Genomic DNA, 71232 nt, shown 5'->3' on the forward strand with positions numbered 1-71232 from the left:
TGGGCTCGAGCCTGGAGCGGCTGGATCCGCCTACCAACGAAGTCTGCAGCGACTTCATACCCCGACAAGCCTCGTACTCGGAGATCGTCGATAATGTCGATAAACGACTGGAGAGATGGGGTCAAAGGGGGCTTTGCGGTCCAAGACAAAATCTTGTCCGGTTGTTCCTCGGGAACAACGAAGACAGGGTTCGAATCTTTGATCTGAAGGTAGAACCACCTCGTCCGCCATTTGCTGCGAGAAGAAGGGCACTGGAAGGGGATATAACGCGACTTCAGGCCATCCCGAAGTCGGAACCCGACACAACCAGACACCCTGTTGGACTCCATCCAACGCAGTTCGTAGTAGAAGTGAAAGAGATCAAGAAAGGGCTCTACCCCAATGTAGGCCTCACAAAGATGAGAAAAGATGCTAAGAAAGGCGATAGAATTGGGGTTCAAATGGAGAAGAGAAAGACCGTAGAAGTTCAAAACCAAGAGAAGAAACTCGGAAGGCGGAGGGAGAAAACCGCAGAGAATATAGTCTTCGATCGCAACCATGCGACCTAAGACGGGCTGGGGATTAGTACCTCCTGCTTCCCTTTCCATGATTCCGCGACCAGGAAGGGTGCCGTCTTCCTGAAGCTTCTTCAGCGACACACTGGTGGAGGATGATTTGCCGAGATCCATCGCTGATTGGAGATCGCCGAAGAGAGGGCTCAGGTCGATGAACTAGGGTTTCTTGTGGCAGCGGAGAAGACGAAGAGCGCTTACAGGCGGGATGTCTTCTTCACACTAGGCGGGTTTCAAAATGGATCCCCAAAATTCCCTTCAATAGACGCACTTCCGACGGTGCGAATTCCAAGGAAATGGGAGAGATGCCCGCTGGAGATTTCTAGGTCCGTTACGCGCGGCAGTTTTTTGGACTTCAGTTTGAATTCACTCGTGACCGTTGGGCTTCACACGGTGTTCTCGACTACGTCCTGCCTCTATGGTCCTCACACCGGGAGCGACAACAGTCTCAACACAAGAAGTCGCGAATGGTTACACTAGTTCATTTAAGCAGAAGTCGGGGGCTACTGTCAGGGTTACGGGTTAGGCATACCCTTTACCCTTTGATATACGTTACATATTGGTAGGGTATACCCACGCGCATACGGATACTTCCTGCGTACACTAAGGAAATCCTTCACGGAGTCTACGGATGGAAAGAGTCCTACTCGGACAAGACTGGGTCGTCAATGTATCGTATAGGGTCTGTTATCTCCGAGTTCTACTTGGAAACCGCCTGACCTGCGATATAAAAGGAACCCCCCGGGGAGGACCTGGGGTATCGGATCTCGGAGCCAACACAACCCTCACAGCCTACGAAGTCGGAGCCTGCAAGGAGCCAAATCACCGAGGATCTAGTCGAACCAACCTGACCATGATCTCGCCGGATCCCTCAAGTTCCATTGTTCCCTTTATAACCTGTGTTTTCCACCATATAATCCCACATTAACTGGATTAGGGCTATTACCTACCAAGGGGCCTGAACTAGTATAATCCTCGTCTTTTGTCTGCTTGATGTCGTATTACGTAGATCCTTGTACCAACGTACCCCAATACCCTCTATATCCGGTCTACGGGTATCACTCGTTGACAGGTTTGTTTGGTCGTTTCCATCTCAAGCTTTTTTTACCCTGATTCCTATAGTTACTTGAAGCTTTCGTAAAAAAGAGATTTATATTAGTTATATAACTATTATGGCCGTGTTTAGTTGTTTAGGTGTAAAGATTTTTAAGTATATGGACACACATTTGAAGTATTAAACGTTGATTAATAACAAAACAAATTATAGATTCCGCTTGTAAACTGAGAAACGAATTTATTAAGCCTAATTAATCCGTCATTAGCAAATATTTACTGTAGCATCACATTGTCAAATCATGGCGTAATTAGGCTCAAAAGATTCGTCTCGCAATTTACATGCAAACTATACAATTGATATTTTTCGTCCACATTTAACGCTCTATACATGTGTCCAAAAATTTGATGTTACGTTTTTGGCCAAAATTTTTTGGAATCTAAACACACCCTATATTAAATCTAAACTGTTATAATCTAGATCTATTATGACCCAATGGTTATTTTTTTTCTCTTTTTCTTGATTAACATTGGAATTTCTATTTTTCTTGTTCGTCTTCACTTTTTTCTATCTTTCTTGTCCATTTGCAATTTTTTTTGTCCGTTTACAATTTTTTTTGTCCGTTTACACCACACCCAATCTTTGTTTTTTTTGTCCGTTTACACAAAACCTAATCCTAATATGTCGGGTCCCAAAATTAAAAACTTGGATCCGACTGAGATTAATGTATCAATCCCTGGATCAGTAAATATTGATACATACTACCTCCGTTTCACAATGTAAGACTTTCTAGCATTGCCCACGTTCATTTAGATGTTAATGAATCTAGACATATGTATGTGTTTAAGTTGATCAACATCTATATGTATATGAGCAATGCTAGAAAATCTTACATTATGAAACGGAGGGAGTATAATACAACTGGTTCTCCATTGCATACGTTAAAGTTTACCTAATTAAACATAGGTACTAATATTACACAACGGAAGTTCTAATACATTCTGACTAGGGAGGTATAACCTCTAGGGATTTTCTAAGTTATCAGGGTCATCATAGTAATAATCATAGGGGTCCTCCTCTTGACTCAAATCTGAAAAAAAAGGGTTATAAGAGCAAGGGTGAGTATTCACAATACTCAGAAAGTTACCATGGAAACATGTTATGCGTTGGCATAGAGTAGAGTTCTTTGCAAAAGGCAATAATAGACAATCTGGAAGTATTAAAGCAAGAGTTTGTAAAACATATACTTTAGGTTCCTAACCAGGGTACCATATGAGTCCCGGTACTCAATTCCGTGAGCACGGCTATTCGCATAGTTTCATGAATATTCTACTACAATAGATATACGCTTTACCCGCAGTCCACGACTTGCCAATATTCATTAGCTTAGTCATGGCCCAGTATTAGGTTATTAACAATTGTGGTACCTGTTCCATGAACTTAGATCCTCATGCGCTCTGAATGTGACGTTAACAGCAGCGAGAGGAGTTCCAGCGTTCCCGGGGTATTTGAGGGGAACTGATCGTATGACACCACGTCATCTCGATCAGGGTTTAGAATTATAATCATAATTATACTAGAGTATCATAGACCATTTACCTGTGCATGGTAATAGTAAAAATTTCCCTTCACGGCTATAGTTGCCTCCTGCTTGAGGACTTAAAAATAAGAACCACTACACAAAGGTACCACATTGCTAATTAACATAATGACTAGGTCTGTCCCAATTCTAGAAATTGCGGTCGTACCCGTTCGTTTGACATAAGTACCCGGTAATAACTATATCGATCGAGACAGTACTAGCCACCCGGAAATCATCCAATTCCTACGTACTGTCCCAACCTAAGTATAAAATATTTTAACCAAATTGTAAGCAAGATAAGCAATACTAAATTATCTGGGTTTCTATGGTTGAATTATGCATATAAAAATAGAATATTGAATAGAATGACTATAAATAAGTAATTTGTAAAATATAGGCTTAAATGATCAAATGATGTACAGTAACTTGCCTTGCTCGATGTCCTGAGACTGATTGAGATTATCTACTATGTCAGAAGACTTATCAAGACCTAGGGTTAAGCATATAAAATTCAAATTCAAAAGGGATTCGAATAAAATCCAAAAATAGGAAAAAAATAAAATAAAATAGGAAAATAGCAAAAGTGGTCTCAAAATATAGAGAATGATTTTATAAGAATATTGGTTCAAGTTTCACTGGAATTGGATCTATATTTTAAAAGATATGGGCTTCTAAAATTTAAAAATCAAATTAAATGTGAAATGGTACTGTGTGCGGGTCCCACCTGTCAGTCTCTCTCTCTCTCTTCTCTTCTTTAACCTCCAGCCGTTCCCCATTTAGCCGACGGAGCTAGGGTTAGTGATTTCGGTGGCGATAGAGGGGGAAAGGGGTTGCGGCTGAGGAGGGGAGGTAGCTAGGTTCTCCGGCGACGGCGAGCGGCGGCGGAGGGATTAATTTGATGTGTGGGTAGCCTAGCGGCTAGGGTGGCAGTGACATGGATGAGCTGAGATGGTGATCGAAGTGGTGAGAGTTAGACATGGCTCAGGGAGGGTTCCTAGAGCATCTACGAGGTACCTAGAAGGATTTAGGTAGCTTGCCGACCTTCGGCAAGGTGTGGAAGGTACTTGCCGACGAGCGCCTCCATTGGCTGCGGTCGCGTGCACGTCGGCAGCCAAGGGGGTGGCATGGTAGTGCCAACCGATTGTAAAAATGGAATCTAGGGAGTATGTAGATGGTTAAAATGGAAGAACTCACCGAGATAGGCTGAGACGACAGATTGCGGCTGGAAAAACTTCTTGGCGGCGAGAAACAGAGCAGAGCAGGGGCGGCAGTGCTCGGCTCTGTGCGGCGAGGTGAAACTTGACGCAGAGCTTCGGTTAGGCTTTAGTATGCTAGAACATGGTTATATATATGTGTTCTATGGATTAGTTAAGGTCGAGGGTGGATGAGGTGGTGTAGAGCCGATCGTGCACAAGGTGTTCGACCGATGGGCGAGGGTGGTTGATGAAATGGTTGGGCAAAGCAGGGCTTCGGGGTTGTGGGGTTATTGTTGGTGATGATCGATAATGGACGAGGAAGGGGTTGGGGTCCCATTTATAGGGCCAGAGGAAGCGGATGAGCTCGGGCGCCATCAACGCCATTGATGAGCTCGGAAATTGGGCATGGCAGGGGTGGCAGAGGGATGTGAGAGGGAGGGAAAGATCAATTTGAGTGGCAGGAGGCCACATTCGAATTCTTACCGCGAAGGTTTGACTTGATCGGGGGTGAAAACGTCTAGAGACGTGTTGGCGCCAATCCGAGCTTGACGCGCGGAGGCGGCGAGGGGTAAAACGGCCAGCTCGGTGGTGGTTAGTTTGAATTGTGAGAGGGGAAACCACCGTATATCTTCAATCCAACCGTGCGGCAAGAATTGGCGCGATTCATCCCGGGTAGAAGCGAAATCGGACTCGGCGGCGGCTTTGGACGGGCGTGCACGGCGTCGAGCAGCGGTTACTTGCGGCGGAGGTCGTCCCGGCTTCGTCCTCGTCAGAATTGGTGCAGCGGCGGTGGTCTGAGAGGCGTCATGCGTCTGGCGGCGCGCCAAGGCTATCGGGCACGCGCGAGCGGCCCTAAAGTCGACATGCGGCGGCTCGACGCGCAGCAAAGTCGGATGCCAGGGCGACACGAGTAAGGGGGGTGGAAAGGCAAGGAAAGCCACGGGTTTGAGTGGGTTGTGGTCCCCAAGGACCAAACCTAGACTTTGTGAAAGATTGGATGGACGTTGGGTTGCTCTAGTTGGGCTGGGCATTTCATCGAGCACCTTTGGTGCAGTGAACAATGTTTTCAGAATATTTTGAATATTTCCCTAGGAAAGAATGAATTTAATCTATAAATTTGAGAGGGTTTCACTAGGGTTTAAAGTATAGCAAACTTTCACTATTAAAAGGGGAAATTAAGGAAATAAACTAACGTTTGAAATTTGACATAATTTGCTAAAACTCACTAAGGTTTAGGATAAGGGAATAATTAGGGTAGGTTAAAGGAGTTCTAAAGAAATAATACTTGAACCAAAATTAAGAATAAAAAGGATTTAATTAAATTTTTAGATTGTACTAATCTAGTCAAAAGCTAGCATGATGCAGTCAAATTTTAGTTTCAAATTTTAGTTTCAAATTTGAGGATGTTACATAATACCCTTCTATTTTTCTTTTTTTCTTATTTTCTTTCGATTAACGTGGGATTTTCTAAATCGTGAGAGCGAACGTAGAGGCTCCTTTTTCTATTACTTTATAAATATAATAGATTTTCAGGAAATACCTATTCACCTCCTCTAGGTGACATCAAGGTCATTTCAGCCAACCATGCAAGTCGCGTTGGAGCCCAGCCAAAGCCGCTCGATGGCCCCACTTTTTCTCTCGCTTCCTCCTTTTCTCTCACCAGCCACGATGGTGAGGTAGACAACGTTGGTGTCGAAGCAGGGACTCCATCACCTAGGCGATGGCTGGTGGCTACCCGGACACCGAGTTGCTACTGATGTTTTTTGAGGGAAGGCACTGTAGGGGAAGCCCCCACAGTTAAATAGCTTTATTATAGAAAATAAATTACAAAAGATATAAGCAATTCAAAAGGGACTGATGTTGCTACTGATGTTGCTAATACACTACCTCTCCTTCCCCCTCTCCCCGTCGGAGCAACAGCGGTTGAGGAGGCCATGATGGAAACGACTAGCTCGGCGACATGACGAGCTCCTTCTCCTTCCTCCCTAGCAGCACGAGCTCTCCTAGACATCAAATCTAGAGTGGCCGAGGTCTGTCTAATATAATTGGCTCCTCTCATCGGTCCGAGGGAAGGAGATGGAGCCAGTGATGGTTAGGGTAAGGGTAAATTGGTCATTTCCATTGCAAATGGCACCCCTCTCTCCTCTCTTTGGACTAAAGTTACTAAAATATTAGAGGCAATGTCCACCTGCTAATTATCACATTTAGAGGATGTCTTCCCCCAAAGTTTTACTTTTGTGATGTCCTAGAGCTAAAACCACAAAGTTAGGATTTCATGTAGCAAAATTTGCCAAAAATAATTGTGCAAGGGGTAGATCCATCATTCGGCAACCCGAAGGCGGTTGTCCAAGCTCGTCAGCGAACACACAATTTGGGCTGGATAGTGAGCTAGCTCAGCACTCGTGATGAGGGATGACGAGGAGGCTGGTGGTCATGGGAACGAGATGCACCAACAAATGGCATGTGAGGGATGAGAAGAGGGTGCGACAGGTGGAAAGAGAGAGGAAGGGAGGGGGGTGGAGAGAGGATGAGGTAAGGGGACTATTGACTGTCGTTTAGTACAAACTTTGGTATAGTCATCCTTTTGCAAATCTCACATTCTACCACACCTTACCATGCTAAATATTGATGAATTTCTAGATACCTTCTCACATAATATTATACAAGAATATTTGGCATGGTAACAAATCAAACAACACCCACACATTTTTACCTTACTAAATTTTTGTATTATCAAACTTTTTTTAGTGTCACCAAAATTCGGAGAGTTAATTTTGGTATCAAAGTGAACGAACCCTCGCCTCGTTTGGCAACTCGAGTGAAGAGGATTGGGAGTTTCTACTAGGGAATTGATGATGAGATTAATATGTGAATTTGTTTTTTAGTCCCAGTCTCTTAGTTTGGTAAAGGTGATTGAAATTTTTAGCGAGTTTAGTTGGAGATTAGATCTTAAATGAAAACAGATGGTTAGAATTTGTTTATGAAAAATAAAAAGAGGAATTCTCACAATTACCACCCCTACCTAGATATTACAAAGGAAGGAGTTCAATTATTTCTTCTATTGTAAAATAATCTATTTTCGTATGAGTTTTATAGGTTTTCATAGACATTGTGATGGAAGGAAGTGTTGTACATGGCAAGGAGAAATCATCAAATGTTAGTTTGGGCATACTTGGATTTGGGGATATTTGCTACCATTCCTTTTTCCTTTTTTTCTCTTCTTTTTAATTTGTATATAGAAAGCCGAAAGATGGATTTTGGTGGCTTGCTGAGATTTGTATCTCCAATGAACATATGGCATTATGTCAAATTTTTCAAAACTATGTCAAATTCATTATAAACATGTTAAAAAGTTCCTAATAAATAAAAAGCTTTTATATAACAGGGTCAAATTAGCAAGGGCAAAAAGGACAATTTACCCTTTAGTTAACACCGTTATCTAGTCTTCACGGAATAGGGTTGTCAGGGTTACGGATAAGGTATACCCTCTACCCTTGGATATACGTCGTGTACTGGTATGGTATACCTGCGCGTATACGGATGTTCTTTGTACACGTTAAGGAAATTCATCACGGAGTCCACAGATGGAAGAAGTCCTACTCAAATAGAACTAGGTCGTCACTGTATCATGTAGGGTCCGATGTCTCCGAGTTCTACTTGGAGACCAACTGAACTGCGGTATAAAAGGAATCCCCCGGGAGGATCTAAGGCATCGAATCTCACCACCAACCCAATCACCATAGCCTACGAAGTCGGAGCCTTCAAAAGCCTAGTCGCCGGGGTGATCTAGTCGAACCAACTCGACTACGGTCTCGTCGGTATCATCGAGTTATGCTATTCCCTTTGTAATATGTGGTTTTCACTATATAATCCCATATCAATTGGATTAGAGCTATTACCTATCAAGGGGCCTGAACCAGTATAATCCTTGTTTCCTGTTTGCTTGATGTCATACTACGTAGATCCTCGTACCAGCGTAACCCGATACCCTCTATATACGGTCTACGGGTATCCCCCCGTCGACAAGGGTCAGTATTGATCTTCAATTTTGAAAAAGGGGTTAAATAAGCAAACCTAAACAAATATGGTCATATTGGTAGTTAAGCTTCAAAACAGGGACAAATGAGCAATTGCCCCTACATTATTATACAGATTTTGGAGGTATTGTGTGAGGTTTGTTTTGTCAAATTGTTGTTGCAGTGTTAAATAACAAAATTTTAAGAAGTGTGAATAAAAGTTGTTTCATGTTAATTTGTTGTGTTAGAATGAATTATTATCTATGAATTTGAAATTAAGTACAATTATTTATTCTATTGTAAAATAATAATATATTATCATTGGGGTTTTATACAAGTAGTACGTTTTCAACTGGAGAAATTGTAAAATCTTTAATTTTACTAGCAAGATGCCCGTGCTTCGCTACGGTGTATTAACCAAAGTTATTTTTACACTATTTTGGTACTTTTGCTTGCTAGAAAAAGTCTCAAATGATAGAGAGAAATATAGTAGCTCATAATAAATTATTGAATTTTTTCTTGCTAGAAAAAGTCTCAAATGATATAGAGAAATATAGTGGCTCATAATAAATTATTATTCAATAGTGCGTTGCAACGGGAAAAGCTAATGTTATTAACTTAGTAAAGTTATAGAAAAAAGAGCATCCACGTCAGCTCTTATGGTCTACAAATTCTCATATTAATTGGAGTAATATATAAAAAATAAGGATAACTTATTGTAGACAAGGACTCTTTCATTTTGTTTTTTTTTAAAAAAAATCGTGTTGTCCAATCATAAATAATATTGGATGAGGAGTCTAGAATATTCTCCAAAAGAGCCTAGAGTGCATATAGGAATACAATTTAGAAAAAGAATTAAAATTCAAAATAAAAAATTATTGAAAGAAGAGTTTAGAGTCCATGTAGAAAACTAATTAGAATAATAAAAAAATAGGAATATTGGAAGAAGAATGGAGTCCATATAGAATTAAAATTATTTAATTTTAGTCCAAATTTAAATTATATATCATGAGAAATAAGTAATTACATTTTTAGTCGAAAATAAATAGAAAAATCTAGCGAAAATTTTAGTTTATTGAATTTAGTTGGAATTAAATTAAGAAGCATTCATTAACAGTTAAAATGGTATTAATGCTATTTCTGAAAATAGAAAGATGCTTAAAATTACTGAGAGACAAAACATTGATTTTAACTGCGGCCCATTTGGAGGCTGAATAATGCGGAGGCCCAATAGTCCGGCGGCCCGATGCGGGAAAAGCCGGAGTCGTTCTATCGAATGGACGGTCCAGATTGAACCAATATAAATATCTGCAGCAAAAATCCTAACCCTAAAAATTTTACCCCCTCCCCGCCTCCGATCTCCCCTCTCTCTCTCTCACTCTCTCTCTCAATCGAAAACCGACGACGGCAGCGGCGACCTCCCCCACCGAACAGCGGCGGCGGCGCCCTCCTCCCTCTCCCCCATGAGCGGCTGCGGCGCCCCCTTCCCCCTCCCCGCGAGCAGCGGAGGCGGCGGCTCCCTTCGTCCCGTCTCGCCTCCCTCGCCGGCGGCCGCTCCCTCCGCCCTGTCTCACTTCCCTCGCCCCTCCTCCTCTCCCTCTCGCCTCCCTCCTGTAGTGGATACGGCGGCGGTGGCGGCGGGTTGGCGGCGGCCACAAGCGGATCCGAGGGTGGTGGCGGCGGATCCCTCCACCCCGTCTAGCCTCCCTCCCGTGGCAAATCTGCCGGCAGCAGCCGCGTGCGGATCCAGCGGCAATGGTTCCCTCCACCCCCCACTCACCTTCCTCCCGCGGCAGATCCAGCATCGGCGGCGTCCGCGTCCGGATAAGGAGCGGCGGCTCCCTCCGGCGACGGTGGCGGCGTCGGCAGTGGCCGTAGATGGATCCGGCGGCGGTGGCGACGGCCGAGGGTGGTAGTGGCAATGGCTGAGGGCGGATCCGGCGTCAGGCGAGTGAAGTTTTGTGATGTATATTGTTGTTCTTCTTTTCTTTTTGATGTATACTTTTGTGAAGTTTTGTGATGTATTTTGTGATTTTGTGATGATTGTGGTTGATTTTTTTGGGGGCAAAGAGTGGTTGGGTTTTGGTTGTGCCGATTTTGGGAAGTGTTTCCCTGTATCCGATTCTAAGAGCGATTGGGATTCGGGGGCTGCGAAGGCGCACCGCCGATGGACGAAGGCACCTTCGTCCATCTTGTGATGAACGGAAAATTACGAATATTTTAATTAGTTAATATATACTCCCTCCGTTTCTAAATATTTGACACCGTTGACTTTTTAGCACACGATTGACCGTTCTTTTTATTCAAAAACTTTTGTGAAATATGTAAAACTATAAGTATGCATTTAAGTATATTTAACCATGAATCAAATGATAGGAAAAGAATTAATAATTACTTAAATTTTTAAATAAGACGAACGGTTAAATATATTTTAAAAAATCAACGATGTCAAATATTTAGAAACGGAGGGAGTATATACTCAGCAAGCAGACTGCAGACGCAGAGGAGACGTGTGTAGATCCCTCTCCCTGGTGGCTTCGTCAAAGTCCGTGTGTAGGCCGCCCTCGACAAAACGGAGTCCATGACGCGCTTGGCCCACGCGACGTTCCACCTGGGTTTCGATCTGTATGTGTGTGCCTTCATATGTTGAGCCCATTAATCTGTTTTTGCTTGGGCTCAGTTGCCTGAAGAACAATCGAATGAATCGGAGAGGGCGCGAGGAAAAAATAGCACAATTAATAATGGACGAAAGCGAGCAATCACAGATATCACGAAAGGAATTATATGAATCTTTTAGTTAGTTAAGATAAGATATATAATCTTTCTCTCTACACTGACAAGTATAGATGGCCATAAGGCCTGAGGCTCGAAGGCCTGGCCCACTGCACGGCATTTTGGCCTGGCCCGACCGCCGAGCCGTGGCTGGGCCTCTCCACTGGCACGCTGGGCTGGCCCAGCACGGTCGGGCTGGCCCGGCAAGATGGGCCGGCAGGCCAAGCTAGGCCCGGTACACAAAGTATAGGGACTAAAAATAGACATATAAATGTTATTGTCCAAAGAATAGGGATATTAAATAAACTTATTTAGCTATTTATATATCACAGCCCAAAGAGGAGGGACGTAAAATAGACTTTTTGTAGCTATATATGTCACAGCCCAATAGGAGGGAGAAAAATTAGACTTATGCTGAGGAAAAGCGATGGGCCGTCGTGCCTTGGGGCCGGCCCAGCACGGCCCGAGGCGTGTTGGGCCGTGCCTGGGCCGTGTGTGCGGCACGTGGGTTGGCATGGCACGGCCCGTTGCGTCCGTCGGGCCGTGCCGACCCGACAAGCCTCGGCCCAGGCACGGCCGGGCGGCCCACATGGCCATCTATACTGACTGACAAGCGCCCATCTTCCTTGTCTTCGCTTCGTCTTCGTCTCAGACGAACTCACCTCCCGACGCGCGCCCTTCGTCTCCCCTTTCTTGGCTCTCCGCTTCTTCCTCCTCCGCACCGGCGCCTCGAGCTCGCCTCCCGACGCGCGCCTGTTTCGATCTCTCCCGCGTTCTTTCAGGATGGGGGTACCCGTGGCCCGCGTTCTTTCAGGATGGGGGTACCCGTGGCCCAGCTCGGCAAGAACAGCGGCGCCAGCGACGCGGCGACCGGTGGCGGTGGCGAGGTGGCGGACGCCATGGACGCCTTCTTGGTGGCCGAGAGCTCCCCGAGGTAAGAAGAAAACGGGATTCATGTTCTTGAATTCCATGGTTTCATCAAGAAACCAATTCTTGCAAGATTCGTTTTCTTCTTGCCAGGTTTCTTGAAAGATTTGTTCTTGAGAAAAAAGATTGGAAATGATTTTGTAGGAGTTCCTCATCCGCGGCCAAGGAGACCGGATTGGATGGCATGGAGGGCGCGCATGACGGCGGCGCTGCAGGCGGCGAGGCGGCGGCGGGCGGTCAAGGCGGCGGTGGCGAGGTGGGCCCGGATGGTGATGGCGCGGATGGCGTTCAGGAGGAGGCGCTCGTGGCGAGGTGCGTCGTCTGTCGCCGGCGGCAGGTGGCCGATGAGGATGAGGGAGGCGTCTGCTCAGTATGCCTGAGGAGGAGGATGCTTTCATCGGTGGTCTGCGTCGACGACATGAGCGCCGTCGCCGACGCGACCGCAGGAGTGGGCATGCTCTACTACTGCCCGTCCTGCGACGCGTTCGGCCGTGGCGGCGTCCACGATCACGAGGTGCTCGTCCTCGGCATGTTCCGAGGTGACTGGTGCGCATGGTTGACAGGGGCCGAGAGGATGGCGCCCATCTTCCTAGGAATCGAGGTAATTGAAATGCTTGACTTGTTGCTTCTTCTTGTGCAGTTGTGCTTGTGCTTGTGGAGGAATTGAAAATTTTGCTCATGTGTTGTTTGCAATGCCAATGGTGATGGGTGCAGAGTGACCGGCTCCCGTCTCCGTTTCTTGGCCGGCAGTACTTGCTTCAGCCATCACCGGGCACCCGCTGCAGGGTCTGCTCCGACATTGCCTCGCTCGATGGTCTCTACAGCAGGCTGGCCACGCTCTGTACGATATCTTGCTGGGCGCATGCTGACCACGCTGCTGCTGCGGCGGCGCACCCGTGGGTTCTGTCTCTCTTGGAGGTTGGCTGCTCAGCTCAGCCTGAGCAGCTGCTGGACCTATTCTGCACCACTTGTCGCGAGGCCTTTCTCTATGGGGACTGCCACTGCGACGACCACCATGACCATCTGCTCCCACTCGTGTTCCACTCAAGGATGGGTCTCTGCGTGCAGATTTCGCGTGGTCATTGGCTATGGTCCGTCTGGGAGAGCATCGCCGACGCCGAACTCGCCGCGGACATTCTCCACAGCAGCGCCACCAGCACGAGATTGATCCCCATCCGTGGCAGGACGGCCCAGCGGTGCAGATGGTGCCAGAAGCGCCTTCTCGACGGAGGCGGGACCACCTGCTCGCTCCGCTGTCGTCTTTCCCCAGGGCACTCTATAGCTTACCTGCCTAGCCAGCTACGGTATGGCATGGCCGCTGCCCCCTCTTCCCTGCCTTTCTTTTTACTCCACTTTTCGCAAACTGATTGATGCATCAGAGATTCAGAGGAGTGTGTATTTTGGCCTTGCAATGTGTGCATCAACATTTGACAGTGAACAAAGCCCACTGATTCTGCCTCGTATGAATTCCTTTTGCTGTGTATATTTTGTAGTAATTTTTTTTTTGCCCATAGGCACAGCTCTGCATGCTTAAGCATGATTTTTTCGGTCTGTTTCACCTTGCAGCTCACTTTACTGTTCTCTCAGTCTGAACTTCTGCTCTAGCAATACTGTCAGACTGTCGCTGTATAGGGTGTATTTAGTTCACGTCAAAATTGGAAGTTTGGTTGAAATTGGAACGATCTGACGGAAAAGTTGGAAGTTTGTGTGTGTAGGAAAGTTTTGATGTGATGAAAAAGTTAGAAATTTAAAGAAAAAATTTGGAACTAAACAAGGCCATATATATTTTCTGCTTTGATGAGTATTCTCCCACTCCCAAAATTTAAATATTTTTAGACTCTGCCATGGCTTTAGAGATGCTATTTTAACTAAAAATATCTATAAAAAGATGTTTTAAATAAAAAGAGTTATATATTATGATAGTCTGTTTAATGATAAATATAGTAATATGTATTATCTTGTTTATTTTTGTGTTATTAATAGTTAAAGTTAAAAATGTTTGACTTGTCATTATGGGTTGGTTTGGTTTGAGGACTATATTGGCCTTACCAATATTTGTCAATTTCAATAGTGTTTATTGTCTATTTGGTTTGGAGCCAAATTTTGGTATGCCTAAGAAAATAGGCCATTTCAATAGTTAATTTAGGCTATTTTGGCTTCAATCCAAACACAATTTTACCTTTGCCGAAATTAGTCATGCCAAAAGTTGGCAAAATTTAACATTGACAAAAATTGGTAAGGCCAATTTAGGTCACAAACCAAACCAACTCTATACTTAAAAATGCTTATATTTTGGGACGGAGAGAGTATTAGCCGGCAAACTATTCTGATCGGTTAAGGGGACGTTCCCCTACATGCATCACCGCCCGTTTCTCTTCGAGATTTGTGCTCCTGGTCCCACACACCAGGCGTATTCCTTCGTATATCGCTGCTCCACACATTTTCTACCCCCGTGTACCAAACATATATGTCAAGTCAACCGGGCCCACAAATGTACCGTTCTGTACTTTTGAATGAATCTCTCTTTCTCTCGTCTTCTACTCCTCTGCACCCTAGCAGCCTGAACATCCTGAGGCTCCCGTCGCATGGCCTAATCAGTTAAAGAAAAAGCTAAAATTTAAATTTTTAAATTTAATTTTAAGATTGATTTTGATATATTTTTCACATAGTTGCTTTTTCAGCATTTGCTTTTAAGTAAAAAAACACATATATAAAAATTTTACCTATAAATTTATTTTTATTCACTAATAAGCTGTTTTGGCTTATTAGGGAAAAGCCAAACGATTGGGCCTTGACTATTCCCCACCTTATCAGCCTGCACTCTGTTGGTAGAGCAGCCATGGCGATGCACAGTGCATCTTCCTCCATCCACCCAACAATCCACCCAGTTCTATTCTACATTCTTGCAGGTCCATACATTCTTCTGATGGCTTATCCCCGCCCCAGCTCAAGTGTGCGTGTGAGGACCCAATACGAACCTTCGCATCCCATACAGCTCGGAATCCCAATAGGCGTTTTCTCAAATGCGCAAAGAAGGTAAGTTCAGACATTTCGAAGTATCATTGCAATCCCTCACTTATCCATGTACAGATTGGTTGCAAGGTTTGGATTTGGGAGGACATCCTTTTTCAGTATGTCGATGATATGGTTGCATACTGAATCAATGGCGCCAGACAATCCGGCGAAGAAATCATTAGTACTTTGAAGTATGAGTTGGAAGAGAAGAGAAACCAGGTTCATCGTCTTCAAGACGACATTGAGAAGTGCCATGTTCTGATTGAGGACAATGCTGCTAAGTTGAAGGACAACGAACAAAATCGAGTGGAGCTGCAAGAACAAATTGACAGATGCCAAAGCTCTGTTAGGTTCTGGAAATATCTGTTTTGGTTAATCCTGTTAGGATTAGTCGCCAGCAACTATATTGCCCCAAAAATGATTTGACTTTTCTATGTCATTAGCTTGTGACATCTAGTTAAGCAAGTAGGTTTCCATTACTGTATCCAGGAAGTATTTTGTAACAAATTATTTATATGTACTGTTACCTATTTCTCCACTAATCGTTGCAATTAGTTAGCATGTGTACTGTAGAATTGGAAACCTTTTCATTCAGCCATGAACATCTTGGATGCTTGATTTATGTTTAAGTTTGTTTCTTCTTGATCCAGTTGGGACACCAACTGGTTAAAATCCCACTGTATCTCTGGGTTAACATTTTAGGATAAAACCAATTTCTGTGAACTCACTAATTTATGAACTTTAATATTATGGAATAAAAACTTGCACCCACAGTACAAATTATACCTCCAAAATTCATCTAAGTTAAATCACACATAAAGCAAGCACAGACTTATAAAATACATGGAAAATTCACTTCAACTTATTTTGGGGTAAACTCAAATTCCACAGAATCATAAACTTTTGCTCTCCTGTAAAATAAAATAAAAAGGTATACTTGCTTTGCATCAAATGCCTCAAACTATTATCTTTAAAATGACTAGTTTTAGATAAGCTGAACTTTAGAAGTTTATATAAAATTCATCTTAGATCCTTTTTGAGTAAACTCAAGTTCTGTAGAATCATAGAATTGTGCACTTCAATGTTATAAAATAAAAAGACATACTTACAGTATAATAAAAACCCCTAAACATTTGTGTAAGGAATAAGCAACATAGAGCATACCTTAATTTGTAAAATTTGTAGAAAATTCATATTTAGTCCAAATGGGGTGAACTAAGTTTCTATAGAATCAGCAAATAGTGGGCTTCAACATACTAAAATAAAATATAGCACCTTCTGTACAGGTTATAGCTCTAAACTTTAAATTTATATGATAGGTGCTAATCACATGGTATTGATTAAGCAATACATATACATATAAATGTATATAGAAATACACTCTAGCTATAATGAAACCCAAATAAAAACTTGTTAGACCAGTGAAGGCATAGATCCATCCCCTTCCACCAAAACTTAGTACACTTTACTCATATAATAATTCCTAGGATGATATTTACAAAGTCATTCTCATAGGACACCTCTAAGTTATTGTCAAAACAAGATTTCGGCAATACAAAACGGGGTGGCTATCAAGCAAGAAAAGTGGATGGGTTTGGAGACAAGGAATTTTATACAGGTTCAGGCCTTCTCAATGAGAAGTAATACCCTACTCCTGTCCGGGAATTGATCCGCCGAGTGTGTTATGCCCCAAGAGGCACCCGGACGCCTCCTTATATAGTGAGAGGAGTCCGTATTACAACATACAGCCCATATTCCTAACGGAATAGGCAAGTAAAGATATAATACAATCGTAACCGACTAGGATCCCGGGTATTTCCTTAATACACAAGTTAGGAATTTAACCTGAGCCCTTTAAAGATATTCTATCTACATATGGTACCCCTATACCCAGTCGGATATACATGACATGTGGGTATGGGGTATCCATAATCTCCACAGTAGCCCCTAAGACCTTTACAGTCGACGAAATAATCTTCTCTTGGAATCTTCAAGATGATAATCCGAGTGCTTCAACTATTCCTGCCTTGGTCTCCCTAGTACTTGAATCAAAGACTGTGAAGGGCTAAAATAAAAAAAAATCGGGTGCATCGACTAGATACACCTAATTAGGTGTAGCCCCCGACTATGTGATTAGTTGTATATTAAACATCCATTCGAGTGAATTTATAACTGAATTACCGAAGCAATGATATAGCTAAGCATATGAGGCACTTGATAAACATTCAGCCGACTGCTTTAGCTTGAGTATGCTCAAAAGGCATAGGTAGATCCGAGTGAAAACACTCTAAAGATCTGTTAATCAACATATATGATTAAAAATCTGAGTAAAACTCTTAAAGGATTTATCAAATGTTGTATAAAAAATGATAAATGGCAAGTATAAATAGCCTAAGCTACGATCCACGCCATTATCAAATGAAGCATATAACATGCCGAGAGAATGACCATTAGTCACCTTAATAAAACCCAAACAACTTTGTAGCCTAAAAAGGCCAACAAAATTAGTATAACACTTTTCTGTTGGGCACCTTTTTATTTGCATCGTAGTAATTCCCAAGAATTATCTAACTGCGTCAAAAAGGATTTTAACGGCACTAGGCTATTCTGTCGTGAGCAATTTTTACCAAAGAAAAAATATACACCAAAATCCCTAAGGATCACAACTAGCCACGCCGATAATAAAAATGGGCTGAAAATACTAAGAAGGCCCAGGCCCATTAGCATCTTCCGTTACCCCAGCGAAAAAACCGTTGAACAAAACGCCGCTTCGTCTTCCCCGCCGAGATCTCCTCCACTCTCCCCATCCTTCGCTATAGTGTAGCAACCGCGCCGGCGAAAATTAGGGCTAGCAAATCCACATCAATCCACCTCTCCCGAAGCTTCGTGGGCTTGCGAAAATCATCCGCGCAATTGCCGCTTCAATTTTCCTTTCATTCGCTGCCGCCCTTGCTCCATATCCCATCACCCATCTCGCATCCATGGCGGAGGAGAGAGAAAGCTTTGAGAGTCAATGGGCACCCTCCGATGTAACAGAGGAGAACTTGAAGAAAATGGTGGCGCACGGTGTTCTTCCGGCGAAGGAAATCATCGGCTGGCGTCCGGCGTGTGGCGAAGCATTCCCGACCCCGGACATGCACGAGGTTGTGGTATTCTCCCATTTCTTCTATGGTGGTTTTTCTCTCCCAACTTCGAAATTATTCAGGGGGATTCTTGAATTCTACGGGATTAGTTTGCACCATCTCAACCCCAACTTCATTGTTCATATTGCAAACTTCATTAATGCTTGTGAAGTCTTTCTGGGGATTAGGCTGCACTTTGCCCTATTCCATCGCATCTTCTTCCTAAAGCCCCAGCCAAACAAGAGCAAGCCGTGTGTTGTTGGGGGAGCCGGTTTTCAACTGAGGGGTACTTTGAGCCAGAAATATTTTTCCATGCCTTTCAAAACATCCAATAAGGGTTGGCATGCAAATTGGTTTTATATGCAAAATCCTAAGCCAGCGCTTCCCGAGTACTCTTGTCTTCCTCCAACATATCAAGATACAGGGAACTCGCTTCCAATGGAAGATGAAGCCGCTCAAGCCCTCACTCTGCTAAATCGCATGCTGAAGCTCAAGGAACAAGGTCTGCATGGGGAGCAAATCACTCGGCACTTTATCAAGAGCCGGCTGGCGCCTATTAAGGAAAGATCCCGTACTGCCTTTGAGTTTGATGGCAAGAGTGATCCCAAACGCGAAGATCCAGAGTCTCTTGAATTTAAGATCATGAAAGACAGGATGTATAAGATTTTCTCATCCGCATTGTAGTCAACTACTCGCACATACTGCCAATGGTGCCTTATCATGTCTTCAACCCCCTCCTCTGGTAAGTATTGAATCATCTGATCTTTCGCATCTTTTGCAATGCTGGCTGAAAATTTGAAATGTCATCTGTAGGAATTTTCTCTGATGAAGTCCGACCCTCCAACCGCTCAGCGCCGCTCTCCTCGCCGACAACATGGTCAGACTAGTGGGGGCCCAAAAATTCAACCATCTGCTCAATCAAGCAACCCAAAGCCAACTAATCAAACAGGCTCCAGGAAGAGGAAACTGGTCCTAAGCGACGATGAGGGCGATGACGCTAAAAAAGCCGACAGCAAAGAGGCGGCTGGAAAATAGCCTAAACCAGCTAACCCACCAAAGAAGAAGACATCTAGTCGTCCGATACCCAAAATCAGAAAGTCGTCCAGGTATGAGTCAGCTTATAATCTCTTCTTTATTTTCAAACATGCATCATTCACTATAATGTTGATAGAACATCTTCAATCTTTAGGAAGCCATTGGACATTGATCCATCTGGGAAAGACCCCAATCCGACTAATAAGGAGACTGGTTCTGCTATTGCTGATGAAGCCGGGCCAACTGAAGAAAACCGCCCGACTGGCAGTCAGTCGGCAACCGACAATGTAGAGACCAGAAACGAGCCCCCGACTGGAAACTAGTCGGCTGACGCCAAAACCAGTGCTAATCAAGAGCCCCCAACTGGGGATCGGCTGGGGAACGATCAAAAGTAAGGATATCCCTAAGACAGAGGAGCAAGCTAGTAGCCCTCCCCTGAATAATACCAATGCTGGTCCAAAAGCCAGCACATTTGATAAGGTAGAGGGCCCTGCTCGTCCACCGCCAAAAATCATAATAGGTAACAATCCTCCCAGCATATTTGTATTTTGAAAGTGTTCTCCGATTGCTTTATCGTTCTCTGTATGCATGTAAAGGCCCAATAATTGGCGACGAAGAAGAAATCCTTCGGATCCGATCGGCTGAAGACTCCCGACCACCTATCTTAGTCAAATGGTGCGATGATGAAATGCAGCCGCAAGGCATAGTTATCAACAAGCAGAAAGAAGACGAGGAAGTAGCCCTGCTAAAAAGGACACTTACTCAAGCTACTCGTCTTGTAAATGTAAGTATCCTGCATATATTTTTACTTATCCAATCGGCAAACCCACTGAAATGAGTAAACTTGTAATGCAGAGAATTCATCTTCGAAACGAAGCAAAAACCGCAACCCTTGAGAAACTGGTCCCTCATCTTGGAACTCTGGAAGAAATCAGAGCTCAACTCCATGAAACTAGGGAACTAGCCAGGAAAACTGAACACGATCTCAGGGATCGAATTGCTGAGCTTCAAGATACCAACTTCGAGTTGACTGGTTCGTCAAAAGGTAACATCTGTCCTTGCTCAATTCATTCTGAGTTGGTGTTTGTACTCAGCTAACCGCCAAGATGTACAATAGTCCAAGCTGCCAAGATCACCGAGCTACAGAAACGAATCAAAGCTCTCGAAAAGGACAAGGGTGATCTCGCAAAGGAAAGAGACTTGGCCATCAAAGATGTCGAAGGTAATTGCAGTCGGAATTCCAGAAATAGACTTGTCTTCGCATCCTCAATGCTAACACAATTGCTTCATGCAGATCGCAAAATTAAATCACAGGCTCAGTTTGATGTCTTGATTACCAAGATTAAAAAACTTGAAGAGGCTAGAGATGAAGTCGCCAATGCTGCTACACCGCGGATCCAAGCCATGTTCTACAATAACAATGGTCCAAGTACAATCGATGCTGTTGAAGTCTTCGACAAATTGAGAGCTGCTCTGGACACATATTTCAAGAATATCATGGAGGCTGGAAGCATGGGAGCAACCATGGCTCTGACGATGACTAAGTCCTTGTATCCTAAGATCGATATTGATGCCATTGATGGCTTTGCAGACGGAACAAGCGAAGAAGATGCCGTTGACATCATTAATGATGCCCAAAAGGCTGTTGACAAAATTGCTGCAGACATTGTAGAGAGATTTCAAGATACCAATCTTGGTCAGACTGGGTCTGATAATGAGAAAACTGAGTCTGGTTGATTCCATGTGATGTAATCTTTGATGATGGAGGCTCAATCTGTACAATACTAATATATTTATGATGTGCTTGATAATTTAAATTTAGTCGCTGATTTCTTAAACGTTTTTGTCGAACCTTATTGAGCCTAGAACCCGCAAAAGTTGTCAAAAAACTCTTAGTCCTCATTAACTAAGCCAAAAAATCAAACAAGACAATGATAAATCAAGTAAACAAATTGAATTGATAAAAATCATACTCCAATATTATTATGATAGCCCCCGACTGGTAACTTAAAGAAACAACTTGATGTTTGCAGTCAAAGAGGAAAAAGTATACACAAATAATGTCTAAGCATAAAAACGATGAAGATGCTCGATGTTCCAAGAATTGTCGACATCTGAACCATCTTCACGCTTGAGTCGATAAGAACCTGGCCGAGTAACTTCAGAGATTTTGAACGGTCCTTCCCATAAAGGGGATAACTTATGCTGATCTCGTGTAGATTGAATTTTCCTCAAGACCATGTCTCCGACTAAAAATGCGCGTGATTGAACATTGCGATTGTGGTAGCGTCGTAACCCTTGTAAATACCAAGCCGACTGGATCAAGGCTGCCTCGTGAGCTTCCTCCAGTCGGTTGAGATCATCCACTCGGTCTTCTCCGTAGCTCTCCTCTTTGAAACTGCGAAAGCGCAGGGACTCAAATTCTAGCTCACTTGGCAACATTGCTTCCGCACCATAGACAAAAGAGAACGGCGATTGCCCCGAAGCCCGACTGGGTGTAGTGCGCAGAGACCAAAGTACTGACGGCAACTGATCAACCCACTTGCCAGCGTAGGGACACAGTCGGTCAAAAACTCGTGCTTTGATGCCTTGAAGTACCATACCATTGGCACGTTCAACTTGCCCATTGCTCATAGGATGCGCTACGGATGCATAACAAATCTTGATACCAAAGTCCTCACAAAAATCCTTAAACACATCGCCAGTAAATTGGGTTCCATTATCCGTAATGATACGATTAGGTACTCCAAATCGGTGAACGATGCTGATGAAGAAATCTCGAGCTTTGTCAGCTGTAATTGTGACAACTGGTTTAGCTTCAATCCACTTGGAGAACTTATCCACAGCTATAAAAATATGAGTGAAACCACCGGTCACCTTTTTGAAAGGACCAACCATATCAAGCCCCCAAACCGCAAAAGGCCAGGAAGGAGGGATAGTTTGCAACTCCTGAGCTGGTAGATGAATCTGTTTGGCAAAGAACTGACAACCTTCACATGTTCGCACAACTTTCTCAGCATCAGATACCGTAGTAGGCCAGAAAAACCCTTGTCGATAAGCTTTGCCAACAATCGTTCGTGCTGCTGCGTGGTTCCCGCAAATGCCAGAATGTATGTCTTGTAACAATTGCCTTCATTCTTCCAAAGAAACACAACGTTGCAAAATTCCTGACGGACTTCTCTTGTACAAATCATCCTCAATCATGAAATAAAGCCTATTGTGTCGAGAGATCTGCTCGGCTTCATATTTGTCTTGAGGTAACTTTTGTTTAGTCAAAAATTTGATGAAGGGCTCTCTCCCGTCGGCATCAATCATGCTTACTTCTTGGGTACTTGTCGTCTCGATTACATCTTTCCTTGGTACTGTCGGCTCATAAAGGTGCTCAACAAAAACATCTGAAGGAGCTGCTTCTTGCTTAGAACCAAAGTTGGCCAGTCTGTCGGCCGCTTCGTTGTCGTGCCGAAGCACATGAGTTAACTCTAGGCCGTCGAACTTGTCTTCCAGCTTACGTACTTCTTGTCGGTATGCAGCCATATTATCATCAAGACAGGACCATTCTTTCATAACTTGATTGACAACAAACTGGGAATCACCGCGAACTATCAGACGCCAAATCCCTAGAGATAATGCAATCCTTAGTCCATGAAGAAGCGCTTCATACTCCTCCACATTGTGTGATGCAGAGAAGTGTATCCACAGTACATAACTTAATCTTTCTCCAGTCGGGGAAATCAGAACGACCCCTACTCCAGTGCTTGAAAGCCTCTTCGACCTGTCAAAGTGCATAGTCCAATACTCGAGCTTCTCCGCAGGCGTGTCTTCTTGACACTCCGTCCACTCGGCAACGAAATACGCTAAAGCTTGGGACTTGATGGAAGTACGTGGCTTGAAGGATAGATCCAGAGACATCAACTCCAAAGCCCATTTTGCAATCCACCCATTTGCCTCGCAATTATGAAGTATATCTCCGAGTGGAAACGATATGACCACCGTGACCGAGTGACTTTGAAAATAATGGGATAATTTCTTGACGGTAATTAAAACACCATATAACAACTTTTGTACATGAGGATATCTTGTCTTGGAGTCGGCCAAAACCTCGCTAATGAAGTAAATCGGTCGTTGAACCTTTTGGACGTGGCCATCCTCCTCTCGCTCGACGACCATGACCGTGCTCACAACTTGAGATGTCGCCGACACATATAATAACAGCATCTCTTGCGGATGTGGTGATGCTAGGATCGGCAGAGTTGTGAGAAGTTTCTTGAAATCTTCAAAGGCTTGCTGGGCCTCGGGTCCCCACTGGAAATTGTCGGTCTTCTTCAAAAGCTTGAAAAAGGGCATACCCCGCTCGCCGAGTCGTGAGACAAACCGACTGAGCGCCGCCATACATCCAGTCGGTTTCTGAAAATCTTTCTGAGAACTTGGCGGTTTCATGTTAAGGATGGCATTTATTTTCTCCAGGTTGGCTTGTATACCCCTACGAGATACCATAAAGCCAAGCAGCTTCCCTGACGGTACTCCGAAGGTGCACTTTTCAGGATTCAACTTCATCCTGAAGGAACGGATGCTAGCAAAGGTCTCTTCTAGATCTGCGATCAGATCATCCTTCTGCTTGGTCTTGACAACTACATCATCAACATAAGCTTCAACATTGCGACCAATCTGAGTTGAAAAACATCTCTGGATCATGCGTTGATAGGTTGCTCCCACGTTCTTTAATCTAAAGGGCATGGTGATGTAGCAATAGGCCCTAAAAAGTGTGATAAACGAGCTCTTCAAGCAGTCGGATTCCTTTAGGTTGATCTGATGATAACCCAAGTAGCAATCCAAAAAGCTGAGTAACTCGCAGCCAACCGTTGAGTCAACTACCTGGTCAATGCGAGGCAACCCAAAGGGATCTTTAGGACAATATTTGTTGAGGTCGGTGTAATCAACACATATACGCCATTGTCATGTCTTCTTCCGAACCAAAATTGGGTTTGCCAGCCAGTCAGGGTGTAAAACTTCCTTGATGAAGCCTTCTTGTCTTGTGCGAAACGACGGAGTCGTTGCTTGATGGGTTTAGCATCTTCTTTAACATTTAAGGAGTGCTCAATCACCTATCTAGGAATACCAAGCATATCAGATGGTTTCCATGCAAAAATATCTTTATTAGCTTGAAGAAAGGTGATGAGCGCGCTTTCCTATTTACAATCTAACTCAGCGCCTATTACAGCAGTTTTGGAAGGATCAGAGGGATCAAGGGGAATTTTCTTGGTCTTTGCGTCACTTTCTCCGGTCTTTGATATCTTGCGTGCAGGCACTTCTCCTTCAGTTGCAGTTGATGTAGTCAGTTGGATCTCATCCCGAACAAGTGTAATCTCACGCGTCTAGGCCATCTCACAGCTTTCCTTGTCGCAGGTGATGGCTTACTTGATGTCGCTTCGCAAAGATATGACTCCTCGGGGTCCTGGCATCTTCATCATCATGTAGGTATAGTGTGGGACTGCCATGAAGTTGGCTAACACCGGGCGTCCAAGTATAGCGTGATAAGCCGTCTCGAAATCAGCAACTTCGAAGCAGATATTCTCTGTATGAAAGTTCTCCCGAGTGCCAAAGGTGACCAGCAGAGTGATCTGGCTGAGTGGAGTAGAAGACAGCCCGGGGATGACTCCGTGAAAGGGCGCACTACTCGGCTTCAGCTCAGTATGAGGGATTTGTATATCGTCCAGAGTCTTGGCGAAAAGAATATTGAGTGCACTGCCACTATCAATGAGGGATCGTCGGAGCTTGACGTTGCGAACCACTGGGTCTAGTGCCAAGGGGTACCGCCCCGGGTGCACCACTCGCTCAGGATGATCCGAGCGGTCAAACTTGATTGCTGTCTCTGACCACCGAAGATATTGGGGCGTATCGAGCTGGACGGCATTGATCTCCCTTTCAATCAGCTTTTGCTTCCGCTTGGACTCATAAGCTTGGGGTCCACCGAAAATATGGTTGAGTTCCTTGCGAGAGTCTTGGAAACCAGTCGGTCCATCATCTTCGTCATTCTTCTTTTTTGAAGTGCTTTGTTCTCCATCAGTCGGCTTCCGTGCTTTCTTGGCGTATTGCTCTGCGAACTACTGATAGATGAAGCAATCTTTGGCCGCATGATTTGAATTCGGGTGATGTGAGCACTGAGCATTCATGATCTTGTCGAAAGTATTGATGCACGATCTCTATCGAGAAGAAGGTGTTGTAGTTGCCACAAGGTCCTCGGGCTTACGCTTGCGATCCTTATGGTTGGTACTTCCGCTCCCCCTATTGCTGGCGCATCTTTCTTGGGCTTCCAATTGCTGCCCGACTGCTTGGACACGGTGACGGCATCATCGGCTTTGGCGTACTCATTGGCTTTTTCAAACATCTGCTTGAATGTCCTGGAGGCTTGCGTCCGAATTTGCCGACTAAGAGTTCATGACGAACACCCTTAGTGAAATCGGCTATGATGACGTCGTCGGTAATGTCAGAGATCTTACTGCATTGCTCAGAAAAGCGTCGGATATAATCCCGAAGGGATTCACCAGGCATCTGGATCACGTTGTAGAGGTTGAACTGGGTGCCAGGACGTTCGAAGGTGCCTTGAAAGTTGGCGATAAAGTGTTCGCGAAGCTCTGCCCAAGATCCAATCGTACCACGGGGTAACCCGTTAAGCCAGGATCGAGCAGAATCCGCTAAAGCCACTGACAGGTAATTTGCCATGGCCTTGCTATCTCCTCCTGCTGCGCGAATTGCGAGACCGTAGACGGTGAGCCAAGACTCAGGATTTGTTTTGCCGTCATACTTCACGATCCCAGTCGGCTTGAAGCCGGCCGGCCAATCCACTCGACGCAGGTCACTTGTGAAAGCTGTAACTCCATCTTTATCGTCGTCATAGCAATCTGGTGAACGGTGTGGAATATAGCCTCTTTCTGTGCGACGCCGGTTGAGTGTCTCGCGAAGATCGACGGGCTGCCTGCGACGTGGAGAGCGAGGCTGTTCAGCTCGGCGCTCCCTATGTCTGTCGGCAGGCGAGTGAACAGATCGTTCAATATGATCCATTCTCCTACGATTGGACCCTGAGGAGGCAACGCTGAAGCTTGGTTGATGATAATCTTGAGATCGAAGAGCTGGAACTCGGCTGCCAGTCGGCGTGTGGATGCTTGCGAAGTTAACTAGGACCGAGGCGGCGATCATGGTCTTTTTCTGGTTTAAGATGTTGACGACGTGGTTGGGCGTGTCTTCCTGAAGTAGAGTATCTAGAAGGGTGATCGCTGCTACCGCGTTCTGCTGTGGGGTGTGAAAAACCGCTGTCCCCTCAACGTCTTGTTGTCTGATGAGTTCGCGTGCTCGCCGTCCAGCCTCCAAGGCGCGTTGTCGCCGGTCCTCAGCCTCCTTCGCAACCCGCTCGCGTTCCTGCTGCTCACGCTGCAGCCGGTCTCGCTCTTGTGCTTGTCACTCCTCTTCTAGTCGGCGACGCTCGGCTTCCTGTCGTGTGTGTTGTTCTTCTGCTTCACGGGTTTGACGCTGCTCCACTGTCTCATTATCAGCCATGAAAACACCGAAAAAGAGAGGCGTATAATTGTCTTCATAGGCTTCGTCAAAGTCGTCGAGGTTGCTGAAGTCGTAGTTGTAGCCGAAGTCGTCATAGTCGAGGATCTCCGTTGGCCGTGAGTCGACACCAAGAGAGCTGAGGTAGCCATCCAATTCTTCCGTTGAAACCATCCCGAGAGGCTGAAGTATGACGCCGACTTCCCTGAAGCTAGATTGGATCGGGGCCGAGGCCGGATCCCGTCTAGACCTACGGGGAGAGGACATCCTTGTGGTGAAGACCGCAGCCAAATCATCGGGGAGCTTCATCAGGATCGATCGATTGGCCCGATCATCTTGATTAGGTCGTGTTGGAGTAGATGAGATCACGTTTGAGTGGTTTGAAGCCAACTCGGATGAGATGATCTTGGAGTAGATCTCGGCCGAGTTCGGGAGACCGAACGGGGTGGAGACCTCGTCTCTTCCTGACTAGTTTGAATCAGAGTCAAGGAGAGAGATCCTGCCGAAGTTGTCGGTGATGAAGTCGAGGCTGCTGAACCGGAACGCCTGCCCGGGAGGGAAGACGAAGTCATCGATGCCGGAGACGAATCCCATCGCACTAATCGGCGAGAAGCTTGACGCAACCTCTACCTGGCGCACCAACTGTCGAAACAAGATTTCGGCAATACGAAAAGGGGTGGCTATCAAGCAGGAAAAGTGGATGGGTTTGGAGAAAGGGAATTTTATATAGGTTTAGGCCCTCTCACTGAGAAGTAATACTCTACTCATGTCTGGGGATTGATCCGCCGAGTGTGTTATTGATCGTATGATCTGGGAGAAAAATTATGCCCCAAGAGGCACCCGGACCCCTCCTTATATAGTGAGAGGAGTCCGTATTACAACATACAGCCCATATTCCTAACGGAATAGGCAAGTAAAGATAGAATACAATCATAACCGACTAGGATCCCGGATATTTCCTTAATACACAAGTTAGGAATTTAACCCAAGCCCTTTAAAGATATTCTATCTACATATGGTACAACTGTACCCAGTCGGATATACATGCCATGTGGGTATGGGGTATCCATAATCTCCACAGTTATAAAATGTGAACCAAGATAATGAAAGCCCTAAACTTGTAAAATAAAAGTGAAATATTTAACAAAATTATTCATTATACTCAACTTAATTAAGAGGTAACATGTTCTGAACATGCAACTCTAATGTCATGCACATATAGAATACTATACACCTAGAACACGTTATAACTCCAAAAATTGTGAAACCAAAAGTGTTAGTCTTAGAAAACACCCCTACATCTCTGTGGAGTCAAAGTTAGTAAGAATCACTTCATAAAAATATTTTATAACACTACCTAGGTAAATACTACCCTATACCGAGCAAACTTCTAAAATTCATAACTCACAAATAAAAAGAGATAAAATAGAAATTCCTGCACCTAAATTCATATTAGACCGGTACCTATTCACTGTGCACAAATCATGCATTTTAGAGCATTTTGGATTTTTCGCATATTTCGATGTTTAATTGCATAATGTGTACTTTGTATAGATGATTGCTTAAACGATGAAGAAGTGATTTTGGTGCTGACTTTTTCTAGTTAAAAGGCAAGTCCCACCTCCCTCTCTCTTTGATCACTTTGAACCTATGTTTTGGAGGTTATTGAAAATGTTTGTAAATCTTACATGTCGATTGTACACTAATACATTAAAATTTTGTTAAACTTGTTAGATAAACTCCTATTATTTGCATTATCACCTGAACCCCACATATATCCATATCCCTCATTCCTAACCTTAGGAATCTTATCCTGTTACTACTTGGAATATGAGTTACACTAGTTTACTATATTGCTTAGCCAAGCTTAGAATGGTTTTACTTATCACTTGGGCTCATATTAACATGAAAAATGATTTTATTAAGATTCTGGACAGAGATGAATAAATCAAGTATTTGACAAATAAAATGATGGAAAACATGGATTTTAGGTTTGGGCCTCAAGTGGTGCACATATGGTGATTAGTTATGTACCGATAGAGGAAGAGTGCGCCCAAACCGACCTAAGGACTTCACTCAATGTCAGTTCATTTCGTATACAGTACAACCACATGTGCTAGTATGGGATAGCCCAAGCTTAGTAAATTATTTATGGTTTAGACTTACATTCTGGTAGGCCGGTGTGCATGAGTTCGAATAATTTAGAGGAGCTTCCTATTTACCCCGATGTGGTAGTTTTGGTGACTAAGCATGTCCAATACAATGGTATTGTGCCACGTGGTGGGTTCCCGTTGTGTTTGCCACCACGACGTTAAGTTTAAGGCGTGGGCCCGCCACTTAACGGTTTTAGGTCATATTTCCAGTATGACTAGGATGGAGGAACACATATCGTACTGGTGTAAGGCTAAATCATGAATTTTGGAAAAACTTTGTTGCGGGTAATAAATCGGGTACTTATGTATCGCGTGCCATGCTTTTGCATGATTATTATTTCGCATCATGTGGGTAAAGTGTACAAACACTGCAGAGTAAAAACTAATCGATTAGCTGTGCTCGCGGTCATGAGCAGTGTGTGGATATGTATTGAGTATAGACTTGTGTTTATTCTTCTAAATGCTGAAATTTACCTTCAAATTGTGATGAGATTTGAGAATGATCTCCTTGCTGCCATGGATGGCAATGAGGTGCATATTTATACATGATTAATGCCTACTTTGATGCTCGTATGCTAAGTACTAGCTTGCTGAAATTTATTTGAAAGTAAATTTGATTTGAAAGTGTTTTATGCAAGTAAAACTTGTTTTATGCTAAAAAGAACCATATTATGCCTTCCTTGATTATATGCCTTGCAAGTAGGGTGTTAGGCTTGTCTTGGTGCTTGCCAGTACATTATTTAATAATGTACTGACTCTTGCTATTGGATTAACTATTTGCTTGCAGGTGTTAGACTTAGTCTATTGAGTGATGCGGGTAATCGTCTGCTTCTGCTAGGGCTTGAACTTAATGGGGTAAACCCCTAGTCGGTGTGCTTGAGGATTGGGTAGTCAAGCTTCCGCTGTACTATATATTTATTTGGCCGGTTGGCCCATGTATCTCTAAAGTAGTTGTAAATTTTAATTGCTTTCATCTTATTGTGTTTGCTATGTATGTCCATGCTTAAGATGAAAGTGTGAATCTAGTGCATATCCTGGAACTAGATTCACATGAGTATGAGTTAAGAATATTTGAGATGTTGTAGATCTTTAGCCATTTTTGTCAAGTCTCTTGAATGTGTAACATATCTGGTCGCCGCCTTCAAGTGGTTTGACGGGCACATCTCAGGCTGAAGTTGATTGGCAGGCTAAAGGCCCAACAATGTCTCCAATATTCTTCTCTCAAGGCGTCGGATGTTTCATTATGTTTGTTTGATGACTTGAATTATTCACTTCATCCCTCAACTATAATGGAAGGTCCGGAGAGCCTGTGACACGAGGCATCGGCGTTTGGGAGTTGTGGAGATCGCTAGTGCTGAAGCTGTGTCTTCGGGAGTAGAAGCTTTGCTATGCGAGAGAACATAATAGATAATATCAGGCATGCCAAGCTGTTGGGCATTATATGTATACAGTATATATACCAGGATTGGGGCCCTCGTTTGGGCTGGGCCCTTGGCCATCGCCCTTATGGCCCTGCTCTAGAGACGGCACTGCGTCCACACCTTCACCAAATTCGGCAAGCAGCGGAGCTCCCTCCTCACCGTCAACCCGAGACAGCCACCTCTCCATCTCCGTCGTCGTCATCTCCTCGCTGCCTGAAGACCCCAAAACGTCGCTCCCATCACCGTTGTCTCCCTCCGGCCGTTATTCCTGCCAAGACGAACTGCTGCCCATCATCGTCGTCAAGTCCGCAGCACCGAGTCCTTTGTCATCCGCCTCTTCGTCAAGCCTGAAGATCACCGGAGCCGCCTTCTCGCCGTCAAGCCAAAGCATCGTGGCTATCTTGAGCTCACTGCCATCAAAACCTCGTCGCCAATCCCTCTGTCTCCGCTTCGTCGTCATGTTCATGGTGAGGATCCGCTTTCTAATCTCTCCCTCCTATTATCCTCATCTTACTACGCTGTCGTGCCACTGTGTGTCGGTGACCTCCGGTCCCGTGCTGCCGATGTCGGTTGTCGTCTTCCTCCAGTGTACATTCACGTGTTTGTGCACGTGGTTTTACGCATAATCGTATAGTTGCAAAAATAATTTAACAATACGAAAATATCCACTTAAACAGAATATAACTTCGGATGGTCACTTCTTGGCCATACATACTCTAAATTGACCTGTTCAAGTCTTTAATTTCATGTTAAATCATGACGCACATATTTATGTGCTTTTTATGTAATGTTTAGGTCCTTTACTTAGTGTTTTAGTCTTGTTCTGTTTAAGTCACTTTGATCCTACAACTGACAAGATGCATAAATTGAAGATCAAATAGTCGATGGGCCAATAAGCCGATATAGCAATGCTAGCCGATGCCGATACCAGCCGATGTTGATAGGGTTTTGAGCAATCGGCTATATGTCGTTAGACTCATTCAGATTACAATAGTTTCTTGAGATTTTTGAAGGAATACTATTGATAGATTTTTTTTTCCTTTTCCTACCATTCAGACCACAAAAACTAATCAAAGGAAAATCGCAGGAAGATTTCCTTCACTGTTGATTCCATGGGAAAAGCACGGGGAAGAATCAATCCACTCCAACCCTTTTTTTGGTTTCCTTCGCGTTGGAAAGAGGCAATCAAACACTATCAGTGAAGAACGGACTGAACTGGAGGTGCTTGCGTCAACGAATGGACTGACCTGAAGAACTTGAAAAACATGTGGAGGAGGCGTAGAGGAGACTGGACGGCGCAGTCAGCGACGTCGAGGAGGCCGCGCGTGGAGGTCGACGGTGATGGGATTGAGGCTGGCGTCCGGCGTGGAGTGGATGTCGTGCTGGAGGTTGACGGCAGCGAGCTTGGCGCCGGAGTCAGAAAGGAGGAGAAAAAGGTTGTGTGGTGCTGAGGAAGCTGAGCAGCACTGTCATCGGCATCGAGGAGGCTGCGCGCGAAGGCCGGTGGTGATGGGGATTGAAGCCAACGTCCGGCCTATAGTCAGAGTTGAGGGGAGGAAGCTAGGTGGCGCAGCCAAAGCGTTGTGGCCTGCTGTTGTTCGGCTCGTAAAGAAAACAACGGGAAAAGATGGGTGTCGGGGTTACCCGGATTATATTCATATTGGTCTATCTAGTTCTACATGGATAAGGAGACACCTATGGGTATAAATAGAACACTAGGAGGAGAGGGGACATTCCACAAGACCAAGATCAACAATAGACCAATACACAAGCCAACACACGCCAAGGCAAGCCGCCGGATATCGATATCAGAGATAAGTCTAGACAAACCCAATATGATGTCTACGGAGGCCAACAAGAGGGATCTAGCACTATGTCTAATCTCGCCAAGTGTGGACTCGAGGAGGAAGCGGACTCGAGGAGGAAGACTACCCTGTAGTCGACTACGTGTTGGTTATCCATGCCGCCAAGTCGACGACAGCTAGATGGGTTATCCCAAATATTTTACTAGTATGATTATGATGAATAAGAGCAACACTGGCTTCGGCCAACAGGAGTAGGGCTATTACCTGCTAGATAAGGGGTCCGAACCTGTATAAAAATTATTGTCTCCATCTCTTTTATCTCAATCTGGCATATACTCTGGTACCAACAATCCCCATACTATGCAAAATACTGTAGTCGCGATATCGAACGTCGACGAAGAGTTTGTGCATTACTGTTTTTTCGGCTCGTCAAGAAAAGAACGGGAAAAGAAGAGTTTATGCATTACTATTTTTATAGTTCGGCTCGGTGAGTTAGTGATATTTTCCACACTCATATTCCATTGTTTTCAATCCTCTGTTTTACCTATAAAATCTTTTCCTATTTTTATGATTTTTCTATCTTATGTTTTTTCTAGATTATTTTTGAAAACTTATGTGCCAAACTAATTTAATGATCTGGTGTGCTTTGGTCCCATATTTTCAGCTATATTAGATAGACCTATCATATAACATAAGCATATTCCACTCAATATGGTGAGCTACTTTAGTGATTTGGTAAAGGAATTTTACGGTTCTTAATTGTTGCGATAAATGATTCAGTAGTAAATTTGTTTTTTCATTGCAGACAAGAAGATCCGTTATTACAAGTGGTGGTGTGTTCACGCTCCTCATTAAATGTTATGAGTGATGGCGGGGATACATATTATGAAAAAAATATATCTCTTAATATTATTGCAAATAATTTTGATAATTACTTCTCCATAACCATCCTTCGGAGCTTTAAGATCCTCAGTATTGACAATGGTTGAGAAAACAATCTCCCATATCATGGCGGTTTGTAATTTTATAACAATATTTTAAATATAATTTTTCCAAATTCATAAACTATATAAAATTACAAAACTAATAATTAAATAATTTTAAAGTACAAAACTAAATTATAAGACTACAAAATTGATAAGGAATATATAGATATAAGTATTTATTGTAATCTCTCTCTATCTTTCCGTATGTTATGAATAACATTTTTGTTAATAGTTATATTATTTAGCTTACAAAAAATATAACTTTTACCGCTTAGCACAAAACTTAAAGGAAATAACGATAATTTTAGTAATAACATCAAATTATAAAGAGGGTAACAAAAGAAGAAAAGCTTAGAGAAATTTTTACTAAAGTAACATTCGTTGAAAAAAGATTATTTGCAACTATAAGTAGTAAGAATATACCAACTATTTACAAATAAGTTGATGTCCAACAATATCATTGTCAACAAAAACTGGTTTACTCATAAAATCTTACTTAATCTCTCAAAATATTAGACTGTTTATCTTTTTTAGTTTTGTATCAGCAGAATCACTGTCTATTTTTGTTATTTATATTATTTAAAACATTTTCTTAAGAAAATCTAAATGCATTTAAAATAAAAAATTAATAATAGAAGGTTTGTTTTTATAAATCATATAGTTTATTTAATATATTTTTTAAATATGCGTGATTCTATTATTTATTCTTTATACTAAATTTAAAATAATTTTTATTTTACATCAATAATAAACAACACATTAACCATCATCTCTCATATTTCAAAAGCGTTTAATAGCATTTTATATCTTAATGATATTTTAGGATTATATATTGTCATTGTAATGCATAATTTTTTGGTGTTGTTGCTGCAATTATCGCTAAATATATTCTTCTCATTTTCTCTTATTTCATAATTTTGTTAGACTCTTATTCCTTTGTCTTTCCTAATCAATTTTGAATATTCTTTGATTAGTCATTTTTACCTAGCAAGAGAGGGGTTTGAATTTATTTTGTTGATTGGCAAGAAAGGACTAGAAAGGAGAAAGGGAGGGTCTTATATAGTTATGCTTATCTGTTGGATTTGGCTGATACAGCTTATGTTGATGGGGTGCCATTTGGCAGTTTCATAAACGCGTAGTTAGGGATGCTTCTCTCCTCAACCACAAAACCACATGATACCCTCAACCTCCTCGGTACGGCCTTGTGGGGAGGACGTAAATATATACGTTTGATGAAGCCCGCGTAAGCAAGGTATGCCCATATCAATTCAAGAGTATTCATATGTATACCAAATAATTTTGAAAACATAGGTATAACCTATGTGTATTAAAAAAAATTAAAAAGAGGCCTCAAACAGGCCAAGAAACAAGCATGCCAATCTTCTTGGGGAAAAATTCATCTAAGGTCCCTTAACTTGTCAACGAATCCGATTTTCGTCCTTCAACCGGAAAACCAGATACAATGGGTCCCTCAACTGTTAAAATCGGTGCAAAATAAGTCCTAAGGCGGTTTTAACGGCGGTTTCAGCTAACGTGGCACCTACGTGGCTAATTCAACTTGGTCTTCATCTAACGTGGCACTTACGTGGCAATTTGATTTGGAAAATAATAAAAACCGTGGGCCCGCATGCCAGTTACACAAAAAATATTTTTAAAATGGTGGGGCCCATGTGGACCTAGGGATGGCAACGGGGCAGGGCGGGGCCGAGTTGGGCTGGAACGGCCCCGCACCCGACCCCCGACTTCATCCCCCGCCCCCGGCCCCGATTGGAGATGCGGGGACAAATCTGGCCCCGTCCCCGACCCCTCCGGAGCCCCGCATTGGGTAGCATCTCCATCCAATCAGCACAAAAATTATAAGACAATCATCAATTCGGCAAGAACAAATATTGTACATATTTAACACCATAAAAAATAAATAGCATCAAAAAATTCAGCAAGAAGCCAAGAACACATTGATCCATCATTCGATCCATGCGCACCTGTCCCCTCGCTGCTCACCGGATGCCGCGTCAGTCCCCTCGCCGGCTGCCACGCCTGTGCGCCACACCCTCGCCGACCGGCGTGCCCTCGCCACTCGACGGTGCCCTCACCGCACCCGTGCGCCTGTGTGTCATCGCCTCGTCGGCAGACCTGAGGGAGAGCCGGAGAGGGATATTGGAGAGGACAGGACTCGGAAGGCCGGAGGGGAGGGGAGAGGGCGACCGGTGCCGGCGAGATCCAGAGAAGTGCGCCGTGTGCTCGTGTGCCCTGGCCCCTAGCGCCGCCTCCGCCTGTGGGTGATGCGTACGGGAGCCGGGAGGGGAGTTGGGAAGACACTGGTGTGGATAAGGCAAGGGTTCCTTTTCATTTTTATCTCTATTTTATTGGGTAGGGCTCTTTTGGGCCTCCTATGAGCTACATTTAAAGGGTTAATATACACCCCCCGGGGCCTCGCGGGTCACCCGCGGGTGAACTGTCTCCCCCGTCCCCTCCCCGCAAAAATGTGGGGCCCCGCCCCTGCCTCCCCCGCGGGTCAGAAACTTAACCCACCCTGCCCTCGTAGGGTCGGGTCCCCGCAGGTGACTCGCCCCCGTGGGGGAAATTGCCATCCCTACATGGACCCCACATGTCATTCTCACCCCCCTCCTTTCTTCCTCCTCTCTCCCATTTCCCCATGGGAGAGGGCGCGGAGAGCTCGTGAGAGTTGGGGAAAAGGTGAAGGGGAGAACGGGGAAGCTTTTTATAGAGCGAGGAGGCGGCGAGGAGGTCGGGATGAGGTAACAACGACCAGCGGAGTGGGCAATCGACGTGGGGTAGTGGCGGCTCGAGTTGGCGACAGTTTTTGCGGGAGAGTGGGGGAAGAGGGGCGAGAGATGTAGATGAGTGGAGGGGACTCGGTCCTATGCGATTTGGACGAGGATGTGGGCGGCAGCGCGCGTGAAGGGCGTTGACATGGGCGTCGACCATGTGGCGGGGTGACGGGAGGTAGAAGAAGAAGCTGACAGGTGGGGCCCATAGCGAGATTGCTATTTGGTGATAGGTCACGCGCAGTGAGGGGGCAGCGGACGCGCCGCGCGGGAGGAGGAGGGAGGAGCGGGTTTTCCCATTTTTTCTAGTTTTTTTTGGTTTGTTTTTTTCCCTTTTTTTTTCCAGTTTCTCTTCTGTTCTGGTTTTTTTTAAGATGTATGAATGCAAAGTTTGTATTAGTACGTATAGAAAGTTTGTATACGCATATACAAACTTTGTATACGTGATGTATTTTCTAGTTTTTTTTAGTATGTATGTATATAAAGTTTGTATACATCGTATACAAATTTTGTATACGTCCTATATAAACTTTGTATATGTGTATATATTTTTTATGCATTAAAATATATTCATAACATATATATATATACACACACACACATATACACGTATGTATATACTATATATACACACGTGTGTATATATAGTATATACATATGATGTATATAGTACATATGAGGGAGACTAGAGGGGGGCGACTAACCGCGCGCGCAGAGGCGCGCGGCTGATCGCATATCAGCGCCCCTCGGGCCCACGGTCCCACCTTTCGGCGTTAGGGAGAGAGGAAGGAGGTGGTGTGGACTTTGAGGGACAGGGGGCCGAATGGGCCAAGGAGGCATGGGCTGTCGGAGGGAGAGGAGAGGGGCTCGGCCTGTGAGAGAAGGGATAAGGATGAGCGAGTGAGCTGAGGGAGGAAAGGCAGACTTGGGCCGGAAACAGCCCAAGACAAGGAAGGAGAATTTTAGTTTGTTTTCTTTTTATTTAATTAATTAAATGAAGTTTGTTTTATTAAAATTACTTCTCGAGCTCTGGAAATTCATGAGAAATTTCAGAGAGTACTATAGGGCATGGAAAATAATATTACAAAAATATCTGTAGCCATGATTTTTAAAAGAGATTTTAATTCCCTCATTAATTATCTTAATTAATTGCAATAGAAAATCGGGGCGTGACAAACATGTCCACCAATTCATGATGGGATCTCACCAAGCATTCTCATTATATATCAACATTTGACTCTCTTTGATTCCTAATGTGTGAGGTATCATCTTTCTTGTCATCCATCCACAATCCTATCAGTTGATCCTCACATATGAGCCATCAACCTTATTGCTTGATGCCTGGACAAACTCACAGCAAAGATTAGTTCCAACAACCGTTGTCATTAATCACCAAAACTCCTCTCGAAACAAGGTTAGAGGACTGACAGCGTGGGTGGTGATGCCTAACCAATGGCGTGGTGAGGGATTAATCGGCTGACAGCGTGGGGAGGGAGGGCAAGGGATAGAGAGAGATACAAGAATTATGAACTCATTTGCAAAAACTTTTTTACTGTATCATTTATTTATTATATTGTAAAAAAATTAATGATGTGCACTATATTTAACATTGACGCTAATGAGCACGGGACATGTCAGCGTTTGAGGGAACTTCTAAAAATCATAAAAATGAAATCTAACGAGACAATAAACTCTAAAAACTATTAGCTCTAATTTTTAAAAGTTATAAAGAGAATGAATAGAAAAAGTGATAGATGGAGCAAGCAATTAAAGGAGAGGTGACAAAGATGTAAGGGGTAGCAACTGACGTAAATTTTAAAAATTATAAATTAGAACCTTAGGGAAAATAAATTTTGGTCTTTCAAAGTCTTAAAACAATGAGATAGCTATTTAACAAATTTTAAGTAAAACCATATTAAAAATAGATGATTTTGTATGGGTGCTAGGCGCATAATTTATTTATTTATTATATTATAAACAAATAATGATATGCACTATCATTAACATCAACGCTAATGAGCGTGGGACATGACTTTGTGAGCATCGGCGGGGGCGTTGCACGACTTACACAGACAACGCACGCGGGCCAATCTCTAGTCTCTACTCAGATGTTTTTGTCAGAATTATGGAACGTCATTCGTGTTTGAAGCGGTTTTAATTTTATGTTTTGGTTTTAATCTATATCTCTACTTAAAAACAAGAAATTCCCGTCTTCTGTAAAAAAATGAAAAAAAAAGTCCGACTCAAAAAAGGTAAAAAAATTTTTTGTTGTTCTTTGCACGCAAAAGAGTTTTTTATGCGCACATGCTAAAGCTTTAGTGTTTTTTTTGTCCCGTTTTATTAATCCGATCTGTTCACTGCACGCCTCTTGGGCGCATTTAGTTTTTTTCGTCAATCTTTTTTGTCGCCAGTTTTTTCTCCCATGCGCTTTTTGTTTTTCTCATCCGGTTTATAATCCCATCTGTTCGCCACATGCCTTCCAAGGTGAACCCTAGCGCCGTGCCGCCACCATATCGATCGTGTGATTTCTCCTCCAATTTGATTGAAAAACCGATTCCCCACTCCTCTCTCATCATTTTCTCCATGATTTTCCCTTCGATTCGGCTTTAATTGCCAGATTTAATCTCTGCTTTACAGTTGCTAATGATGACGGCGATCTTCCCCGGTCATTTTTATCTCGAGTTTTATGCTCTGATTTTGGGGAAAACGGAAAGAGTACATCGAGGGGATATCGATCAAAAACCCTCGACCAATTTTGGCTAACCGAGAAAGATTAGGCTGGATTTGATGGGGATATTTGCTCCGGCAAACGTATGGGCACGGGCACAAGATTATCTTCGGGAGGTTGAAGATGATAGTCATATTTGGAAAGTTGAAGATGGTAGGGTCGAAGAGAAGCAGACCAAATAGAGGTATAGATGGCCATATAGCCCGAGGCCCACAGCCCGGCCTAAGCACGGCACGGCCCGACTGGGGTCATGCCCGTGCTGGCCTGGCCCGACAGCCGGGCCATGCCTGGGCTACATGCTCGACACGATGGGTCGGCCCGGCATGGCCCGATCAAATAAAAAAATATAGGGACGCAAAATAGACTTATATAACCATATAAGGCAACCCAAAGAAAAGAGGAATACAAAATAGACTTATTTTCCAGCCATTTGAACACAGCCACAGAGTTGAGGGATGAAAAATAGACTTTTTATGTGGAGAAGCACGATGGGCCATCGTGCCTTCGGGCCGGGCCGGCACGGCCCGAGTAGTATTGGGCCGTGTGTTAACGACCAAATTTGGTAAGATATGAACCAGGTTCGATGTTGGGATCGAGGCGGATTCGGCAAAGAGATGGATTCGAAGAATAGAGTATGCATCGGCTGCGAAGGCATCAGTTGGAGTCTGCATCGGCTGATATGGATCGGACAGAGGACAGCCGATAGAGGTGATGCAGCCGATTCCGATGACGATGGTTTCAGAGCTGTTTCTATAATCGATCAATATGCTTCATGAGGATTGCCACGATAGAGATAAAGCTCTCAGATAGGCAATTGTATCTATTAATTAGGATGTCTCGTGTAATTTCCTTAGAGATAAGTTTAGGCAAAAGTCTGCCGCAAAGACTTATGATATCTTAGAGTTTGTTAGAGATAGGGGTCGTGTCCGGCAAGGACATATTTTGTATTTCGGGTATAAATAGAATCCGAACCCATGTAATCAATTAACAACAGTTCAATACAATCTCGGCGCATCGCCACCCTTTTTATTTTTGTTCTATTTCGACGAGTTCTTGCTTTCGGGTTAAGCTGCATCGATTCGATCTTCAACTAGAGGTAAGCTTGTCATGGCAGCTTGCGTTATCGGGATTAGTGCTTCCATCTTTATGACACTCTAATCTTGTTTAAGTAATTCGTCGAGTTATCATATACACATTGTAATCTTTGTTAGTTGCACTATATAACTTGTTATCGGCTGGTTCTTATCGTTAGGAAGTGACCGATAGTGTTATGTTTTACTATTAATCTAGATTATATCATGTATTTATCATCTCTTATAGGTTTTTATCATCTTGCCTAGATCTTATACTTATCTTTATGCTTGATGCTGCATCGGTTGAGTTCGATCTATTAAGTAATATCTATAATTGTAACATCTGGCTTGCTTTATGATCATCGAGAGAGATAGCATCGGGGTTTCAGCTGATCTTACCTGATTTAGCTACTTTACGTCCTATATGCTTGATTGATATGCTAAATCCGCCCTTTATATTAAGATCTTATTGCATTAAAATATATTAGGCTTCTTGTTTGATATATATTCTATTTGTTTTAATATCCTAATATAGAGTGGTATCGGAGTATTAGCCGATACATGCTAGATCTATCTGATCGGCTATGCTATAGACGTTTATAATCTTTGTGTTAATGTATACTTCAATCTAAGTGATTTATATTGTCTCGGCATGGCGACCGATCTATCCCAATCACTTGGTTTAAATATACATCAACAGAAGGATTATATATCGTTAATATCTACAACCGATCGAGTAGATTTAGTCTTATCTTATTTACTTATGACTGCTGATCGATCTCAATATGACATCGGCTCAAAGATAAATGATATGTCATCGACAGCTAGCCGATTGGCTATCGTTTATGGATTTAACCGCGGTTTTTCTTGTCTTTCTTTCTTGTTGATTGCAGGATCAAATCAACTAGCACGCTCACGAACCTAAAAGCAAGGTTTTGGACCTGCACGGAAGTTAAGCAAATCTTTCAGGCCAGTGTGTGTTTTTCGCATCAACACCGTGCATGGGCCGTGTATGCCACTCGTGGACTGGCACGGCATGGCCCGCCGTGTCGGTCGGGCCGTGCCGGCCTGACTAGCCTTGTCCCAGGCACGGCCGGGCTTGGGTCGTGACGTGCCAGGCGGCCCAGTCAGCTATCTATAAATGGAGGGAGGAGCGGACTAGCCTAGGGCTGAAAAAGAAGGAATGCTTTCGGCCGAAAACCCAGGAAATATTTTCATTAACTTTTTTAATTATAATCTATAGTGATCCCAATGTTAAGATTTTTATTAACTTTTTCAATTATAGTGTATAGTATTCCCAATATTTCAATTTATTACTTAGCTATTAATATATCACTATAAAAAGTCTTTACCCGTTGCAACGCACGGGCATCTTTTGTAGTATTATAAAAATTGAAAATGTTTTTGCTGTTATTTTGGTACGTCATCTGTGTATGAGTCGGTTTTTAAGTTTGTTTGCTTTTGGAAATACATATCCGTATTTAAGTCGGTTTTAAGATCATTCACTTTTGATAATACAGAAGGAATCATATAAGAAATCTGTTTAAAAAAACTCGCATGCTAACTTAGATGATCGGACTACTAACTGCACCTCATGATTTTCTAAAAATATATATATCCAAGCGAACTCTCACATTGAATTTCGTATTAACTAAGCCATATAACAATAATAAGATTAAAATAAACTTCACCCGCAACACACAGTCATTTTTTTTAGTAATAAAAAAATGTTAGGGGACACGTAAAAAATGAAAAGGAAATCGGAATCCGATTGGGAGGCGAGTAGGCGACCGGCCGGCCCGATCGAGTTCGGAATCGGAATCTGAATCGGCGCGGTTGTACGTCTCGTGTGGACATATATATACCACCTGTCCACCCGTCACCAGAAGACAAGCGTACGTGCGTCGAACTATGGCAATCCGCAAGCAATTAGTGCAAGTGCAACCGAAAAAGATCGAGATGTGGCAGTGGCAGCCTCCGCCTCTCCATCCAGGGGTCGTCACCATGGCGAAGCACAAGCTACAGTTGGAGGACCTGTCGCAGACGTGCCGGCGAGACCACTACTGCGTCAGGTGCGTCCACGCCTTCTGCTCCCACTGCTGCGACGACCACCACTTCGTCCCGCTCGGCTCCCACATCGTCATCCCCATCGCCGGTGTCGACGCCGCCACCGGCAAGCCCGTCATCCCCGCGCACTACCCTCGCCGCCCCGACCTGCCCATCACCGACTTCGTCATCGGTCTCATCACCGCCAACGACTTCGCCGAGGAGCACCCCAGGGACGCCTACTGCATGTACTGCTTCATAGCCTTCTCCACCGCGCTCTGCCACCACCACCACACCTGCGCCGCCGACTGTGTCCTCCGCATCGTCCGAAGCCACGACGGCCGCCACTGCGTCCGCTGCACCGGCGACGAGCCGTGGTTCCCTTACATGGAGAGCGTCCTGGGCGACCCCGTGGCTGTCGAGGAGGAGGAGGGCGACGACGGCGAGGTGGTGGCTGTGCTGCTGCTGCTGCCCGTGCTGAGGAGGAGCTCACCGACCGCGTGCGTACACTGCGGCGGCGAGGTGCCCAAACACATGCGCCGCTCGGTGCTCTGCTCGCCGGCCTGCGACGCGGCCCACCAACTGGAGGTCGCCCAGCGCAGGGAGCGCAGGGACGCCGTGCTCGCCGCGCGCCGCCTCGCCAAGCTGAACATCCATGCCGTTTGATCATTTTATTAGAGTACGTTTAATTACTACTCCTGTGCTTTCGCCTGTCATAGAACAGGCATTGCACGTGTACAACTCTCTCTCTAGTCTTTATTCTCCCATTAGCGCTCGCGGACGCAATGGGAATTAGTAATGTACTCCGTGTTTTCTTGTATAGATTTTTAATAGCTTTCGCCGTGTTTAGTTCCAAAGTTTTTCTTTAAACTTTCAACTTTTCCATCACATCGAAACTTTCCTATACACATAAACTTTCAATTTTTTCGTCACATCATTCCAATTTCAACCAAACTTCCAATTTTGGTGTGAACTAAACACAGCCTTTGTCGCTTGTCCATATGCCGATATAATCCGTATGATTTATCAGAAAAAGTTTAATTTATGAGTAAAACTTTTGTATGCATATCTTTAACGATTTAAATGTTAATACTGAAAAATGAACTAGGATTAAAAAACCATTAAAATCAACGCCAAAAATATTATTCTAAAATTCAAATTTTAGCATCGTCTTATAAGTTATAAGTCAAAAGATAGGAGCATAAGTTTGTCAAATATGTAGGTTCATTCTCAAATCCAATCCACTCAGCATATAAGACATTTCGGATGGCACCAAAATGCACACATGGTTTGAATAATGGCTTGGAAGGGGAAAAAAGTTACTAGTCTTCTGAAGTTGATAATTGGTACAAAAGAGCTTGTTATTGACACTTTTGGGTATCGCTGACGAAGAATAACAAGATTATTTTGTTAGGGTAGCATCTATGGATAATTTGAAAGATCATAGTATGGACACATATGGCATTCGCCGTGCAATATGTTCCTTTTGATTCATAGATCACAACATGTGTTACACGTGCACTATTACTAGTAAGGGTAGGATGTGTATTTGTAAGAGTGAGCATGCGAGGGTATATATATGAGTGAATCAGTTGGTTTGTGATGATAAAAAAACAAAAGCCACCAACATTTAAGTAATTAGATCACGTCCCTTGTGTTTCTACTTTCTACTGGAATCTGAATAAACAAAGAAAAAAGCAACTCCGATGACATAACGTTTCACTATTCCTTACTCTCTACTCTCTCCGTCTAAAAAAAAAGACAATATAGTACTAGAATATGACATATCATAGTATAATAAATTTAAACATACTCTATTTTTAGATTCATTGTACTAGACTATGTCAACATCCTAGTACTATTTTTTTTTATGGAGTGAGTACGTGGTGCTGGAATTTGCCGAGTCTAAAAAATAAGAAATTGAAGCAAGAAGAATGGATATTATGAACGTGGAGCACTAGCAGCTACGATTTCTCTGATGAGATGTCCTCATGCGCATGAACTAGTATTTAGTGTAGGAGCAATCGTACGTAGTGGCTAGTGAGCGATAATTACACGGAAGTAGAGATTAGTAAACTAATTTGTGCCAAGCAGCAGGAACATCCTGTGATCCCTCTAATATTTGTACACAGTAACACAGATGTTAATTAACTAGGTGATTCCTGCGTTTTACTATGAAAATTTTTAAATAACTTTTAATATTTTTTAATAATCAAGCTAAAAAATAATAATTATATTAGTTATTAACAACAAATAAAAATGATTTGTCAAACTATGTTCATAGAAAAATATATTTAGTACGCTCTGTATTTGATTATAGATGAAATATGATATCTCGTATTTTGATTATATGGATAAATATATAGTAAGGATTATAAAAATTATGGATATACATGTTAAAAATATTGTGAAAAATAATATGAAGGAAGATGATTGGATGTTGATTTATAGAATTCAATGAATTATATATGATGTTGCATGCTTGCATAAGTATTGTATATAATTATTGCTGGTGAATGATGAGGTGGCATGTTTACATGTTGAGTTTTAGAATTAGTAGATTATAATTTTATAGTAAGATAGGATTCCCAGACAGGCAAACACTAGCTAACTAAGACCCATTATACATGGGCCTCTTCTTATCGAGCCACTCGTCATGCTCCAAATTGGCACTCGGCCTTCTCTTCTCGAATCGCTTCCTGCCGCCAGAATCCACCACGGACTCCTGATGAGTTCTTCCTATGTCGCACGTTGCTACGTAGCTGCAGTACGGTGGTATGGGGGATCGCCACACCAGCACGTCGAAGCGCGGCGTGTCCACGCCGGGCACCACGCGGCCGGTGAGCAGGTCCTGCATCGTCACCGTCGGTGTCGTGCTCGCCGCCGGCGTCCACGTCGTCAGCTTGCGCCTGTCGTAGAACAGGCAGTGCGGACCGTCCATGGACGGCCTGTACAAGTAGTACGAGTCGTCCTCGTCCCTGACCGGGCCGTGCTCGCCGCGGCCGCCGTGGGCGTCGATGGCCGCCCGCGCGATCCGGCGCCACGAACGCGCGGTCATGTCAGCGCGCAGCGCCCGCGCGTGCGCGTTCACGGCGGCGATCATCGCGAAGTGCTTGACGCCCTCGAAGAGCTCCGCGGCGATGACGACCAGCTCCGGCCGATCCTCCGGGTCGGCGCCGCCGAACGCGAGGACGCGGAACATGTACCATAGCTCAGGCCGGCGCAGGTTGTCCAGTGTGACCGGCCGCGGCGCCGTGCCCAGGCGCGCCGCGTGCTCCGCCGTCCTGCAGATGATGACCACCTTGCCGTCCCCGTTCTCCCGGCGAACGGACGAGCACAACCTCCTCCATGGCTCCTCTTCCACGTCGCCGACGACGTCGACCACGACAAGGGACCTTGCGCTAGGATCGATGCCGAATCTCCGGTGCTCGTCGTCGTCGCCGGCCGCCATCAGATCATCGCTGCTGAGACGGTGGATCTTGGCGAAGTACTGCCTAACCCGCTCGTCGATGCAGACGTGTTCGACCAGCGTCCGCTTCCCGACCTCCGGACCACCGACGACGGGGAGGACGCCGGGATTCGGGTCACCGGCCGACGAGCACGCCGGGCGCAGCAAGAAGTCGACGATCTGCTCCTTCTCCATCTGCCGCCCAAACATGCACCGCTCCATGAACAGGTAGGCGCTGTACGGCTGCCGGCTCAGGCGAGGGCAGCCGGCCAGGAGCACGACGAGCTCCTTGGCGCCGCCCAGCGCGGCCTCCAGGCTCTCCATGACCGTGGCGTCGCCGTCGCCGCCCAAGCTGAGCAGCAGCGGCTGGCACCGGCGACGACGACGGCGGCTCGCCGCCGCCGCCGCGGCGTTCCGCATCCTCAGCGCGTCGAGCGCGTACGCGGCGCGGCACATCTCCCACCTCAGCTGCCTGAGCTGCCGCAGCATGGCCGGGCTAGTGACCTGCCTCCCATCGGCCTCCTCCATGACGACGCGCGCTCGCAGCAGCGCTCGCTGCAGCCTGCTTGCGCCGTCGTCGTCGCCGGCGCGATGCTCCTGCCACTTGCTGATGAGGAAGGAGATGAGCCGGCCGACGAGGTCGCTGGCCACCGCCGCGAGCAGAGCGTCCATTGCTGCTGCGTGCGTCCTCTGCAACTTCGTCTCTCGGCTGTGATTTGTTAAGGTTGGAGGGAGGAGATTTTTGTTCTTCTAAACGAATCGACCAGCGTCAATTTCATTGAATAGTAGGAGTACAAGAGAAAACTGTACAAAGAAAACAAATTTATAAGTAAACACCAGGAGACCTGAGGACTCGGTCTTGACTAAGGGTCCATTTGGGGGAGCTTTAAATTTTAAGAAACAACTGTTTAATAGCTAGCTTCTGAGAATCTGGAAAATCTCTGGCTTCTGGCTTCCTAGTTCATTTTTCAGAATCTGTAACTACAGATTCTCAGAAGTTGTGGACTGTTTAGGGCAACTTCTAGCAGAAACAGCTTTTGGGTAAAGCTGCAGCTGGGACAAGCTCCCCCAAACAGGACCTAAAGGTAGCCAACCCGCGAGCTTCCTTGCGCCCGCGAGGGCCTAGTTTTTGCTGAGGGATGAGATTCTCAGCAGCACACAAACGAGAAAACTCATTAACACATATTCGCTAAAAAAAACTCAAATTCTAAAAATTAAATTTAAACATATAATTTAAATCATTTTGAGACGTACGATTAATTAATTTAAGTATTAACTATTACAAACCAGAAAATTAGATTTATTTGATTTTTTAAAGTAACTTTTATATAATTCTTTTCAAATAGTTTGAAAATTATACTACCAAAAAAGGAGGAAATTATAGTTTGGAGTTCAAGAAAAAACGTGCTCTCAGTGAGCACTTACGAGTTACGAGTGGTACGATTTATATATGAGATGCATTTTAAAAGAATTTGAAAAGAAAAAAGGTGAAGAATACCGTAGAGCATAGTTTATGGTTTCTTTCGAAACGTCACACCGAGTTTCTTTCGTATATTTAACCATGCAGATGCAGCCCTCTTTCGCAGGCGTAACCACGAAGAGTTTGACCGTAAGACGAGCATGTTTGTGGTGTTCTGTTAAAGTCTGGAAATACGTATGCTGACCGGCATGTGATTAATTTGACTGTTCAGTACTTCAGTGGAAGCTAGGTATTCGAATAAATCAAGCGAAGGAAACTCCATTCAAGCATTGTTACATTTTGCTAATTGCAAGGACAGAAAGGACGCTGGCCTGGTTTTGCAAGTTGCCATCGCAATGCAGGTTTTGCAGGCTGGCCTAGAAAAAAAATAGTGGAGAAAATAAATACTCCCTCTAGATGATGCCGTTGATTTTTAACATGTGTTTGGTCATTCGTCTTATTCAAAAATTTTATGCAAATGCATAAGATATAAAACATGCTTAAAATATTTTTAGTGATAAAACAACTCATAAATGATACTTATGTACTTCCTCCGTTTCACAATGTAAGTCATTTTAGCATTTCCCACATTCATATTGATGTTAATAAATTATTCTAGCATTTCTCACATTCATATTGATGTTAATGAATCTAATTCATTAACATCATTCGTATTGATGGTAATGAATCTAATTCATTAACATCAATATGAATGTGGGAAATGCTAGAATGACTTACATTGTGAAACAGAGAGAGTAAATGTTTTGAATAAGTTAACAACGTCGTCCATTAAAAAATAGTAGTATCACAAAGTTTGCTAGAAGTAGGCATGTTTTGACGATAACTAATTGTTCACTGCTGCATTTTTGGGATTCGCTAGTACAGCTCACCAATTCCATGCTAATTATGTTATTGGCCAATGCAAAGAAAATTTTTTTCCCTACTAATATTAAGTAGCATAAAAAAAAACCTTGTCCGTTTTTGGCATAACTAAATTTGATAGCAAATGAAACATCATGGGGTACTCTTGTTTGAAATTTTTTATGCAAATTAATATGGTTTTAATCCAAGCTAGTCCAGTATGATTCGAGAATTCACCCAACATTAATCTTAAGAAAACGACCTTGAGTTTTTCTACAGAATACTTCACGTAGACAAGAAGTATAATGACACTCTTGTGGATGGGGCATGGTTCCCCTAGCTTGGGATGACGACTTCTTGGAATGGTGACTATCGTCTTGAAAGCAGATGTACAAGTCAAGCATGAAGTACTTGACAGTTGACATGGATGATAATCCTAAACACCTGATTGATACAAAATGGACGTAAAGAACCCAACTACTCTACGATCGCAGAGGAATGGAGAACCTGGAACGAAGTAAGGGCCCTTGGAATCAAAAGGATTTATATTAAAATTTTATATTATTCAAATTTTATAAAAAAATTATTATTTGACCCTATGATTTAAAGGATTTAAGCTTTACAAATCCTATAAAATTCCTATGGAATAACTCATTGCATGTAGATTTTGGAGGAAACTTAGCAAGAGCTCCGATCTCTTGAAAATTTTCTGAACCTATCTCTCCTATCCAATTCTTCTGTTTTTCTAAACGATCATTTCTATGTTTTTTCTGTGTTTTGCAATCATATGTTTTACACTTGTATTCCTGTCAGAATCCTATATTTTTTCTATTCCTCTGTTTTTTTCAATCTTATGATCCAAAAGCTACTAGTTAGAGACTTAGAAAGCTAGAATAGAGTGTAGAGTCATGGGGCATGCATTGGTCATAAACTCATAATGTAAGAGTAAGACTATGATGCAAGATCTTTTAGTGCATGACTAACTCCGTTAGGCGTTCAATAGGGTTCGAGGACGTCAGCAAACCGGGCGTCGTTGGCAACAAGTTGGAGTTAGCTTGACCACAAGAATGACCGGATCGACTCCACGGTGTGGCGGAGGATGGTGAGGAAGCGGTGGGAATGAGGCCAGAGAGGTGGAGTTTGTCGAATCCTTCGCCACATCCGGCGCCACCTGCGGCGGAGTAGCTTGGTGAAGGTGCGGACCAGGTTGACCGTCTTCTGCTATTGCTGATGCGGCAGTGGATGTACCGCGGCCGCCATTTGTGCGTCCATCTAGTGGCCTCTCGTAGCTGGCGGGAGGATTCCTCCTCCTCAACATCCGACCGAAGGGGCAATTTCGTCTCATCATCAGGTGGAGGAGCAAAAATCTATCTGGAAATGAATAAAACGGCGAAAACATCAAAGTGACAGTAGGCACACGCTTTATGTTGGTATTTTATCGAATCACATTTTAAGAATAGTATTTCAACGAAATCGTGTTTTGAGCGTGTCCAAATATCCATTTTTTTTCCTCGACGACGGTAGCACTGCCCACACTGCCATTTTCGAGCACTGGAACGGGAAGCGGAGGAATTGGCTCGCCACTCCGCTGGAACGCGCACGCCCACGGTCTCGTCTCCCCGACCACCACAATCCCTACCCTTTTCAGAAAAAGAGGAGAGAGGGGATCGGAGGAGAATTTCTCCACTTCACCCCAAACAAGCATCCCGACCACCACCACCACCACCACCACCCCCCCGCTACCCCCAACAAGCATCACGAGAGATTCGCCCGCAATGTCCGACGAGGCCACCAGGCGCGTGGCCGGGGGCGGCGGAGGCGCGGCGCTGAGGGCCTCCTCCGACGTCGACCGCAAGCCGGCCGCCGCGGGCTCCCCGCCGCCTGGCGCCGCCGCCGCCGCCGCCGCCGCCGCGGGGCACAAGATCCAGCTCAAGAGCGCCGACATGAAGGAGGAGATGCGCCAGGAGGCCTTCGACATCGCCCGCGTCGTAACCACTCGATCCCCCTTCCCCTCCCTCCTCTCGATTCCCTTTGTTCCTGATTCGGATTGCTCGGTTTTGCGGGGTTGCGATTTGAATTGGTTTTTGTGTTTTTTTTGTTTGCTAGGCGTTCGAGAAGCACACCATGGAGAAGGACATCGCGGAGTACATCAAGAAGGAGTTCGACAAGAACCACGGCCCTACCTGGCACTGCATCGTCGGCCGCAACTTCGGTACTCCTCTCTCTCTCTCTCTCTCTCTCTCTCGCCTCCCCCTCTTCTTGCTGGAAATTTCTTTGGTACGACATCATCTGGTGATTTATGTCTTGTCCTCTCGTGTTGATTGGGGTATACGCGGCACAATTCCATGTGCTCTAGAGCTTGTAGGCTACTGAATGATATAGAAGTCGATGTGTGTTTGGTCGATAATGACAGAGAAACAACCCTCGTGAAATCTTCCTCCTTGTGTTTTGGACCAAATTCTATATCCTTAAGGCAAGCCTAGCACTTAGGGCATGCAACAGTAGTGTGTAGACTGTAGAGTAGTGTGATTCCTGCCTTAGAGGGCTCAAATTTTATTTTATTTTTTAAAACAATATAAGTAGTTCTCAAAGCTTGACTCAGCCTGTTTGTCAAATGTCAACAGATAAAAACAATGGTGGTATTGATTGAATCCAAGTATCCAACTTAGCAATGCCAGTAGTCAACTTACTGTATTTTTTCAGCTCACAGATTTCGAATTAATGTTCTACTTTTCCTGTGTATAAACTAAGAGTAAATTGCACCTGGTTCCTTTGTTTATTTAGTTATTAATCAATAACGTGTGCTTCACTTTGCCATACCGATCAGGCTTATATCCACAATACAAACACAGTATGCCATGTTATGTAAACAAACTCACTCGACATGCCATGTCACCAAAAAAGTGAAGTGCCATGTCACATGGTAACATATCATCTGGAAGGTTTACACTGCATATCCCATTGTAGACAGTTTAAAGATCTCTGATGCAATTAGCTCGGCCAAATTGTGAACTTGGATTTAGGATAGGTGAAAAAAGATTTAATACCATATCCAAGAAGTGCATTGACATTCTCAGACATATCTGCCACTCTTCAGCACATTTATTATAATTTCTCTCTTGCACTTGAGTGGGTCCTGAAACAAGTATCATACCATTTCAGTTCTGCTTCAGCACTAGTGTTCATCTTTTTCCTGTAGTTGCACATCTGACGCTTGCAGCATTCTTTTTTAGTTCTAGCTTGTGCTTATTCAGTATGTTAAATAATGCCAAACAATTATGGCAACCGGAAATTTTCAAGATCATTTGTTCAATGTGGTACACTGATAGTCTGATACACACTTTGTTTTAGGTACCATCCACATAAATCTATAACAGTTGGAACTGGCACAGTATAATAGTGTTGTCACTATATCTTAACCGCTTCTCTTGTGCAAACTAGTTCCTTTTCTCATATTATGTTTTCCCTCATTTTTACCCCCTGTTACTTTAACGAATCAGCACTTCAACTTTCTTTTTTCTAACAAAAGGATATAGTGACCAAGAAGGTAACTATGAAACTATACCATTGAATGATTGACCTTTGTTAGCTTTCCTCGCATCCGGGAAAGGGCTAAGTGTATCATGAAAACATAGGACTTTAATCCTGTTACTGCTTCGGTTAATCTAGTATTTTCGTATATACTCCCTCCATCCCATAATACAAGGGATTATTCCTTTTTGGGTAAGATTAAGGATAGCATGAAAATACTAGAATACCCCTATTAAATGAGGTTAGCTTATGGGTGAGTGGGTAGTTTGGGGGTGGGTAGTTTGGGGGGTTGGGGGGGGGGGGGGGTGTTAAAGTAGGTAGAAATTTGAATTGGAGTTGATAGACATGACAAGTAGTATACCAAAATCCGTTATATTGTGGGATAACTAGAAGGGGCAAAATCCCTTATATTATGGGACGGAGGGAGTATGTACTAATGAACCCATGATAGTCTTATTGAGCTCAACATGATAATAGTTGTCAAATCTCAAACTGATGCCCATCGGAGTATTTGAACATGACATACTAGTTTAATTTCACTAGCTGTGTAAATTTTCAAGTGTTTCTACTTTCTAATTGACTCCAGTAACATGAGAGAAATCCTACCTTCCATCACTTCTCAAACCTTGTAGGAGGTTAAAATTTTCCCTTAGTAAATTGGAGTTGTTAAATAGAAGAGAGTTAGCATCCAGCCATCCGTAGACATGACGGGTGGAATTGTTCATAGTATTTTATCTTTTATCCTTAGTTGACACTTATCTGCCATCTTGTTTGCTATTGTGGAGCGTGTACATACCATTTTTGTAAACCATGGATAGTTTTAGTCTCTGCTGACTATCTAGATGGCCTCAACTTCTCAAGGCTTGTGTGATATGAAATACCAGTGTATCTAGTCCGGTCTCATTGTATGTTCTCTGTTATGGATTAGTTTGGTTCCTGTTGGTTAATCTATAAGAAAAAGAAAAGGTGGGGTCTCAGTTTCTATGGCTCATGATCCGAGGGGTTAGCCTCCAAAGCTTGTATTATTCTCTGGAATTCATTGGCCTTATGGATTATGCTTGCTTGGTAATGAAAAACCAAGATGAAAAACACTATAATGGAATTGAATTCAGTTTTTATCCTATTCCTTTGGTTGGTTTATGGGAGATGTGATCATGGGAGTTAGCTGACTTCTCAGCATGATTGGGAAAACCTAAGTACCTAACTGCTGAAATTGTAGAACAATTAACTTAAAACTGAGCTATTTTTCCATTCTTCCTATTGCTATTATGTCATTGTATTATAAGCCGTCTTCAGTAGGTTTGTGGTGCATTCAGGTATTTAATGTTGCTACTTTGGTGTGTTGATTTCTGAAATGGTTGGCAAATATAAATCTGTACTCAACTACTTTATCTGATCTCCTGGTTTCTCTGTTCTCTCTAAGATGCTCTTGTATGCAACCAATTCCAAAAGGACAAAATATCCTTGATCTGAAACAGCTCCATTTCGCTGGTTACATAATCTACTTCACAACTTTCATAATGAATTTATGCCCTTGTTTCCATTTGATGCGTATTGTATGTTATGCCCTGCAATTTCACCCAAGCCTTTTTGCCTGGTGCAGGGTCCTACGTAACACACGAGACGAACTACTTTGTGTATTTTTACATCGATTCTAAAGCCGTCTTGCTATTCAAATCTGGGTGATTGGCGTAGCTAATATCCCCTGCGCTTGTTGTCTTGTATGCCTCTTTCCTCCGCGTTGTCTGCAACCAAAGCTGGAAGCCTGGAATTCTGAGAGCCTGCATGTTGTTGATGTATCAGCCGCGGATCTTTTCCATATTCCAGCAAATGTGAGATTAGATTGTGTGTCTATTTTACGTCTGATACATCTAGGTGGTGTCCTGACATTGCCTTATTGTAATCTGATTGCCGGAAAGTCAGACAGAGGTTGTCATCAACAAGGTAAAACTTGTGCTGATCTGCTTATATTATGCATTCTCTGGCCACCGGGTTGCAGAAATTGCAATGGTTTCAATGAATGATACCCTACATGAACTGCCTATATATGATTTGCCAATGTGGATTAAGTTACAAAAAGGGAAAATACTTTTTGCATTGTTGCATCATGTGAAATTCTACTAGACCATAACATGGCCATTTTTGCTGAGCAATCCCTGTGAAAATCGTACTAAATTATTATTGATGGATGCCTATGATAAATCCATGGTATCACTAAAATTTCTGGTTAACCTTAATTGTATGTGTAATTATGGACAGTAGGAATTGCATTTGGTGGGTGCACTATACTGACCTGCTTAAATTATGACTGTCTGGAAAGAGGTTTTCATTCTCTGGCATGGTTTCCAACTTGACATGAACTGCCTACATATGATTTGTCTCGTGGGTTAGGTTCCACAGAGGAAAAAAATATCCTTTTTGTTGCATCATTTGAAATTGCTACAATAAATCCATGGTGTTACTATTTTGTGCAATTTATGGGCATCAGGAATTGACCTATACAATCACGACTCTACCGCTACACTGTACTGTTTGTGTTAAAGTCAAGTTGTACTGTTCATTCGTGTACAACCAAACACGTAGCGCATTCTCAGAATTTTTATTATTTTTAAAGCCTTTTTAATTTTACAAAATAAATCATCCTAAACTTATTTCTGAAATCTAAACTTGTTAGCCATACTCCCACATGATGTGGTAAAATAATGTAGCTATGCCAACTATACTGACGTGACAAAATAACACGGATACGGTAGTTTGGTATGGCAGCATTGTTTCGCCACATTAGTTCGGCTGGTGTTGTTAAAAGGTTCATATTTGAAAATAAAATTTTTAAAATAAAAAATTAAAAGTTTTAGGAAACTAAAATAAAATTCGCATTGTCATCCTCGCAAAAGCCAAAGTTTGCGTTCGTCTTACGACAAAGAATACCGGAATTCCCTAGTACTTTCCACGATTCCATCCTCCATCAATTTTGTAGAGCAAGTATCATGTGCGCATATATAAACAACCTGTCCTTGGATTCTTTGCTCACAATCATATCGTACTGACCATACCTATCCTCTAGGGAATTGAGCCCTCCCCTATCCCAAAATTTAGGCCCCGTTTAGTTTCAAAAATATCACATCGAATCTTTGACACATGTATGAAGCATAAAATATAGGTTAAAAGAAAAACTAATTGCACAGTTTAGGAGAAAATCGTGAGACGAATCTTTTGAGCCTAATTAGTCTATGATTAGCCATAAATGCTACAGTAACCCACATGTGTTAATGACGGATTAATTAGGCTCAAAAGATTCGTCTCGCGGTTTTCAGACGAGTTATGAAATTAGTTTTTCTATTCGTGTTCGAAAACCCCTTTCGATATCCGATCAAACATCCGATATGACACCTAAAATTTTGTATTTCGCGAACCAAATGGGCCCTAATATTCATGACCTACGCCCCGGCTTTGTCCCCGTCGTCGCCGTCGTGACCACCCACACAAAAGATGGCCGTCCCCATCACCCTCGCGGATGACGATGGCCTATAAAGAGAGAAAAAGGAAAAAACGAAACGAAGGTGATAAGGCTCGTTCACGGACGGCGACAGCTTGACCTAACTAAGGCCAACCTCGCGCCGTGATGCGCCCACATGCTGCAGCCCTCCGCCGTCCACGTGTCCAGATCGCTAGCAACGTGGCGTCAGGATCACGCGCAGCAGCCCAGCTGAGCCGAAAGAAAACGAGTTCGAGTTTGCAGCTCGAAATAAAAAAAAACACGAAAATTACGGAAGGAACTGATATCAAATAATTAGAATGGGTGAGGTTTTGAAATCAGATCATCTAGCCCACCACCACCCACCACCTTACATAGCTGGCCGGAAAACCCATAAGGGTGTGTTTGGATAATGGAAAATGAGGAGTGGGATTGGGATTGGGAAATGAATGAAGGGTTAGAATTAAATGGATTAGGGAGAATGAATGGTTAAGATTTAAAGAGGGGTGGAAAATTATTTTCCTTTGACATTTGCCAAACACTGCGTAAGTGTTTCTCAGTTTGCAGCTCGAAATGAAATCTCCTCGTGCCAAGGCTCAAGATGGCGATTGCGCAATGTTACATCGACACCGCAAAATGTCCAGATTCAGGCATCGTTTGATATATGCACTGTGATGTCCGTAATGTTTAAAATGATTCAACACAAATTTGACGTGAAGCACATGAAATTGAAAGGAAACTAAAACTGATTTATTACTTGTTCCATTAAAACCATCACACTAGGGTACGTGGTGAAACCGTGAAAGTAAAAAAAAAACAGTAGTAAAGTGAGGCCCTGCTCGCTGTTACATGAGAGGTGCACGAAGAACAAGCACACGAGCAGAGCATCCAGCCCACACGCAGCAAGGAAACGGTAGGGATGCCGCCGCCGCCGCCGCCGCCGCCGATCAGCCGCACGGCGATGATGCGTCGTCGTCGTCGTTCAGGTGCACGCGGAGGCGGAGCGGCGTGCTGCGCGGCGCGGTCGAGAGGTGATGAGTAGTTGACGCGAAGCAGATATATATGGATGGATGGCGTCGTCGTCGGTCGGACGACGGCGAGCTCTCGCGCATCACGCGCGGGCGTAGCTGCGGGCGAGGTGGGCGGCGCGGAGGTCGGCGGCGTCGGCGCCGCCGGCGAAGTTGGAGGGCCGGTAGTGGCCCGTCACGGGGTCGGGCACCCACGACACCTCCCTCGCCGCCGCCGACAACGACCCGTCCTTCGCCTGCGTCATCCCCGCCGCGCCCTTCCCTTCCACCGCCGCCGCCGCCCGCCTCATCGCCGACGACGCCGCCGACGCCGCGTAACCCCTCGTCGTCGTCGTCACCCTCGCCGCGAGCGCCCGCGCCGCGGCGGCGGCAGCAGCAGAGGTGGAGAGAGCGAGAGCCATCGGATCACTCGATCGGACGGCTGATGGCGCTCCGCTCCTCTCCTTCTCTACTCTGCTTCGGTGCGACGCGACTTGGGCTTGTGAGCTCTGTGTGGGGAGGAGGGAGGCGGAGGCGGGCGCGCATTTAAAGAGGCGAGACGGTGGGGCTCGATTTTATTTTTTAAAAGACATTTTTTTGGTGGGGTGCCACGTGGCGTGGGAAAGCACGTGACGGGTCGAGGGAAACGTCGCCGCGGGTTCGGGCTGTCGGCGACGCGACGCGCCGCGGAGACGGTGGACGGGTCGAGTCGTGGTCTGGCTATGCAGCGGTTTGCGGGTCGGTGGACGTGGTCCACCACGCTAACGTGAGTGAACCGGTGATGATGAGTGTCTCTGGTTTGTCCACTGTGAGGGCATCACAATGGTGTAAAAGTAGTAATCCATAGATAATATAATGTTTTATTTAGCCACCTAATATTATTGTATAAAAAACATAACAGAAGATACCTATATACATATGGACTATCTATATGTAAAATAAAAAAAATATTATCTATCCCTACTTCTCTCTTCTGATAATACTATTACATTGTGTCTATATATATTGATGGGATTGGTATAGTTAAAATCTATTTATATGGATCCTATCTATATTAATCACTTTTGCTATATACTACTCCCTCCGTCCCAATATGTAGCAACCTAGGATGGGATTAGACCTATCCTAAGACTACGAATCTGGACATCGGAGTACCTCCGTTTCAGGTTATAAGAGTTTCTAACATTGTCCACATTCATATAGATGTATATGTTTAGATTCATTAACATATATATGAATGTGGGCAATGATAAAAAGTCTTATAATATGAAACGGAGGAAATACGGTGGTTATGCCTTAACAGTGGTGGTTTTTTAGGAAGCTAACCGATGAATACATTCACGTTTTTTAAACTGCTAAATGATACTCCATCGTCTTAAAATATAAGAGATTTTAGGTGGATGTGACACATCCTAATACCATATCCAGATTCGTAGTATTACACTACGTCATATACTCAAAATCTCTTATATTTTAGGACGGAGAGAGTATATTGCAAAGTGAAAATTTACTGTGTAGAAGTTGGTTTAAAATATTAAATAGTTTTTTAAAATTTATAATAATTAAAATTAGATTAATCATGTGTTAACGAATTGTTTTGTCATCGCTTTATCTTCACTATAAAAACGAAGACCACCTAGCATTTCTCTTTTATTCTCTGCATTTCAAATTACTTCTTTAGTACTTCAAAAAATACTAGTCATTATTATAATTTTAAATTTCGAAGCACTTTTTACTAAAATGTTTCCTGTTTGCTCCTCATAAATGCATTAACACCTCTGTGTTGTATCTAAAAGTTGATAGAATGGTAGTACGCAGGAGCAACTAAGGTGATGTTTGTATCCAGATACTTAACTTTAGTATCTGTTTTTACACATTAATTTAAAGTATTAAATATAGACTACTTACAAAACTAATTACATAAATGAAAACTAATTTGCGAGACAATTTTCTTAATCCTAATTAATCTATAATTAGATAATGTTTACTATAGCATCACATACGCTAATTATGGATTAATTAGGCTCAATAGACTTGTCTAGTGAATTAGTCTAAGATTATGGATGAGTTTTAATAATAGTCTATATTTAATATTTATAATTAGTGTCCAAATATCCGATGTGATAGACACTTAAAAATTTTAGTCTAATGTAAATATGGTCTAAAATGAAACGGAGGGAGTTTATGGTGGTGAGTCGTGTTTGCGTTGAAGGGGGCAAGTTGAGTTGGTGCTCTTGTTCGTTTTTGATTATTTGATAGGTGATGGTGGTGTTTAATTAGTCTATGTAACGTAGAGATTGAGTTGACATGCAGCATGAATAACAATCCAATTTTATCTCCCTTGTTGTTTGCGTGTTTTAGCCGAAACAGCTCCATCACGATAACATTAACTATACTTCAGATGAATACAATTTGGCCACTCCATAACACTTTAATATCGAAACATATCAACACAAGTGAGCACTTCTTATAATGCATTGTGGCCATCGCCACGGCCCGCGTAAAATAACCGGGAGAAAATACTTGTAGGTTTACTTTGCTTAAATCAATCTTATTAAATTTTAATAGAGTTTAATACACGTTTAGTTTAATATCTTTTTAAACTTTGGTAGCGTTTTTACGAGAGAATCTTTAGAACCACCGAATTTTGATAACGCATTATTGGCAAACCTTACCTAAAATAGGTGGGGTAAAAAGTGACAATAAAATAGACTTGTGGATGCGGTAGGGATAAAAGTGGTAATAATGTGAACATATCCAAATTAGCAATAATTTTATGCTAATGAAAGTCCAACGACGGAGGCAAAGCTTCCGGGCAGGTAGGCAGCCACTCGGGCTCCATCGTCACTCGCCGCCATCTCCACTGCTGAATGCCATCAACGTTCGTAAAAGTGATCAATCGCCGTAAAAAGCTATTAGTCGATCGGGCTCGGTAGAGCCGCTACCTCCCTCACTGAATCCAGCCTCAACCTGTGCAGCCGTCCATCTGAAGATTAAGGTGTGTTTCTTGTTCAAGTTCTCAACCCATTTTCTCGTTTTTCACACATTTTTCCCAAACTACTAAACGATGCATTTTTTTAAAAGAATATAAAAAAAGTGTTTTAAAAAATCATATTAATTTATCTATTTAAAAATAACTCTTAATTAGTTAGGTGCTAAGATTATTTTTCAACGGCAAGGAATGAACGCAGCATCTAAAAGGAATGTAGCGGCAGTGGAAGTAGCCGTGGATTTTAGGAATGTAGCAGTACAGCGTTCCGCAGGAAATCCACGGCGCTAATTGGTGGTGACGCGCCGAGGGAATGGAAATCACGGCGGACGATCAAATCGAATCGACTCGACGCGACGCGAATCGACACGACAGCCGCGCCCGCGCCGGCGAAGACGCTGCTGCATCTGGACAGGCCGCAACCGGCCACCCCCTCGCGCGCCGACGGCCATCGTAAACAAAACAAAAAAAAACTTGTGCTAAAGCGAATCAAGTAGGGCCGGGGCCGGCTAATGGGCGGGTGACTGCCCCAAGCGATCACCCCCCTACCCCTTACACTACACTATTTCTTCCTCCTCTCATTCTTCTCTTCCTACTACATCATAAAATTTAGAAAATTAAAAAACACAAAGTTGAAAAAAATTATGTATAGAAATACTTATATATAAAATATAGTAATTTAAATTCAAATTGAAACGGGTATGTAAATTTTTGACTTATAAACTTTGGGTCTATAAACTAATATTTGAATTTAAATTCAAATTTGAATCGGATATGTCAACTTTTGACTTATAAACTTTGGGTCTATAAACTTTAAGTGTATAAACTTTAGATGTATAGAAATACTATATATAAAAAATATTTGAATTCAAATTCAAATTTGAATTGAATATATAAACTTTTGATTTATAAATTTTTGGTCTCTAAATTTTAGATGTGTAAATTTAAGGTGTACAAATTTTAGGTGTATAAATTTACTAAAATAGAAAAGTAATGTGGTTCCAAATAAAAGAAATCGGGACGCGCTAGGGCCTAGGGGCGATCGCCAGCAATCTCGGCCGCGCGGCGCGTCTAGTGCAGGAAATCGGGACGGCGACGTGCGTGCGATGCGACCGCGATACCTCGCGTGGTTGTTGTTTTCGGCCATTCAAAAACCTTACAGAAAATGGGAGGAGAAGATGCCAAGCAGCGACGCATGCCAAACTAAACGTGGCCATGAATTGTACTAATACAGTACTATTTCTTATGTATTTGCTTGCAACATCGTCCAACTAAACGTGTCCATTGATTATAATACTTCTATTCGCTCGCAACATCATTGGAATAATTCATTCCAATCATGTCCATGCGGAAAACCAGCAAACGTGTCCCTGCCAACTAAACGTTCACGCTCTCCGCCGCAGCAGCAACAACAACAAAAACGTTCAACCAGAAGCAGGGTCAGCTTTGCCTCTCAAATGAGAACATCACCATCTTGTGCCAATGGTTCCTACCAATGCACATCATCACAGAATTCGAACCTATCAGAATTAAGATACAAAAGTCTCCGTGTCAATGGTTCAGTAACCGCAAAGAGCAGAAAAGGATCCGATGAATTCGAACATATCAGAATTAAGATACAAAAGTCTCCGGTATCAACATCCATAACACTATTTGATGATAACATTGAAATTGAATTGTAAGCTCGTTCGTAACACTAAATGATGAGTTGCTCCTACATATCTTTCATGATCCGTGCTCACTAAATTGTAAGTACAACTTTGCCAATAATTACGAAAACTCTTTCAAGGGAGCATATCTGCATATGAGTAAAGTTACTGATGACAAAATGACTTTTTTTTTTGTCCCAGTAGTCAATAGTACAAAATCCTTTATTCACCAGGAACATGTCCACATAGGCCATCTAGCCCTCAATACCGAAATGAAAATTTCCTGTCTGATCCGACATCTTTCAGATTTTGCCTGAGATTCAGAGGAACAAGCCTGCAGAAATTCTAATAAAAGATTCTACTGTTTTAAAGACTACAACAGCTTGACTCCAGCTTCTCTAACAGAGTCAATGACAGCCCTGACCTTCCCATGGTACTTCTGCTCCCTCTTCATGTGGATGGACACAGCGGGTATGCCCTTCTGCAGCAGGCGCTCGCCGAGCAGCTTCCCGATCTTGGCAGCGGCAGCTACGTCACGAGTGGACTCCATGTTCGGCCTCAGCAGCTTCTCCTGTGAGCTCGCAGAACAGGCAACCGTCGCCGTTGGGGTGTGAACCACCTGGGCAGATACATACTTGTTCGAGAAATGCATCCTCAGCAGGTAAGGCTTCAGAAAGCGCGTGATCCTAGCTGCCCTTTCCGGTGGAGGGATCACCATAGTTGCTGGGATCTCTCTCTGCAGCAAGATAACAAGCGAGAGAGGACGATTTCAGTTGGTGAAAATATAAATACAGGTATTCACATTAAGACAACACAAGTGAATAATGTTTTACTACTGATTTGTAAACAATTTGAATTGTAAGCTGAAATTCAAAACCAGGAGACAAACAAACAGTACATATGAAAAGGAACAGTGTTTAGTCCGGCCATGCTAATAGATGATAAACAGGTAATTATTCCAAAAAGGTTCTACTTCAGTCAGCACTGCAATTGCATATTTGAATGGCCATATAGCATCAGCAGCAGCAGCAGCAACTTATGCTTACTAAAGCTCACAAAAAAATGCATCAATTCCACCATGGCGTTATTATCCAAGATTATTACTACGAATTCAGGCCTGAACCAGCGCATCAAAAACAGATTGGGGCATGTCCACCAGACGCAGGTGAAAGCTCACCTCGAGACTCAGAGGCTAACCTAACGTGCGGGCATGGCCATGGCGGATCAGCCAAACTAATCCCCCACCCGAAAAGAACCTCCTTGGAAACAAACAGCTAATAGTAGTAGTTCTATGGTTAGGCAAAGATTTAGCTTTTCCAGATATAGAAGAGAAGCTAGGGACGGCAACACGTTCCCGCCCCTGCGAAATGCAACGGGGCAAAGTCTTCTCCCATCGCCCCCCATGGATTCTCCACCCCCGCTGTCAGGAACAACAAACTCAATAGGTACATTTCACATCTCAAATAATAACAATATTCAGTCAAGAGATATTATTGCCATCCAAAAGAAAAAAAAACAAAAACTGCTAGTACTTTCAGCCGGAGCATGACCATCAGTCCAGAATCAACAACACTAATAATCAACATGCAGTAAGTTCACATCTCACATCTAGATGAGTATGTTCACATCTCACATGCAAGCAAGCAGCGGATCAAATCTAGACAAGCATAACACACACGGTAGGAGTGACCAGCCGACGACAGAGAGGGACCACGGGGGCGAGGATGCAAGGAGCAAGGGCGTGAGGCGAGGCGAGACGATGCCTGACGACTGCCGCCCGCCGCCCTCTCCGCCCTGCTCGCCGCGTCGGCCTCCCTCGGCCGCTCGGCGGGTTAACGCGAGGAGAAAAAGGGGTATGGGAGGAGAGGCATGAGGAGGAGTATGTGCGTACGTGCGTGTGCTCACCGGCGGCAGGGGGTGGGGAGCAGGACGACGCCGGCGCCGCTTGCCCGCCGGGGTGGGTGGGGATCGGCGCTGCTCGGCGGCGGCGGCGGCGGCGGCGGCGCGAGGAACGGGAGGGGAGTCGGAGTCCGAAGGGATGCACGGGGGAGATCGAGATCGACTAATGCTGGGCTGTTTCAGGTCCAGCGATATGGGCTTTTTCTATGGCCGGCCTGGGCCTGGCTGAAAAGCAATGGTGAAGAAAGCCCTTCATCTTTTGATCTATCTATATGAGAGAAAATAAGTTTATATAAAGTCCTCAGCTACCTCTCCCGATTGAATCGCATCTCTCAACCACGAAACTGAGTATAACATATCTTCCCTTTTTTTGAAAAGGGGAGCAAATTGACTGGTTTCGAAAGCTGCTTATGATGATGTACCAAATTTAATACAGTTGACTTGTTGAGTCAACAGGTTAGACCCATGTATAAGTCACCTCTCTTTCCCTGTCTCTCCATCCCTCTCAGTGATATCCAGGATGGCCACCGGGGGAAGAGGAGTAGGCATGGGAGCATCAGCCACAGTTTCAATGGCCACCACCATAGCCTGATGCTACAACTCGCCCGGGTGTTCGCCATCACCGCGCGTCCTCTGCACCACATACAACTAGGGGTGTTAGTGGGCAAGGTTACCCACTTATTTGTATTATAGGTGGTTTCGTGGACCTGCCCGTTTTTACCCCTACATACAATACAAACACGCTGGACCTGGCGGCGCACCCCGGAGTTGGCGTTCGTCGCCGTGCCGTCCTACACCATCGAAGTGTCCGGGTGCGCACAAGGCTGAGCTCTGCCTCGGCTTGCCGAGGATTGTGCTGCACGTACGATATGGCTCAGCGATCGGCACAGATGCCACCACTATCCACTGTGAGTATCAGGCGTACATGTTCAACCCAACCAATTAAGTACGCTCCACGAAGTGAGCATAGCTCAACTGGTTAGGTTCCTTGTGGTAGAACCAGCCCACCCAGGGTCAAATCCTAGATTTGACACGGGTGCTCGCATTTACGGCTAATTATTCTTTCAGTGGTAGATGACGTATCCGTAGACAGCAAGGCGCCTGTGGTGACTTCGTCAATCTCAAAACATGCCGGCCGGCCCAGTCTTTCGGAGGTGCTCATAGAGGTAGGTGTGCGTGTGTGCGTTCATAGAGCGCCTGCGTTTGTACTCTGTTTCTCAAAAAAAAAAAAAAGTACGCTCCACTTCATCAACGAGTAAAATGGGCAACAAAAGTGTACTGGCTCTCTCAGCAGAAACCTAAACAAACTCCTCAGGCACAGTGGTCAACACGTTCGATGCTCGCTAGCAGCAGCAGCAGCAGCCGCCGTCTGGCCCTTTCTCCGTCGCCCATCGGTAAGAGCGATGGAGGGAAAAAAAAAGGAAAATAGAGAGGAAGGGGAGGGAAGTGGATAGAGGATGACACTTGGATCCTACAGATTTTTTGTTCGTTGAGAGGCTTACATGCGAGTCTTTGGCGTGTGGGTCCAGCGTGCTGATTCAACGAGTCAATTGCAATCAACTAACCACGTCAGTAGAAACCGCTTTAAAAATAACTGAAGGAGTTTAATTTGCACTGGTTTTTAAAAATAGGCGAGAAGTTATACCTAATTTTATGGTTGAGAGAGGCGATTCGATCGGGAGCAGTGGCTGAGGGAGGCAAAATTGACTTATTCCATCTATGAGAAGCCATGGAAAAAATGAACAAAATAACTAAAAATAATTTAATTTAGAGTACATTTCATAGCATATAACCAACCCCAGTTTTAAAGTTTTACAAAATCTCACCCTTATGTATGTTGAGTATGAATTTACTTAAAATTTTAAAACATAGAGCGTATATAGTTTCGCTCTGCCCTACTTTTAAAAAGTATTGTTTTAAATATGCTGAAATTAATTGAGATTTGAATAAAGATGCTTTTATGGATAATAAAGTTAGAGCAAGTATAGTTGTGAGCTATAGGCTTACTATAAGCTTATGTGGAGGAGAGAGGTAACAAAAAATCAAGGATGTTGGCTCTCATGCAAGAGCTAGCTTAACACAAACTCCTAGGTAAATACATTAAATGTATAGGTGAGAGATAGAGAGAGGAAAAGAAAATTGTAGGCAACCTTATAGCTAATCCATTATATATGTTGGTTTTATGATGGGCTAATAATAGAAAGTGAGCTCTACTATTATCCTTGCTCTTATATAGTAAAGTCTGATCGTAATCATTAGACTAACTTGTGGGGCCCTGTCCGCACCTTCAGTACCATCAGACTGTCCTTCAATTTTGTTTTAATCCCTGGCTAATATATTATCGGACGAAACTTTTCTCATTAGAATATGACCCTGGGGTCAATAAACCAAATCCATGAGGTCAAAGAAACATATCTACATCAGTGCCACGTTTGATGATACAGTTGAGGATGAAAAAAAGTTAAGTTACTGATGTTACGGAATGATAAGGGATTGCACATTAACATAACAAGCTTTCAGTTCAGGAAGTTTGGTATCAATTTAAGTTCAGAACCAACATTTAAAACAGCATCCCTTCAGTTAAAGTTCCCTAGTGAATTCTAATTCAGATAGCACTCAAGTAAGCCTTACACTTCTGTAAAAGCTGAACTGACCAAAAAATTACAGTTCGCAAAATGGCTTGACCAAAGCTATTCACATGTGGAAATAACCTATAATGGTCTAACTAGTTGCTGTATAAAACTTTGCGCAGTTCTGATGCGTAATCACCAAACTGAATGCCAGTAGGAGGATGCATGCTAAAGATGTAAGCAACTGGTGCTGATACTTGCATCCCTCTTGGGTAATTAGGGGTATCCGAGAACCATCCAAGAGTTGCTTCATCAAACATAAACGATTCACCCAGAAATAAGAAGCACTCTCTTGCCAATCTTTCGACCTACAGAAACAAGCAGAAAAAGGATTACATCTGGAAATTTACAGTTAATTCACACTTGAAACCTACAGCAGCAATTTGGACGCTTTCATTCTCAAACATTAAACAGGGATATATATACCAGCCAAAAAAAGCAGTCTAACTTGAAACATGTATTACACATATTAAGTGGAAAGTTGTTTTTAGCTGAATAGTGTGTGTGGAGGGAATTTGAATTTGTAATAAAACTTGAGAATTTACCTGTAACTGAACAAATTTTGCGTTATTCATGATCACCATGACCTGCAAATCTGACATTTTTTCTGACAAGGTCTTGATGGCAATATGCTGGAAAAACTTCTGCAAGACAACTTGCTCGCTAATTGATTCGTTGGAATCAATATCAGCAAACCAAAATACTCGACTCAATTTTGTCCATGGAACTGATAGTTTATGTTCACCTCCAATGAATAGATAAGAGGGATCAGCCAAATTCTGTAGAATCTTGAGGCCCTTAGTCACTGAATCAGACTCGAATGAATGAGGACCAGGTGTACAGGCAATAATCTTAGTGGGGTCATAATAGTTACAAAGTTTACAAGCGAACTGTAAACTTTTATCATTCATGACAAGAATATGCCCATCACCAGCAGCAGGCAGCAACCTTTTACAACATACTGAAGTAGCTCTGTTTTCCTGAGAGCAGATTCCAGATGTGATAGATGAAGAAACCAAAGAGCCAGAGTCATGTGAAAATGAACACGAGCTACCATTTCGACAACCCTGATCAAAATAAACAACATATCAGAAATAGAAAAAAGGATAAAAAAAAATACCACACAAGCGCTTTAGGGTTCGAAAGTTATAGCAACTCTTTTGTTTCTAAAAGTCGACATTTGTACCTGTAATGTGAGGAAGAACTTGCATATTGGTCTTGGAGCACGAGAGGAATGAGAAAAATGGCATGTATCACCTCGATTACAAGATCCATTAAGAAAGAACACACACATCTCATTTTCCAACGCTGGTTGAACATAACCATGAAGTAGTTCTCTATAAGTTACCCTGTCTGCCGCAGATTGTGTCTTCATCTGTGAAGAAAACAGGAACCATTATTGATGGTTGCATATATAATGTATTTCATATATATAAGAATAATCATACGCATAAAACTTATACCGCACCTCCTTGATAAGTGTCTTCAGTGTTTTAACAACAGTAGTGGTTCCAAAATCAGCTGCAGAAACATAAGGGGTTGCAGCACACCTCCGATGTGAATCCAAGTGAGAATTCTCAGCTTCTAATGGAAGTGAATTCACATTCTCTAGTTCCAGAACTTCATGGCGAAGACACATGTGGTGGAATTCGGAAGGCTGAAGGTACATTGGAGGATTTATTTTCACAAGAAAACTAGGTCTAAATCGGTGAAGTGTGCCCATAATATCATCATCTGTTCAAAAGGAAGGGTTAGCAACACATATATCATATTGGAAACACAATAGGACACATGCCTCATACTAGGTATGTTTCTCTACACAAAGCACATTTATACATAACTGCAAGGTGCACCCTTTCTACTATGTCTTGTACATTTTCAAAATCATATTGGAAAACCTTACATGGAAAGTAAGAAAAGGTAATCAGCATATATTTAAAAAAATGTGAACATATGTGCAACCAAAATATACAGCAGATGAAGAGTGAGATTACCTACTGCTACAAGAGTGCAATTCACTTCATAAAATTTTTATAATGAGGTACAGGTAAAGGACGTACAAATTTCAGAGATGTAGTTAAGTGCTGTTGGCACAAGGTTATGAAATGCACACCACTCATCTTCAGGTTTAGCAACAAAACCATTAGATGCCTTCGGTTCATGAGTGTTCACCACATTTATCAGACAATCCAGACGATACTTGTCCTGCAACATATGAAGACATCACTTTACTTATGTAATAAACATTTCCAAAAGCAGATAAACAAAAATAATTGCCCTGAGTCTTATATAATAATGTTTTCTGCAAAAGAGTCCCGCACCAATTAATAGATATTTACTGGAAAAGGAACTAATAGAGAACTGTTTTAACTGCTAAGAGAAGGAATATGATGTTAATACATGGCAATTGACATGCACCTGAAACATAAATGTTGAATCAATTATTAACTGCATAAGGCCTGTAAATATGCACAAGGAACATGATTATTACAGATATGATATACCTTAAACATACGCTGCCAGAATTGAAATGCACAAAGATTTCCAACAAGTGCAGCTTCCTTCTTGCCAGTTTGCAGGTCGATACCCTCCTCCTCAAAGTAATTGTTTCTATACATTTTGCACTGTAAAACAAAACGTAGAACATATAACTACTACAACATGATGATGCAAGCATTAGTCATGATGCAACAAAAACACATACCAATTGTTGGTGACCAAAAGGTTGGACGATAGGCAGGGGTTGGATGTCCAGCATGATGCTTATCAGAATTCCTTCACGGATGGAGCCAATATCACCAAATTTAAGGGCTAGAACAGAAGCGTCAAATGAGAGTGGCAAACTATTAAGCAAACATCCATAAAAGGTTGGCTCATGGCGCCCTCTAGGAGAGGTTGGCTTATCTAAAGCACGAATTTGAACAAGAGATTCCAATGCATCTTCGACAACATCCGAATCTGGCGGGTCAAGAACTTTTTGCAGCAGGACTGTCAGAAATAAATGCCTGATAGTGAGAATTTTAACTTAATATGAACAAAAAGGACCAATTATTAATAATTGCGATAAATAATGCTCCCTCCAACCCATAAGTTTCATTTAATAAAGATGTATATTATAAAAATTCAAATAGTCACTAATTTACACTGAAGTATTTTGAATTAGTCACATGGCCATTGTGATAGTAAATTTCTCAAAAATATTAAAAGATGCTTGCATGGTATTATATTTTTCTATACTTTCATAAATATAATGCAATTGAATCGTAACAAAACTGGCTTGATTTTTAAGTGAAGTGATCAAATTTGTGTATGAAAGGCCATTGAAAGTTAAAAAGGAACAATTAAGTACACCAAATATAAACAATACAATGTAAAGTTTTAATATGATGAGAAAGTAATATGGAATCCTGAAAATTAAATAAAAGGGAAAATGTAGAAATACAGAAAGAATAGTGATTACTAATTACTACAAATTAACCTTGACAGGTTATGCCAAAACACCATAAACTACTTGCACTCAGTTTTTTAGAATAAAATAGTGCAACAGTGGCTAAGATACTTATGTACAGTTCACCAGATTTGTGTTTGTAGAACAAATATACTATCATTTACATGTGTCCAGAGTCCAGACTAAATGCAAGATAACCAAGTTTAGATGCAAACCCTTAACTTCCTAGAACTGGCTGCATAGACACTAGAACTATTTTCACTGGAAAGCATCGAATGCATGATACAAACAATTATCATTGAAAGAAAAATAGTTAACCAACTGTACAATGCTTAATTATACTACAGGACATGATTTTATCATAACTTAGTATCCTGCATTTACAAAAAGATGCTGTTCTAAAATGCATGCAGGCAAACCTTCATCCTAAATCACTAATATATGCAAAACAAATATATATTAAATATGTACATGATATTAGTAGATTTTTCATGAAAAATACTTCATTTAGCTATAGTATCGATATTTTTTATAAACACTCAATTAGAAAAAAAAGTATTAAACTAATGATAAAAACATGTGCTAAGACTATCGATATCCTAGATGACAAGTAAAAAAGAGTGGGCAGAACCTTAGTAAATAAAAGAAGGAAAATCAATTGTAGCTTCTCAAGAATATAAATAATGCTAATGGTGCTCCATCACAAAACATTAAAAAACATGGAGCATAAATTTATGCAAATGTAACAAAGGCTGAACTTGTCAGAAAAAAGACACGAACGAAATATATGCATGAAAAGAATTACCATGAGGATCGTTCATAGCTCTGGACTCTGCACAACAAATCATGAGTACTTGCTCTCTTAAGGACAATCTTAAAATGGCAGGATACTCATGATCAGTTAAACTGTTATAAAATGGCCCAGTTACCAAGCGATAAATTTGACCATCACAGGTTCGCCCTGTCCTGCCTTTCCGCTGTTCAGCCTAGAAATAATTACAAAAAAATTGTAACGTACAATCTTTAGGGTCAAACTTTAGTTGCAAACGAAAAACATCAGTATATTTGTGAGATATACCTGAGATTTGGAAACCCATACAAGCTTAGCTGAGTCAGTTTTCCTGATTGGATCCCAATAAACTTGCAGTGATCTACAGGAGTCAATAACATAAGCAACTCCTGGAATAGTGACAGATGATTCTGCAATGTTTGTTGCCAGTATAACCTGCAACAAAGATACAAAAATACGCAAGAAGATTATAGTTCAATCGCATTTTGAGTGAGTTCAATCGCAACCAATTAGACAGAGGAAAATATTCAATCATGTAAATTTTGAACATTACAGGCCAAATCAATGTTACATTATTTTTAAGTGCAAATTATATGATTATCAGGGTTACTTGGTACTCCTGGTCTCTGGATCTGTTGCTGTGGGAGGATGCAGTGGACAGAGCCCCTGTAGCCGGGAACTGAATCCTGTGTTCTAAAGCTAGTGCTAGTGGAAAACAATGTTGGAAAGGAAAATAAATCAGAACTTGCTTTTTGCAGATGATGGCAAAGCGGCAAACCTCATTAATATATTCAGAACACAACTTTAAAGGTAATTAAAAACATGCAATGGGTTTTAAATAAATTTGCAATTTATGCTGAAGAGTATTGCAGGCTTGCAGCTATGTACCTGCAAGTAGAAAACAAGGATAGTGATAACAGGACAGCAATAATTCTATGTACTGTCTATATAATGTCTATCATTGTGTCTGTTCATAGGAGAAAATCTTAACAGTTCAGAAACATTTAACTAAAACACAAAGCTGAATTTCAATGCAGAAAATTGTACCTTACGACAGGACTTTGAGACCTTCATAGTTTGAAGAGCTTCATCAGTGTCAATGCTGCGATGGAGAATGTGTACTTTGAACATTGAACTAGCAGATAGCAGACGAATCCATTGCTGCTCCAAAGCATAGTATGTAGGAAGGAACACCAAAATACTCTTCCCAATGTCTGGCTCATTTTGGTGTATATGCAACAATAACCTATGAATAAGTTCATACACATCTGGTTTTAGACCAGCATCAGCGGCAGCGTTGGGTCCAGAGCAGTATTTTGTTGATAGTGATTCCGAGTCCATCTTGAGAATATCAACAATCTGAGTATACAGAGTACTAAGCATGTGAGCGATAAGCTATACAGTAGATTACATTAAAATAGAAAAACAACTAGCAGCGACAGGTAAAGGAACAAACTTCTAATGATGACGATAATAGTAAAACTCATGTTGTTGGTCAGGTGCACAAGTCAATTATGTCATTAAAACAGGGGGTTTCGGCCTTGCAATGCGAGAAGCTGTCATTTTGAGTCTACATCGCCTGATCTCCACTTCCTTTGTCCGTTTTACTATCCAGTTAGTGAACGTAAGTTCCCGTGCATTTTGTTTAAGAAAAGTAGAGTTGTTTAAAGGCCCTTATTTAGCAAGCTTAGCATAGCCCCTTTATGTCTGTACCTTCAAGAGAGAGCTCTAACACCACTCGGCATTTTTAGAGACATGCTCTTTTTTGAAGAAAGTACTTTTTTGAAAGAAAGGAATAAAATAAATATACTCGATTTCAGAAATATCAATAAGTTGGCCTAAACTAGGAACAGACAGTAGTACTGTTAAAAGTTCAAAATCATAATTTTAAGTTGTTGTATTTAAGAAATACAGCTTAAAAAGTAGATTATTATGATAGGTCAATGATAGAATAGTAAAATCCATGCTACAAAACCGAGCCTGTAGAAAATACAGGAATAAACTGCCGTATGTGTGGTAAATTGTTAATTACGTACCATGGAGGCAAAATAAGGTATAATATGCAACTTAAACTAGAAATTAATTTGTTTTCTTGTTGAATTTTAATGGTAATTGAGAACAATAAACATGGATAGCTGACTTTCTAAAGTCAGATGTAACATTTACCTGCTCAAGGTATAGGACTTTTCTCTGAAAAATGCTACTGCGTGGACTGCTAGGAATGGCA

At 42.9% G+C, this 71232-nt stretch overlaps 6 protein-coding genes across 7 annotated transcripts in view; 2 read left to right on the forward strand and 4 right to left on the reverse strand.

Moving 5' to 3' along the window:
- Positions 1 to 11830: 11830 nt before the first annotated feature.
- LOC127760136 (uncharacterized) lies at positions 11831 to 13640 on the forward strand. Its single transcript, XM_052284350.1, has 3 exons — positions 11831 to 12105; positions 12243 to 12699; positions 12813 to 13640. Exons 1-3 carry the CDS (start codon positions 11987 to 11989, stop codon positions 13467 to 13469), a joined length of 1233 nt encoding a protein of 410 aa, XP_052140310.1. The 5' UTR covers positions 11831 to 11986; the 3' UTR covers positions 13470 to 13640.
- A 30790-nt stretch (positions 13641 to 44430) lies between these two features.
- Positions 44431 to 45939, reverse strand: LOC127759948 (disease resistance protein RGA2-like). The gene has a single exon (XM_052284160.1). It carries the CDS (start codon positions 45937 to 45939, stop codon positions 44431 to 44433), a length of 1509 nt encoding a protein of 502 aa, XP_052140120.1.
- A 3181-nt stretch (positions 45940 to 49120) lies between these two features.
- LOC127763064 (uncharacterized) lies at positions 49121 to 53120 on the forward strand. The gene is made up of 3 exons (XM_052287681.1): positions 49121 to 49575; positions 49694 to 49799; positions 52722 to 53120. Exons 1-3 carry the CDS (start codon positions 49363 to 49365, stop codon positions 52802 to 52804), a joined length of 402 nt encoding a protein of 133 aa, XP_052143641.1. The 5' UTR covers positions 49121 to 49362; the 3' UTR covers positions 52805 to 53120.
- A 2201-nt stretch (positions 53121 to 55321) lies between these two features.
- LOC127767511 (protein SENESCENCE-ASSOCIATED GENE 21, mitochondrial-like) lies at positions 55322 to 56141 on the reverse strand. The gene has a single exon (XM_052292905.1). The coding sequence runs from the start codon at positions 56020 to 56022 to the stop codon at positions 55705 to 55707; it is 318 nt and encodes a 105-aa protein (XP_052148865.1). The 5' UTR covers positions 56023 to 56141; the 3' UTR covers positions 55322 to 55704.
- Positions 56142 to 60410: 4269 nt separating this feature from the next.
- On the reverse strand, positions 60411 to 62292 carry LOC127766345 (uncharacterized). Of its 2 annotated transcripts, none has more exons than XM_052291421.1 (2): positions 62144 to 62292; positions 60411 to 60974 (listed from the first exon to the last, which is right to left on the reverse strand). In XM_052291421.1, exon 2 carries the CDS (start codon positions 60954 to 60956, stop codon positions 60612 to 60614), a length of 345 nt encoding a protein of 114 aa, XP_052147381.1. In that variant the 5' UTR covers positions 60957 to 60974; positions 62144 to 62292; the 3' UTR covers positions 60411 to 60611. The 2 variants fall into 2 exon arrangements, with proteins under 2 accessions (XP_052147381.1, XP_052147375.1); XM_052291415.1 differs by having other exon boundaries at positions 62130 to 62292.
- A 2365-nt stretch (positions 62293 to 64657) lies between these two features.
- Positions 64658 to 71232, reverse strand: part of LOC127760599 (zinc finger CCCH domain-containing protein 4) — an 8825-nt gene continuing 2250 nt past the window's right edge. The window contains exons 4-14 of the mRNA XM_052284881.1: positions 71172 to 71232; positions 70053 to 70364; positions 69294 to 69440; positions 69021 to 69201; positions 67472 to 67755; positions 67272 to 67391; positions 66828 to 66972; positions 66236 to 66501; positions 65954 to 66142; positions 65313 to 65834; positions 64658 to 65075 (exon numbers count right to left, since the gene is read on the reverse strand). The exon at positions 71172 to 71232 is cut by the window's right edge and continues 87 nt beyond it. Of these exons, the coding sequence (XP_052140841.1) occupies positions 64863 to 65075; positions 65313 to 65834; positions 65954 to 66142; positions 66236 to 66501; positions 66828 to 66972; positions 67272 to 67391; positions 67472 to 67755; positions 69021 to 69201; positions 69294 to 69440; positions 70053 to 70364; positions 71172 to 71232 (2440 nt within the window). The 3' untranslated portion in view covers positions 64658 to 64862. The remainder of the gene's footprint in view (positions 65076 to 65312; positions 65835 to 65953; positions 66143 to 66235; positions 66502 to 66827; positions 66973 to 67271; positions 67392 to 67471; positions 67756 to 69020; positions 69202 to 69293; positions 69441 to 70052; positions 70365 to 71171) is intronic.

Source organism: Oryza glaberrima, chromosome 1, assembly GCF_000147395.1.
Source record: "Oryza glaberrima chromosome 1, OglaRS2, whole genome shotgun sequence".
NCBI classification, from domain to species: domain Eukaryota; kingdom Viridiplantae; phylum Streptophyta; class Magnoliopsida; order Poales; family Poaceae; genus Oryza; species Oryza glaberrima.

What these genes read in the sequence shown, in the direction of transcription:
- LOC127759948 (XM_052284160.1), bottom strand. Translation starts at nt 45,939, where the DNA reads ATGGACGCTCTGCTCGCGGCGGTGGCCAGCGACCTCGTCGGCCGGCTC.
- LOC127763064 (XM_052287681.1), top strand. Translation starts at nt 49,363, where the DNA reads ATGTCCGACGAGGCCACCAGGCGCGTGGCCGGGGGCGGCGGAGGCGCG. An exon ending in CCTTCGACATCGCCCGCGTC is followed by an intron (nt 49,576 to 49,693) that starts GTAACCACTCGA and finishes TTTGTTTGCTAG; the next exon opens with GCGTTCGAGAAGCACACCAT. An exon ending in CATCGTCGGCCGCAACTTCG is followed by an intron (nt 49,800 to 52,721) that starts GTACTCCTCTCT and finishes TGCCTGGTGCAG; the next exon opens with GGTCCTACGTAACACACGAG.
- LOC127760136 (XM_052284350.1), top strand. Translation starts at nt 11,987, where the DNA reads ATGGGGGTACCCGTGGCCCAGCTCGGCAAGAACAGCGGCGCCAGCGAC. An exon ending in GTGGCCGAGAGCTCCCCGAG is followed by an intron (nt 12,106 to 12,242) that starts GTAAGAAGAAAA and finishes ATGATTTTGTAG; the next exon opens with GAGTTCCTCATCCGCGGCCA. An exon ending in CCATCTTCCTAGGAATCGAG is followed by an intron (nt 12,700 to 12,812) that starts GTAATTGAAATG and finishes TGATGGGTGCAG; the next exon opens with AGTGACCGGCTCCCGTCTCC.
- LOC127766345 (XM_052291421.1), bottom strand. Translation starts at nt 60,956, where the DNA reads ATGGTGATCCCTCCACCGGAAAGGGCAGCTAGGATCACGCGCTTTCTG.
- LOC127767511 (XM_052292905.1), bottom strand. Translation starts at nt 56,022, where the DNA reads ATGGCTCTCGCTCTCTCCACCTCTGCTGCTGCCGCCGCCGCGGCGCGG.